This window comes from Cardiocondyla obscurior, linkage group LG10 (assembly GCF_019399895.1).
Source record: "Cardiocondyla obscurior isolate alpha-2009 linkage group LG10, Cobs3.1, whole genome shotgun sequence".
Taxonomy (NCBI): domain Eukaryota; kingdom Metazoa; phylum Arthropoda; class Insecta; order Hymenoptera; family Formicidae; genus Cardiocondyla; species Cardiocondyla obscurior.
Window position 1 is genome coordinate 346,106 of NC_091873.1, and position 68,973 is coordinate 415,078.

The 68,973-nt window shown below is 39.4% G+C and overlaps 3 protein-coding genes across 3 annotated transcripts; all 3 read right to left on the bottom strand.

The window, feature by feature from the left end:
- Nucleotides 1–27,780: 27,780 nt before the first annotated feature.
- On the bottom strand, nucleotides 27,781–29,218 carry LOC139106168 (uncharacterized). The gene is made up of 2 exons (XM_070662729.1): nucleotides 29,196–29,218; nucleotides 27,781–28,300 (listed from the first exon to the last, which is right to left on the bottom strand). The coding sequence occupies exons 1-2, from the start codon at nucleotides 29,216–29,218 to the stop codon at nucleotides 27,781–27,783; spliced, it is 543 nt and encodes a 180-aa protein (XP_070518830.1).
- Nucleotides 29,219–29,598: 380 nt separating this feature from the next.
- Nucleotides 29,599–30,813, bottom strand: LOC139106169 (uncharacterized). Its single transcript, XM_070662730.1, has one exon. The coding sequence runs from the start codon at nucleotides 30,811–30,813 to the stop codon at nucleotides 29,599–29,601; it is 1,215 nt and encodes a 404-aa protein (XP_070518831.1).
- A 19,125-nt stretch (nucleotides 30,814–49,938) lies between these two features.
- LOC139106171 (ATP-dependent DNA helicase PIF1-like) lies at nucleotides 49,939–55,085 on the bottom strand. The gene is made up of 4 exons (XM_070662731.1): nucleotides 54,689–55,085; nucleotides 51,730–52,011; nucleotides 50,300–51,087; nucleotides 49,939–50,226 (listed from the first exon to the last, which is right to left on the bottom strand). The coding sequence occupies exons 1-4, from the start codon at nucleotides 55,083–55,085 to the stop codon at nucleotides 49,939–49,941; spliced, it is 1,755 nt and encodes a 584-aa protein (XP_070518832.1).
- Nucleotides 55,086–68,973: the final 13,888 nt, after the last annotated feature.

The following is a 68,973-nucleotide window of genomic DNA, read 5'->3' on the forward strand; positions in this document are numbered from 1 at the left end:
AGACCATATCTCAGTAAATCTTGCTCTTCTCAGTATAGGCCAAATTAAGTTTAATTAAACGGCGCATATACATACGTCGTTCAAACGCAGTTTTCGAGTTCTTATGTAACTTCGGCATAGCAAAGTCAAGAAGGGAATAGACCGTAATAGATAATTACGTCAGCGTATGAAATCATACACTAAATTCGGAACCTAACCTAACCTAACCTAACCTAACCTAACCTAACCTAACCTTTTTTTTTTTTTTTTTTTTGTGTGGGGAGAAAATGCAAGTTACGCACACCTGGGGGCCGGATCCTCCAGGTAGTGTTGGACTCGCCGCTAACCGGCCATACCAACTAAAAACTCCGCCACGTGCTTGACATCCACAGGACATAACGATAACGAGTAAAACAGAAAAACGTGCTATTTAATACACATTAGGCTTCGTTCACCCATATCTAGCCCCTACATATACATGTACTTCATAAAATCCGGGATAAAGACAGTAATTAATAAAATTTACCACTTAAGAGCGTCTCACATGCATATAGAATCCCCTATTAGGTTTATAAGAGTTTAGCGCTAAAAGGTTCTCGTTTTATATGGAACCTGTAACCAGTGAGCCGACCTTTAAGAATTTAGATCTAATTATTCCCCCCCCCCTTTGTACATAGTAATTATATAGCAAGAGAGAGAAAATTGTAAATATATTTATTGCAAGAGTTACCCGGGACTCCACCCCTTCTCTTGTATGACCTGCCTACAAAAATTGCCAAAGACTTTCCAACATTTATTGCTTTGGCACATCCATTCTATTATCTGGCTCATTCTTAAATCTTGGCAAAAAGCTTCATAGAGCGGGAACCTAAATTCTTCCCATCGGCAGCACTCCCGCAGAGTATGTTCAACCGTATCTATTGATTTTTCATCGCAATATTCACATTCAAGCGTCTCAACCTTATTTATTCTATATAAGAAAGGTGAAAATTCGCCGTGCGATGTAAGAAACTGTGTAATGTAATAGTCTAAACTACCGTGCGCGCGCTTCAGCCATTCTTCAAAATTATCTAATACACATGCTTTCGTCCATTTCGCAACGCTTCCAGAATTCTCAATATAACTTCTCCAGTTTTCAACCAGCCTTTCGTTCTCTTGCAACTTAATTCTCTTAAGCCTATTCTTTAAGTCTACACCGCCTATAGATCTTTCTTTTGCCTTTTTAGTTCGTAAGAAAATTCTCCTTCTGGTCGCCGCTAATAATTCAAAGGGAGGAGTCGCCGCCAACATTGTGCATGCCATGTAAGATACCGTCCGATAGCAACAAATAACCCTACCGCTAAAGGGCTTCTGAATATTCCGCAGAGTTTTAATAATCGCATTTTGCATTTTTGTTCTCCTATACCATACAGCAGCGCCATATACTACAATAGAACTTATAATATTATAATATAAAAGTCGTTTTTTAGATGATGGCCCTGACATATTTGGTATAATCCGATACAAATTCCTGTCTACCTTTGTTACTTTCTCACTTATAAATCTAATATGATCCATAAAATTTAATTTCTCGTCCAACAGTACACCCAAATATTTTAAAAACTTTTTAAACTCTACTAGATGACCATCAATATAAATCACTCTATCGACAACAGGTTTCGATCTTCCGGGCTTAAATATAACTATCTCAGTCTTTTCTGGCGCAACTTCCAAATCTAAACCAAAAATTCTATTAAAATATCTCTGTAGCGCAACGGCTAACAGCGGGCCTGCTAATTTGACGACCGTGCAAGCGCCGGTTCGAGTCCCGTTACGTACTTATAATTTTTTTTTTTTTAATTTTTTTTTTATAATACCATGTGCAAAAAAAAATCATATTTTTTATAAATAAATTGTTTATTACGCTGTAACAATTTATTTATAAAAAATATAATTCCTCTTTGCACATGGTCATCAAGATGGACAGGACAGAATTGACAAACAGGCAAAGCTAGCAAACAGGCAAAGGTCTGTCATTCTTATATGCACGCGTATTACAAGGCTCCAAATGTCGCCACGTTCCGGTACGGAATTTGCGCTTGGCCTGTCATATCGACGCCGTGCAAGTTCGGCGACGGCTTTAGCTTCCCCTTAACTTGTTTCTGTGCTAAATCCACCGCATTATTTACCGTACTTCCGTTCGTCATAACAAAAGTATCATCCGCATAGCCAATAATCTCGCACTTTGCTGTAGTCTGAATTCTCATAACCGCGTCATATGTAATATTCCATAATAACGGTCCCAAAATCGAGCCTTGCGGAACCCCGGCTTTAACATTACGCGATATCTTACCTAGTAATCTACTTGTATATACAATAGTTCTTTTACATAAATAATCGTCTATTATTCTTCTTAAATACGCGGGCACATTCTTATCACGAAGCGCCATTCTTATCCTATGCCAAGGAATACTATTGGACGCATTTCGTATATCTAAACTTATTCCTACCACGTATTTCCTTTCCTCGAAAGCCGATTCCACCGACGAGACTACTCTTTCCAACGCGCTACATGTCGATCTTCCACTCCGAAATCCATACTGATTTTCAGCTAGTCCGTTGTCAGGAAAATTCTCAAAGAACTCCACAATCCTCAGCATAATAATCCTTTCCAATATCTTTCCTACTTCATTTAACAAGCATATCGGCCTCGCCTTCGGATCCTCCAGATCAATTTCCACAGCCTTCGGTATCAGGATCAATCTCGCCTTCTTCCATCCTTCTGGAAAAACTCCCCTCCTCATGCATTTGTTAAAAAGCGTTACTAATACTTCTATTATTTTTTCAGGTACTCTCTTCCAGAGGGACGCGGACATTCCATCTGGACCCGGAGCAGCGTAGCCACGACCTTTTCGAATCGCTATTCTAACCTCTTCAATCGTGACATTCTGGTAAGTATTCTCCTCCCATTCAATATTTTGCCATACTTTGATAGGATCATGTGTTTCCCCGTCAGAAAAAAGCGAGTCTATCAACCTTTTTGCAGCATCGTCTTCCAACAGTTCCGTTATCGCAGGTGCCGTTCTTCTCAGCTTATTTAACACAATCTTGAAAGGAAGTCCCCAGGGATCTTCTTCCAGCGTGTCCATAAGCTCCTTCCAAGACTTAATTTTTGCTTTCTTAATTGCCTTCCTTAAAACTAGCTTACTATTCTTATATCTATTCAACGCGTTTTCTTTCTGTTCCCTATTAATATCATTTTTCTTTTTAATTCTAGAATAAACCCGCCGTAGTCTGACACACTTTTGCCGCTCATGTTCAATTATATCGTTCCACCAATAAACTTGCTTATCTTTTAATCCTGGCATATACAATCTGCCCATAGACACCGAACAAGCATCATACATCACCGTTTCGAGCCTTTTCGACATTCTATCCGGATCCAGATTTTCATCTACTGGAAGCCATTCAAGAATATTCTCAAATAGATCAACATTAAGCTTAGAGCTCTTCCATCGTATGTAATCGTATTTATTTTTTTTAACTTTATAATTTCTTTTGAATTTAAATTTTTAACTTATCCAATCATGGTCAGAAAGATTCTCCTTTTCTTTTAATACTTTTCATTCGAATACACATTCTGTCACGTCATCGGTGCACATAGTAAGATCCACAACCGAAGAGCCCTGATGCCGATTACATGTGAAATCTAAATTATTCAATATATTCATATTCTTGTCGAGACACCAATTGTACAATAGCTTCCCTCTCCAATTAGTTTTAATATCCCACTCAATTGAGCGCGCATTAAAATCTCCAGTCAACAATAGATTCCTACCTTCACTTAAGTTATATACATTATCTAAATCCAGTATTAAATTATCGAAATCTCTTCTTTCACAATTAGGCGAAATATAAACTGACGCAACATATAGCTTACCAATTTTAACCGCGATAACAAAATTACTCTTACATACAACTTGTGGAGCCGGTCTTAGCTTATTTGAATCAACATAAATAAAAGATGTTTTTAAATCGTTTGAATACCATCCTGAGAGTTTAGGTTTCCTTGGCATTTCCGTCGCAAATACAATGTCGTAATCAAATTTCTTAATATATCGTAACAGAATCCCATACGCTTCAAAAGACCTATTAAGATTAACCTGCATCATGTCTACGTACTTAATTTTATCCAACATTATAATAGTCGTCGCGATCTCCAGTATTTACACCTCCGTTATTAAAATTATAATTACCTCCTCTCCTATTTACATTCTGAGCAGAGTAACAAAAATATGATCCTATCCTGTGCATGCTTCCGTACCCCGCCTCTTGACATAATACACAATTTATTTTTTGTTTACAGTCTCTCATTGCATGGCCCGCCTGTCCACATCGGAAACAATTCTTCGATCTGTCTTCGCTATTTCTGCATGTATTAGCCACGTGTCCAAACCTCCAGCACCTATAGCATTGTACCTTGCACGCCCGCGATTGATCCACTTTTGCAATGGACCAGCCCAGCCTCAGTTTTTGTAAGTTTGTTAATCTATCTATATAAGTTAAGGGGCCTTTAACCCAGCACATATTCATGCGATTTCTCATTTCTCTGATAGGACTCACCACGAAATCAGTTATACGCGCTCCCACCGCAGTGGCGATGACCCCCGCAATCTCCTCACACGTGATTGAATGATCAAAATTCGAAATGCGCGCTTCTCCCATTGCTACAGGTCTCGTTACTTTTGCCTTTCCTCGTAAAACTCCATTTAATCTTTCAAATAGTTTGTCAGCCCTTTCATGATTATCTTTCCCAGGTAACTCGAGCATCAAAGCGCCCCCCGTTGACATCCTTACTCTCACATTATCGCCGTACTCTGTAAGCGCAACTTCTTTCTTGGCCGCTTTTATAATATCCGCGTACGATTTTTTAATATCATCACCATCAGTTTTTATCGCAACAACCGCATTCCTCGGCGCTCGCCTTATTTTATTCACGTTATTCCTCTTCTTCCTATTTCTAACTAGTTCAAAGTTTAAATCATCCGCTGTTTCTATGTCTGTAGCGTTGTTTCTTCTTCCTTCGAATCGGTTATTATTACTCATATTATCTATAGAGTCATAAATCCCTTTATTTGCATTTCTACTAATCCTATAGGTCTTCGACGACTCCGTCATCTTCGAGTTGCTATCACCCATGATCGGATTATCCACCGGGGTACTTAAAAATTCTGCCTGTTTTTTTGCGCGTAATTTGAACAATTTCTCCATTTCCTCATCAATTAGCCTTGTATCCGCGATTATCTCATCCACATTTCTGCGATTCAATCTCTCCGGCAAAATAAATTTCCCTTTTAATACTTGAGTTATTTTTGGCTTAGATTTAACCCTGAGCGGCAGGTCCACCGGGCGTTTTATATTACCGCTACTCCCTACAGTCGACAAACCAGTCGGGGTATTTTTAACTTCAATATTTTTATTCTTCAGCTCTTTTTTAATCTTAATGTTTTCCTCCGTTACGTATTTCATTTGTTTTGTCAACGTCAACATTTGTTCTTATATCTTCTCCATATTTTTAGTTAAGTCTTTTATTTTAACCTTTAATTCTTTATTTTCTTTTTTCTGATCACCATTTAACTGCCGCAGATAAGCCGGGTCACCCAAATCGGACGCCCTTTCCATCAGTTTTTCCACAATAATTTTGATGCCGCTCAGTCGATTCTTCATGTTTCCAGAAGTTCGTCCCTGCAAATTTTTTGACTTTGCGCGACTCGTGTCCACCTCCTCTATCCATTCTATCGCTTTCTCACCCATTTCTCGTATACCAGCACTTTTTTCTTTCCCTATTACACTTTCAATATTAGACGGCTCCTTAGATATCCTCGACCACTTTCTTTCTTTTTTAACACTGTGCATGCTTATTAGATTTTCTGACGATTCATCACTTAGCGATTGTATGTCAAACGGGTTCTCTTCTCTCCCACTTGTTTCGTCCATGCTACTAATAATCGATTTTTTCCTTCTCGCTGTAATAACTTTCCTCGCGTTAGAAATTCCAATTGAATCTGAGGAGTCCTCCGACGACTCCATCACTGCTTTTCTTTTCATCCGTTTAGGCGTCTCACCTTCGACCACCATCTGTTTGGAAGCAGGCGACTCCATTTGCCGGTGTATAACAACCTCGCACGATGGAAGTACATAAGTATCAATTTTATTAACTTCAGTAGTTTCATTCTCTTCTAGATTATGTATAACAGTTTTTATAGAATCATCCTTATCTATATCCTCCTGAGTTTCGTCTTCAATCTCCTCTTCTTTCTTCTTTTCTCTGCACTTCAGCGAAGAAGCTCCAGAGATTGCGCCTTCACAACTAGCTTGGCTGACAGATGCATCTGCGGGCGGAGAGGCTGTCGGCACACCCTCCACCTGCCCCTCACATGCTGACGAACGCGCCACGTCGGGAACGTGGTCACGGCGGAGTGGTGACCCATCCAAGAGGTCACCAGTTTTATTTATATTAATAGACATTAGGAACATTGTACATAAAGTAGTTTTTTAATCCGAAGTATCTCTCTCCGTGGTAAAGTTTGCGGTGAGACCACACCGGCCGGGCACAAGATGACATACAGAGCCTGTAGTCCCCAGGCTGACTGTTATTATTAAAATAAAACAGACTCTGTATCATGTAATTAGTATACTAAATCAATTTATATTTAGCAATTATCTTAACAATAAATCCCTTGTAAATATTTAAATTAATAAATCTATATTAGCGAATAACTCTATGTTTTAATAGTATAATTAATTAAAAAAGCGCAATTTATAATCAAATTGACTATAGATACCATAATTTTCAACAATCAATCTTCAACATAATGCTTCTTGATATTTTAGTTTAAATTCAACTATTATCTTAACAATAAGCCTTTTTAATCATTTATATATTAATTCTTCATAACAAGCATCTTTGTATCTTAATAATATGACCAAAGATCATAATTTAACAATCAATTTCAATAGATAACATAACTTCAACAATCAAGCCGCAAACATGATGCCTTATCAATGCCCAAATTTATATTATATTTTTCAATACAATCATAATCAATCCTAAACGCAGTATGAGATTCCGATACTTATAACATAATTAAATACACGCATACTTAACTAATTAAATATTTCCAACCCGCCCCATGATAGGTCTCCAATCAACCAATTTATATAAAAAATCATTCATGAACATAAACGATTAAAAGATTCAAAATTAAATAATATATACAACTAGTTAATAACAATATCAACAACAACGTAAATCAACCAACATATCAATAAATTAAATAAATAAATTCACTAAAAAATGCTGTATAAAGGCAATAAATAAATAATAATTAATTAGGAAAATAAATTAAGTTAAATAAAATAATAATTAATATATTGCAATCAACCCATCATGAGACATATCAAATACTACCTCCCTTCGAATTATAAACCTCCCTTCGAATTATAGACCATCAATTACACATTCTTTAGCATCACAACAGTCTCTCACGTCACCCGTTCAAATCATATTATTATTAGCGATATAATTGTTCATAATCACAAAATATCTCAAAATCAATGTACTTACGTCTTAGACTAGATTATTACTCCGCGAGAATACTCGGCCGCAAGAGGCCCAAGAATCCTCACATAACACAATTCAATTAATAAAAGCATATTTATTTAAAGAAGTAACATACGGCAGCTAAAAGAGGCGCCAATAATCGTAAATCCCACTTCAATTTCTGATTTAATAAATTTAAGAATACATTCATTATAGATTCTATCAAATTTCATCAAAATTAAATTAACTAAGTATGTACATATAATCTTGCCATTTATTATTTTAAAAACTGCAATAATTTATGAACCGTGCCATATGCAACCTTCAAGTTTAGTATTTATACATAGTTTAAGCTCCAGATTAAGAATTTCAAATCAAAATTACTCTAACTTCAATTGTTTATAATTTTACTTTTGTACATATGTTACATTTTAAAAATCGATTTTAACCCATAATTTACAAACCACTGCCTCGATTCAACTACAATTTACATATCATATACAACTTTTCATTCCGAACAGAGATATCACTTTGGCTTTTCTCTCATATCAACAGTTTCGATTTTCATTTTTATACTTCTCTTACTTTTCGTTAATATGTACAATTTAATTTTTCCATAATTTATCTATTATTTAACGGATCATTATCAAATTTAGTATTTACATAGTATTCGCGGTTTTCAATAAACCTACAACCTCTTTTTAAACCCCAGAGTCACGATTTAATAATTTACCCCCCAACTAAGTATGTACATATAATCTTGTCATTTATTATTTTAAAAACTGCAATAATTTATGAACCATGCCTTCTGCTACTTTCAAAATCAGTATTTACATATAGTTTCGGCTCCAGATTAAGAATTTCAAATCAAAATTGCTCTAACTTCAATTGTTTATAATTTCACTTTTGTACATATGTTACATTTTTAAAAATCGATTTTAACCCGTAATTTACAAACCATTGCCTCGATTCAACTGCAATTTACATATCATATACATCTTTTCATTTAAAATGAGAATATCCCTTCAGTTTTTCACTACAATTAGCAGCTTCAATTTCAACAATAATACAATTTCTTTTTCAACTCAATTCATCATAAATATATTGTAACATAATAATCAATCGTATATATAGTCATTAATCATTTTTAACACAGAAAACACAAACGAATGTCATTCTCTATTGCCTCATTACTCAATCTTTCGCATTTTATTATCAAATTAATATTAATTTTAACAATTCTACATTATTTATCATTTGAACAACTTCTCTTAAGCTTCATCACTTAATATCTTGCACAACGTTTTGCTGCTAGAGTCGGTTAGCAAACTAATACAGAATTATCTATCAATACTTCTCATTCTCTCTATTGTGAACTTTAAAACTTAATAACATTCGCCTGTACATTTTAATTAGCTTTTATACAACGGACCATCATTTATTCTTCACTCATACTTACAAGAACACTTTTTAATCATAATTCAGTATATAGTCACAATCAATATTCATTAAATAGGCAATTATAAGGGGAACAATAGATAAATAAATAATACACAGTATTCAGCTCAGACAACATTTTAATTTACAAAATTCCTTAGAATCTAATCGACAGACTCAGGACGGGAGCTATTGCCATTATTTAACGTCCCGGCAATGCCTCAATAGAGGCGATAATTCAATGATGAAGCGATGAGCGACAGCTGGGTCTCCACCAACCACAAACCTCATCCACAAACATCAAAAAATAATTAGCTCAAAACCTTCTCTAGGTGACGCCATAAACTAGAGAGCCACAAGAATATTCTGGTGACCTTCTACCGCACATGTAAACATACTGTCGGAAGGCGAGATTCAACAACAGAGAAGGCGTTTTATATAGCGGGGATCTGCACAAACATCCAATGTAATTTTGAATAGGAAACACATAAGAAGTATCAATTTTCCAATTAGTATTAGTAGAAAAGTCGCCAAAGAACTTAGACCGCCTAGCAATCAAATAAGCAGAACCACGTGGAGGTATGATTTTAACATCTCCAGGAATAGGGTTCGCAATACGATCAGCGATAACACCTGAAACACTAGTATCTGCATAATGATAGCAATCTCTCGGGATAACAGCACTTAATCCAGTCATGCAGGCTTTTAAATTTTCCTTAAGAATAAGATTCTCAGGATAAGCCAACCTCAAACGAATCTTGTCGGCACAAGACAAATAATTAGATAAATGTCTAGTAATAACCACATTCATGAAAGGGCTGTTAGACTGCTCCAGGGGTGCGATGGATTTGCTCCCTTGTGGATCAAACAAACAATCAGAATCAGTAGAACACGATGCATAAGCTGAAGTCTCATCAAAGATATATTCGGGAGCTGGTGGAGAAAAATGGCTAGTATCACCAATAGGTGAAGCATTAACCAAAATAGCTCCAGATTCAAGCTTAATGTATGGTGGATTATCATCACCAATAACATGTTCTTCCTTAATCTCAGGATAAATGCCAATCTCATTAGCATCATAATTACAATCGTTCTGTGAACACAGGACCCCACCATCTGTTGAATAATATAATAAAGAAAAAAATGGGACGGTAACAGGTGTAGAATCCAAATCGTGATCACGCATCAGATCCAAAAGGGCTTCCGAGTCTTCGATATAACAAGATGCAGCCTGAGTCGCCATCTTAAAAGCTCTAACGACATCATAATGTCTAGTGGTAATAACGTCAAGCTGATAAAGTTGACCAACAAATTTGTGAGACAAGTCTTTTAAGACCATATCTCAGTAAATCTTGCTCTTCTCAGTATAGGCCAAATTAAGTTTAATTAAACGGCGCATATACATACGTCGTTCAAACGCAGTTTTCGAGTTCTTATGTAACTTCGGCATAGCAAAGTCAAGAAGGGAATAGACCGTAATAGATAATTACGTCAGCGTATGAAATCATACACTAAATTCGGAACCTAACCTAACCTAACCTAACCTAACCTAACCTAACCTAACCTTTTTTTTTTTTTTTTTTTGTGTGGGGAGAAAATGCAAGTTACGCACACCTGGGGGCCGGATCCTCCAGGTAGTGTTGGACTCGCCGCTAACCGGCCATACCAACTAAAAACTCCGCCACGTGCTTGACATCCACAGGACATAACGATAACGAGTAAAACAGAAAAACGTGCTATTTAATACACATTAGGCTTCGTTCACCCATATCTAGCCCCTACATATACATGTACTTCATAAAATCCGGGATAAAGACAGTAATTAATAAAATTTACCACTTAAGAGCGTCTCACATGCATATAGAATCCCCTATTAGGTTTATAAGAGTTTAGCGCTAAAAGGTTCTCGTTTTATATGGAACCTGTAACCAGTGAGCCGACCTTTAAGAATTTAGATCTAATTATTCCCCCCCCCCTTTGTACATAGTAATTATATAGCAAGAGAGAGAAAATTGTAAATATATTTATTGCAAGAGTTACCCGGGACTCCACCCCTTCTCTTGTATGACCTGCCTACAAAAATTGCCAAAGACTTTCCAACATTTATTGCTTTGGCACATCCATTCTATTATCTGGCTCATTCTTAAATCTTGGCAAAAAGCTTCATAGAGCGGGAACCTAAATTCTTCCCATCGGCAGCACTCCCGCAGAGTATGTTCAACCGTATCTATTGATTTTTCATCGCAATATTCACATTCAAGCGTCTCAACCTTATTTATTCTATATAAGAAAGGTGAAAATTCGCCGTGCGATGTAAGAAACTGTGTAATGTAATAGTCTAAACTACCGTGCGCGCGCTTCAGCCATTCTTCAAAATTATCTAATACACATGCTTTCGTCCATTTCGCAACGCTTCCAGAATTCTCAATATAACTTCTCCAGTTTTCAACCAGCCTTTCGTTCTCTTGCAACTTAATTCTCTTAAGCCTATTCTTTAAGTCTACACCGCCTATAGATCTTTCTTTTGCCTTTTTAGTTCGTAAGAAAATTCTCCTTCTGGTCGCCGCTAATAATTCAAAGGGAGGAGTCGCCGCCAACATTGTGCATGCCATGTAAGATACCGTCCGATAGCAACAAATAACCCTACCGCTAAAGGGCTTCTGAATATTCCGCAGAGTTTTAATAATCGCATTTTGCATTTTTGTTCTCCTATACCATACAGCAGCGCCATATACTACAATAGAACTTATAATATTATAATATAAAAGTCGTTTTTTAGATGATGGCCCTGACATATTTGGTATAATCCGATACAAATTCCTGTCTACCTTTGTTACTTTCTCACTTATAAATCTAATATGATCCATAAAATTTAATTTCTCGTCCAACAGTACACCCAAATATTTTAAAAACTTTTTAAACTCTACTAGATGACCATCAATATAAATCACTCTATCGACAACAGGTTTCGATCTTCCGGGCTTAAATATAACTATCTCAGTCTTTTCTGGCGCAACTTCCAAATCTAAACCAAAAATTCTATTAAAATATCTCTGTAGCGCAACGGCTAACAGCGGGCCTGCTAATTTGACGACCGTGCGAGCGCCGGTTCGAGTCCCGTTACGTACTTATAATTTTTTTTTAATTTTTTTTATAATACCATGTGCAAAATCATATTTTTTATAAATAAATTGTTTATTACGCTGTAACAATTTATTTATAAAAAATATAATTCCTCTTTGCACATGATCATCAAGATGGACAAAACAGAATAGACAAGCAGGCAAAGCTAGCAAACAGGCAAAGGTCTGTCATTCTTATATGCACGCGTATTACAAGGCTCCAGATGTCACCACGTTCCAGTACGGAATTTTCGCTTGGCCTGTCATATCGACGCCGTGCAAGTTCGGCGACGGCTTTAGCTTCCCCTTAAGGGGAAGCTAAACCTTCCTGTTTTACCACGCAATCGTAAATTCGACTATTTTTCTAAACGGCTGAACGGAATAAAAAATTCTTCTCCAGGTTTAAAGTACGCACGCTTATGAATATCGGACTGGTCAGTTTGATATAAAATATGCGAAAAAATTATTTTTTATGTGTTCACCTACGAAACATTTATTTACTGCATAAATTATATCGCTTAGACGCACAAACAGAGACCAGTCCGAAATTCCTGAAACATCAAAGAAAAGAATGGCGCACTTGAAATTACGATTCGAAGGCTAACAAAAAAGAATAGTCGAATTTACGATTTAGCAAAATGTGCACGGGTCAGCATGTGCCATTTTGGTAAAAATGTCACGAAAAACGAGCAAGATTAGTTCCGGCGTCACAGGATAGATGGCAGTGTTGTACATACATGTGTTCATATAGAAATAACAGACCTTTGCCTGTTTGCTAGCTTTGCCTGCTTGTCTATCCTGTCCTGTCCATTTTGATGACTATGTGCAAAGAGGAATCATATTTTTTATAAATAAATTGCTACAGCGCAATAACAATTTATTTATAAAAAATATGATTTTTCTGTGCACATGGTGTTATAAAAAAAAAAATTTTTTTTTAATTAAAAAAAAAAATTATAAGTACGTACATAACCGGACTCGAACCGGCGCTTGCACGGTCGTCAAGTTAGCAGGCCCGCTGTTAGCCGTTACGCTACAAAGATATTTTAATAGTTTAGGCGAAATTACTGGTACTTGTATGACAATAGTACCATTTAAACCTTTACAAAAAATGTGTGTAATAATCAGCTAGATTATTGAAAGATTGAATATTCTAGCTGTCTAATTCACATATTTAGTGTAAATGTTGAAATGCTACTGTGTCAAGTATCAACCATGGTACTTTCCACTTATAAAAGTCATAACTTATTCATTCATGTATGTAGCTGATACCAGAAGCAAAATATGTATAATATATACATTCTTATAAACGGATTGAAATATATGTTTAATCCGTTTATAAGAATGTATATATTATACATATTTTGCTTCTGGTATCAGCTACATACATGAATAAATAAGTTATGACTTTTATAAGTGGAAAGTACCATGGTTGATACTTGACACAGTAGCATTTCAACATTTACACTAAATATGTGAATTAGACAGCTAAAATATTCAATTTTTCAATAATCTAGCTGATTATTACACACATTTTTTGTAAATGTTCAAATGGTACTATTGCCATACATGTACCAGTAACTTCGTCTAAACTATTAAAATATCTCTGTAGCGCAACGGCTAACAACGGTCTTGCTAATTTGACGTGCGAGCGCCGGTTCGAGTCCCGTTATGTACTTATAATTTTTTTTTTTAATTTTTATTTATAATACCATGTGCAGAGAGAAATCATATTTTTTATAAATAAATTGTTTATTACGCTGTATCAATTTATTTATAAAAAATATAATTCCTCTTTGCACATGGTCATCAAGATGGACAGGACAGAATAGACAAGCAGGCAAAGCTAGCAAACAGGCAAAGGTTTGTCATTCTTATATGCACGCGTATTACAAGGCTCCAGATGTCACCACGTTCCAGTACGGAATTTTCGCTTGGCCTGTCATATCGACGCCGTGCAAGTTCGGCGACGGCTTTAGCTTCCCCTTAAACAATTAAAATTACTTCTTTTCGGTTAAATATTACAACTACAAAATGAATGAACTCCCCCCAAAATTACTTTTTTTAAAAAAAGGTATAAAAAAGCGCCAAGTATAAGCGCGCGAAATTAAAGTAACTACAAAATGAATAAAATTACCCTCAAAATTAGATCCCCCCAAAAAAATATAAAATGTTAACTGTAATATTGAATACTCTCTATTAAAGTTATGAGATCAACTAATTGCGCCAAGAACCTAAAGAATCTAGAAAATTTTAAACAATACACAACCATGTAAAACCGTACAAAAATAGACCTAGGATTGTCCCGATGATATAACGTGGTAATGTAAAGAAAGAAAAAACAAAAAATCTTGGCGCTGCAAAATAAAATCTGATGCGTAGCATAACGCAAAAAACAAAATTATAATTTGAGATTTTAAAGATTTGGTTTCTGTCGCGAAATGCACCTCGTTTTAATTTCGCCTTGTACAGCGATCACGCTTACTTAGTTTGGCATCTTTGTGTTGGCGCGTGATCACTCGTTGGCCTTCTCCTTGTGTTATTTTCTTCGTGTCAGCGTCGTGTATGTTTTCACCTGTTCGCTGTGTTTATTCCTGCGTTTTAACGTCCAACATGAAATTTCTTCGTTCTCGCGGGTTCTCGTCTTTTCTATCGTGACGTACTTCCGGAGCCAGAATTCGCCAGATCCTTCCAGAGGATGGGTTTAATATATAAGCGTCCACCGCTCGATCGTATGGCAGTCGCTATTTCGTCGTCTTACTGCCCGGCCTTAGTCTCATTGTAATTGCGTGCGAAGTATTAAGCAGAAAAGATACTGCGGCTCCGGTAAGGCGACCGACGCTTTGGTTCGCGTGTGTTATTGTTTTTTGTGGCGGTTCTTCTTGCTGTACTTTCTCGTGGATTATTTCCGAAAATAAAGGTGACGATTTCAAGAATCAGGTGTTCCTTTCTGTGAATACTCCGCGCCTTTCCGAGAAATCCAGGCGATTCATCCGTTTCAAAACAGTTTCGCAGCGCCAAAATTTTTTGTTTTTTCTTTCTTTATATTACTACGTTATATCATCGGGACAAACATTGGTTTCTTTTTGTACGGTTTTACATGGTTTGTATTGTTTAAAATTTTCTAGATTCTTTAGGTTCTTGGCGCAATTATTTGATCTCATAACTTTAATAGAGAGTATTCAATATTACAGTAAACATTTTATGTTTTTTTTGGGGGATCTAATTTTGAGGGAAATTTTATTCATTTTGTAGTTATTTTAATTTCGCGCGTTAATTATACACGCGTGTAGCATGCACTGAGCACGTCAGTACGGTCAGAAGTGGCCGTTCGCCAGGTAGACGGCTTCCGCACGCACACACACAAAAAAAACAATAATGTTCGATCTTACATCTTTATTAATACTACGGGTGAGAGCACAGTTTCTTGACAAAAAAAAATGCGGGCCGCGGCTCTGCACGACACGGAGCGAGATAACAAATCGAGAACGGACCGGAAATTTTACGGGAACCTTTGACCTGCTGCATAGACGCCCGACGGAGATCTTGAGGAGCGCCGGTATTTGGATCGCCCCGCCGGAGCGGAAATCTTGATCGCGGTATGGAAAATCGCGTGCAACAGCAGTTCCCCGCGATCGCGGAAGCACGTGCGCGGGCCGTGCAGAATCGCTATACCGCGCGCACAAATAATTACAGAGAGTCACTGAGATTAATGAAAGAACAATTACAAAAATACCACAAAATTAGAGTGTCGCGCACACTTTTCGAGCCACTCGGGGTCGGTGGTCGGCGTTTAAATCACGCACCGGCCTTGTCGCGGTACAAAATCGAAAAGGTACAAAACTGAAATAGAGCGTCCGTTCTAGCGAAGCGAGTACAGAGAACTAACTCATTGTCGTCAAGCGAGCAGCAGGTCCGGGATCGCCCGCTTCACGCGCAAAGCGCGTGCAGTATGCTTCGGCGTAATCGCGCACCTGACTTGCACGCCCGCAACTCGTGTAATCGCGAACATCGCCGCCAACCTTGAAACGTCGTTTTAATTACACGAGGCTGAACATGAAAATAATGACGCGAAAGAATAAAATAAATCGATTGGAATCGCAATTACGAGATTAAACTTAAGCTAACGCAGTACTTAGCGGGGTAGAAACGACGCGGCGCATGTATGCATACCACTCAAACGCAAATCAAAATAAACGAATTAATTAAAATAAAAGAAAAAAAAAATAATAACGCTGTAAACGCACGGGCACGGTAAATTAATACAAACTAAGACCAAACTTATTACATGTATCTCGCAATAATTTCATAGAAAAGCGAAGAACGTACGCCCGCAAGGCGAAAATGAAAAATCACATAGGTAATTTATTAACGCAACGCGGTTAAAATATGTACAAGTATAATTATGAGTAAGACTCAGAAATTTACGGGGAGGAGTCGTTGCATGAAACCGGCAGTACAGATATCTTGGCTATGGGGCGTCGAAACGTGGACGAGACCGTCTTGACCGTGACAACCCGGGTCAAGCCGACGGAGCCGAGATGAACTTGCGTTATCCGGCCGAGCTCCCATTTGCAAAGAGGAAGAGAGGGGTTACGTAGTAGTACCATACGACCTATTTCGATAGCGGCGGTAACTTTGCGCCACTTTGAGCGCTGTTGCAAAGTATTAACGTAATCGGTGGCCCAAAGCCGCCAGAATCTTTCCGACATTTGTCTAACAAGCTGCCATCGCAACAGACGGTTCTCATCTAAATGAAGTACGGAGGGTTCGGGGGGAGTTGTAAGAGCTGACCCTTCAAGAAAATGACCGAGAGTCGAAATCGAGGCCGCACCACGTAAACGGGCGCAGAGGAGGAGTCACACGCTCCGCGGGGAGATTTGCATAAGTTGTGAAAGAATAGAAGCTCGCTCACGCACGCACGTGACGCACGAGTAGATCACGGCCTTGACCAGAGACCGTGCTCGCAAAATCCAGTAATCTAGATGAAGAGTACTGAGTGTAAGTTGCAATCTTCCGTGTAAAACTCGTAAGTGAGTTTGCCGAATTAAAAGTCGAACAAGCGGATGCGAGGACAGCAAGATCGGATGTCGTAGTACATCATAAGACAGAGGCGCGTGTCTTACAATTAGACGGCCGCCCACACGCAAAAATCGTCGCGATCCAGGAATGGAGCAAGCGCAGCGAGGAGACTCCGGGATGAGACCGCACCCGTGGACTTCAAAGCTTGAATATCTGATTCAAATAACTCCCGTTGAAGGCGACGAAGCCAGAATATTTTAGCGAATGTAAGCTCCGTTCTGGTAAGGGCTAAACTTGAAGGCCGAACGTCAGGTTCGACGAAAAATCCTCGGCGGCACCGAGCGACGAAGCGTATAATATATGCTGTGACGCGTAACAATTTATTCCAGGAACTGTAGTGTTCCTTAAGATCCCATGGAGGAACACGGGAAACGACATAGAGAACTGTCAGTCTCTTGGCTTCAGTAGGCTCTGCGCCAAGAGAATCCGGGTCAGCCGGCCAATGGTTAGACGGAGAGAGAAGCCACGGAGAGCCCTGCCACCACAGAGGGTGTCTGCACAGCTACGATCCAGTAATCTTCCGCGCGATGCACAATCCGCGGGATTGTCCTGAGAGGGCACGTAATGCCAGATAGCGTCCGGAATAGACTCTTGTATTTTTGTGACACGGTTGGCCACGAAGACGTTCCAACACGATGGGTGAGAGCGAATCCACTGCAAGGCGACAGTCGAATCCGTCCAGCAGTGACAGGGAGTCGCACCAAGTTCGAGCGTCGATCGGACGAATACTATAAGACGCGATAGTAATAACGAAGCGGAAAGCTCCAGTCGCGGAATCGTGAGAGGCTTAATGGGCGCGACCTTGGATCTACCCGCAAGCAACGTAACAATCGACGTACCGTCAGGACGAGGTACCCTGAGGTACACGGAGGCGGCGTACGCGCTGCTCAACGCATCCGCGAATCCGTGTATTTCAGGATTGCAACCCGGAAAAGAGCCCGTCCAGCGAGGAAACTGAAGCTGCTCTAAACAGCCAAATTGAGAATGGAGGTCACTCCACTGCGAATGAATAGGCTCGGGAAGCGGAGCATCCCATTCTGTGTTAAGGCGCCAAAGGGCCTGCATAAGAATTTTGACGGCGACTGTAACCGGCGTTGCCAGACCGAGCGGGTCATACAGCCGAGTGATGAAAGAAAGCACGGAACGTTTAGAATTCGGAGCCGTAGATTCGAGGGCAACCCGAAATTGAAATGCGTCCGAAGAAGGAGACCATACCATGCCGAGAACCTTGACCGCCTCATCGGTTGAGAGAGATTTATCGCACGCGAGCCCGTGATCGCGCCGATCAATGTCGTCAAGCAAATGCGAGGAATTGCTCGCCCACTTGCGCAGCGTAAACTGACCGCTTCGAAGTAGTAGAATGAGCTGTTCGCGTTTGTGTTTCAACTGCGCGATGTCGTGGTCGCCGAATAACACGCCATCGACATAAATTTGGCGGCGGAGAATGGGAACCGCGAGAGGATACTTGGGTCCATCGTCGTCCGCCAAGCGACGCAGTACGCGCAACGCTAAATAAGGCGCACACGTTATACCGTACGTTACTGTGAGGAGTTGATACTCCTGCGGGCAGACCGTGGCTTCCGGTTGCCACAAAATACATTGTGAATCGACGTCACGATCATCTATGCGAATTTGGCGGAACATTTTTGCTATATCGGCCGTATAGACAAAGCGAAATTGACGCCACTGCAACAGAATGGCCGGAAGTTCTGTTTGCAATTTCGGCTCGGAATGTAAAATATCATTGAGCGATACATCCGTGGAAGTTGCACACGAAGCGTTGAACACAACGCGAAGTTTAGTAGTAGCGCTGTCTGTTTAAGATTAAGGCATTATTTTTCAGAATAGATAAGGGCCCTTAGTCACAGTAACTTTGCCTTATCCAGCCCGGGTGTATTGTTATAATGCATCCGGCACAGCTCATACAGTTATCAAACGTATAATAACCCGTACGTGCCTAATCGCGCATGGCAACGGAAATATCCCTTCGGGAAGAACCGTCTTAACAAAGATTATCCTTTGTCTAATGACAAAGAATCGCCTGTGACAAACCGATTGCGCGGTCGAGCTAACCAGTCTACCGCTAGTACTTATTACGGACGCATCGCAGTATCGTTCAGATTTATTAACTTTGCTACGTTTTGCTAACGTTATTCTTGCCTGAATAACTTATTCGCATAAGTCCGCGCATGACTTGTGCTCTGTACAAAGCATAATAAAAAACTAGATTAAGTCCACTGCTAGAATAATTTGAACCTTCCTAACGTGCAATCGTTAACACTGTCGGATTTTAGAACCAGATGATGAGGAATGTAAACCCGGCGCATGGAGGCAGAAGCGGTGAGGGGGGTCGCATGTGTCGCATTTCCTCATATTCCCGGAGAAACTACCCGTACTCCGATTGCAATTCTGGACGAACTTTCATCCGACGCAGCAAATGATTAAGCTGCGTTTCGGCAATGCGGCGCGAATTACCGAGCGCGAGAGGAGCTGGAGAAACAAAAGGCATACGTACAATATAGCGGCCGTCGCTATCGCGTGAATGCGTGGTAAGGAAGTGGTCCTCGCATTGAGCATCCCGAGGTATGAGAATCGGGATCGCAGGAATTTCTTCGATCTCCCAGAACTGCCGGAGAGCGGTATCAAGGTCGCGAAGTGGCGTAAAATGGTAAGCGAACAACTGAGTGGAGGATAACGGGTCGTTAAGCGTACGTAGCGAGCCTGATATCACCCAACCGAACACGGTGTTCTGCGCAATAGGTTGCCCGGGTTGTCCCTTCCGAAGGCCCTCTCGCAACAGGTCACCGTACAAATCTGCCCCGATAATTAATTGAATAGAGTTTGCCTGAGTAGGAGTCGGATATGCCCAAGAGAGATCCGCTAGATAAGTTAGGTTGCTTAGAGATATCGAACGTTCAGGAGCATAAGCTGTAAGAGAATCAAGTATGAGCGCCGTCGCTCCATATTCCAAATTGGAACGACTCGGAGGAGAAATCTTAAAGAATATGACCTGTCGCACGTGGCCAACTTGTACGCCGCCGATTGCCGAGATGGCAACGGGGCAACGACTGCGTTTGGCTCTAAGAAGTTGAGCCACGGATTCCGATATGAACGTGGCTTGGAAGCCCTGATCAAGCAAAGCTCGAATAGTGACAGATCGGGCGGATTCCGATGTCACGGTAACACGCGCCGTAGCGAGCAATATATGATCACGCGCCTGACACGTGGATGCCGCCAGAGCACTAGTGTGCACGGAAGCCACGGGAAGCAAGGACTCCGTGGAGATGGAAGAGGCGGGACTCGAAGTAAGCGCGGGGTCGGTCGTCGGTGCCGCGTCCACGTGTAAAAGATTTACCACTAGCAGCGCTGTGGCGGGTCGCTTTAGCGCCGTCTGGTAGAAAGCGCCAAAGCTTTTAGAGCTAATGTATATAGATGAACGCACGTGGGCAGCACGATCGCTCAACGGGCAGCCGGCTTCGAACGGCCGTCGGCTCGGGGAGTCGTTCAGTAGCGCGTAGAGGAAACGGATCGGAGATAGGACCAATAAAGTGAGACCTGACACACTTATAAACGTTCCTTTATTCATCCTGAGCGGCTTCCAGGGGAATCTCACTAGAAAAGAGAACTTCCTCTTACAGAAAATAATTCAGAAGTGGGATTAGGGTATCCAAATCCCACGGATAATCGGAGTAAGTCCAAATAAAGTCGGAGCAAGACCACATACCTTCACGGTTAAAGTGAAGAAAGCAATTCAGCCATATTGGGCTGTAACGGAGCAGGCCACGCAGTCGGCAGACTCCTCACAAAAACAGATCCCACGATGACGGACTTTGATGAGGCGGCAGAGCGGGCACGGTTATCTGCGATGACCGTAGAAAGCCTGAAAAAGGAAGCAAAAAAGCGTCAGCTAATAGCCGTGGGAAACAAAGAGGCAATAATTGATACGATTATGGCCTACCTCATGCAGCGGGCAGGCGAGGAGGAGCCGAGCGGAGCGGAGCAGTCCGAGGAGGACGACGACGGTGCGGCCCGATCCACCAAGTCAGCCCCAGCGGCAGGAGCGAAGGCCAAGACGCAGGGACCAGGGCAGGTTCAGACGCCGAATTTTGTTGCGCTCTTTGCGGAACAACTGCAGCAACAGCACCAAGCCATGTTGGAGCAGCAACAGCGGCAGAACCAGATCTTGATGGAGCAGCAGCAGCGGCAGAACCAGAACATGCTCGAGCAGTTCCGGCAGTTGCTGCAGCAGGCAAACCACTTGGCGGATCCAGGGAATAGCAGCCCGGTGGAACCGGAGGTCGAGCGGACCACACCACCTGCGGAAGATGTAAGAATTGAACATTTTTATACTAACGGAGATACGTATTAAATAATAATAATTCGGTCCGAGTGATAGCACCGCTAATACCTTTGTTCGGCGGAACGGACGACGAAAACGTGGTAGCCTGGGTCGAGCGGGTCGACCAGATCGCAGAGATCCACCACGTAGCCCCGGGAACAATTTTGTTGGCGGCTTCCAGTAGTTTCACCAAAGAAGCGAAGACCTGGTACGAATACCAGATCGGTTCGGTTTTGCGGTCGTGGCAAACTCTGAAAGAGGTAATAGTGCGAGTGTTTGAAAATCGAACTCCTTTCTATTTGCAAATACAAAAGATAGAAGCACGTAGATGGAACTTTTCAAAAGAAACATTTCAAACGTACGCGATTAACAAGCTCGCGTTAATAAAAAGACTGAACTTACCAGTGCGCGACACAATCAATCTCCTGGTCGGCGGGATTAGTAAATCGTCCCTACGGGTGACGGCGGCCACAGTCAAGGCCGAGACGGTGGAAGATTTCCTCGAAGAAATGAGGAAAATCACCGCAGCTTCTCGTGAGTATCCTAGAAGAAGCACACCTTCTAATAATCGTTTTGTAAAATCTAAGGAAACTGGTACGAGAACGGAGCGGACGCGGTCCGACGGCAAAAACTTAACGGCAGCAGTACCTGCAAAGGAGCCGGAGCTGCGATGTTTCCACTGCAAGGCTCTTGGTCATCGAAGGCCGGATTGTCCAGCCCTGCAGCGGAAAGATGGTCCTCGAGAACAGCGGTATGCAGCCAGCGTTACGGCGGTTGCAGAGGAGCAGCCGGAGGAATCTCAGGATCCCGACGAAGAGGATACCGTAGCGGCGGTCTCTGCGTGCGAGCGTAATATTAAAATGAGCGAGCGTCCAATTTATGTAATTAAGATTAATAAAATTAATTGTAGCTTACGGGTTTTAATCGATACCGGGAGTCCCGTTTCATTCGTGCGGGAAAGTATTTGGCTGAAATACTTTGGTTCCGAAAAACCGTTGGAGTCCAAGGGTAAATTCCACGCCATCAATAACAAGCCGATAGAGACCTGTGGAAAAATAGAAACATGTATTTGCTTTCAGTAATGACCCAAAAATAGCTTTTCAATAAACTTACATATTTTGAAAAACAACGAATTCCGAAACGATTTTCTTATAGGACGCGACTTCTTAAACGAAAATAAGATAACAATTACTTACATTCCAAGCTCTTGGGAGAACCAAGGAAAAACTCTGTTGTGGCCACACTTTGATGTATGCGAGGTCACCTCGGTTGTGGAGACATCTCTCGAACAGTGTAGTACAGACTTCGGTCCTGAAATAGATAACAAAGTTAGAAAGCTAATTTTGAATATTGAAAAGCAGATAATTCCCGAGATAGTAGACAATTATAAAGTACGAATCAATTTAAAGAATAATTCAATATACGCGTATTCGCCTAGAAAATTTGCTCACGTTCAACGACTTGAAATTCGTAAAATAATTGATAATTTAATAGAACGAGAGATAATTAAAACTAGTAATTCACCTTACTGTGCGAGAGTAGTCTCGGTGCAGAAACGGAATGGGACGGTACGTCTTTGCGTTGACTTGAGACCACTCAATAGTCGGGTAGCCAAGCAAAAGTTTCCTTTTCCACTCGTTGAGGATTGTCTCTCTACACTGGGAAATAAAAAGATATATACAGTATTAGATTTGCGAGATGGGTTCCATCAAATCAAGGTCCATCCGGATGACACGAAATACTTTTCGTTTGCGACACCCGATGGACAATATGAATATACCCGGTTACCTTTCGGTTTCTGCGAAAGTCCAGCGGAATTCCAGAAGCGTCTGGTACAAGTTCTGCAGCCTCTGATCTGGCGGGACAAGGCCATTGTGTATATTGACGACATCATGATAGCGTCCGAGTCAGTGGATGAGAATTTAGAGACCCTAAAAGAAGTATTAATAATATTAAAACAGTATCGGTTTGAATTAAATTACGCTAAATGTCAATTTCTTAAAAATGAAGTACAGTACTTTGGTTACGTTGTAAATGAACAGGAGATAACTCTCAGCTCTCGTCACACTGAAGCTATCGACAGGTTTCCGAGGCCGAAGAATGTGCATGAGGTCCAGCGATTCCTTGGGTTGGCGAGTTACTTCAGAAAGTTCATAGAGAACTTCGCGGTAAAGGCCAGACCATTGTATAATTTACTGAAAAAGAATCAGGAGTTTAATTTTAATAATGATTGCGAAATAGCTTTTCAATTACTTAAAAATAAATTAAAAGCGTACCCTGTATTAAGAATCTATAACCCGGAACTGGAGACACAGCTGCACACTGATGCCAGTGCGCAGGGGTTAGCAGCTGTCTTAATGCAGAGGCAACCGAGTCAGGGTTGGGCACCGGTAGCGTACTTCAGTCAGGCCACTAACCAGGCTAAAAGTAGATATCACAGTTTCGAATTAGAAATGTTAGCGATAGTGCGAGCAGTAGAAAGATTCCACATTTATCTCTACGGAATAGAGTTCATGGTAATAACAGATTGTAATGCATTGGTCTACGCGGTGAACAAAGCTAGTCTCAACCCTAGGATAGCTAGATGGACTCTCGCTTTGCAAAATTATAAATTTAAACTGTCACACAAACCTGGTAAGCGTATGGCGCATGTCGATGCCCTCAGCAGACATGTAACGTTGGTTGATGCGCTGCCATTAGAAGCCAAACTGATTTTTAGGCAGCTTCAGGACCCAACTGTTCAGCAGCTGGCTAAGAATCTGGAACACAAAGAAAGTGACAAGTTTAAATTGATAGAAAGTCTCGTATATAGACAGGGAGAGGATAGAGCGAGGTTTTATGTACCAGAGGCCATGGTAAATCAGATATGCAGAGTTTATCACGATGATTTGGCACATTGCGGAATTGAAAAAACTGTGGAGGGTATAAAACAAACCTACTGGTTCCCCTCAATAAGAAAACAGGTTAAAAGGTATGTGGACAACTGCATAACCTGCCTTACCGCTAATGCCTCACCTCATGCAAGGGAAGGAGAACTGCACTTGATAAATGGGCCAAACTTACCCTTTCAAATTCTGCATCTCAATCACTTTGGTCCTCTGCCGGAATCAGGCGGATTCCGACACATTCTCGTCGCGGTGGAAGCGTTCACACGGTACACTTGGTTGATACCCGCGCGATCAACCACGGCGAAAGAAACGATCGAACATTTGCGTTTATTATTTAACATATTCGGCACTCCGAGCGAAATCGTGACCGATCGCGGTATGGCGTTTACGGCGAAAGACTTTATTAACTTCGCGTCAGCCCTTCGTATCAAATTACGGCACGTAACGGTGGCGTCCCCATGGGCGAACGGCATGGCGGAGCGCGCGAATCGATTTCTGAAATCGTCACTCACGAAGGCCGCGGAGAGCGAGAACAACTGACACGACGCGTTATCTTTGGTTCAATACGTGATGAACAATACGAAGCACGCATCGCTGAACAGCACTCCGAGCAAACTGTTGCTAGGTTACGACCAGCGAAATCACGCGGATCGCGAAATCACGGCATTGGTCGATAGGTTGGCGGGAGTAGATCGACAAATTGAAAGCGAGAGAGAGAAAGTGCACGCAATGTTGCTATCGAAGCGACGGAAAAAATCCGAAACTACAATAAATTGTATTATGACGCCGCGCACAAAAAGCCTTCATTGTATAAGGAACAACAATTGGTTTTGATTCGAGATACGCAGACCCGACCGGGTCAATCAAGAAAACTTAAATCACAATATAAGGGCCCGTACATGATATCAAAGGTTCTCAATCACGGACGGTACGTAGTCACGGATGTGCCCGGGTTCAATCTCTCCGGAAAAGCATTAAACACGATTTTGTCAGCGGACAAGCTTAAACCGTTTGCGACGGAATAGGGCATTTTATTATACATTGTATTTGTTAGCGTAGCGAGACATCGCCGCATAGATGCGTTAATCTGCGAATAACAGCGTTTAATTTACGAGTTTATATTATCTATATTTGATCACGAAAAGTATTTTCATTTTTGTTAATGTTCTTACAATTTCGATTTTGATTGCGGCTATTTAGTTATAAAGCAAATTATATGAATGTGATGCGAAGCCTGAGCTTCCAGTAGTTTAAGATGGTTCTTTACGGTACTTGATTTTTGTTTAAACCAACTACTCAAATTATGTTAATTTCGGCTATTCAAAGGCCTCTCATTTCTTTCTTTTTATTTTATTACAGTCTATTTTTTCTTTAATTGGTTGGTTGGTAAAGAGCGATTTTATGTTTTCTAAGTCAGTGATTATGACACTTAATAAGGTAAACAGCGTGTCCAATAGGGCGAGATATAAAAAAGGTTTATAAAATTATTGTAATCTAACGTAAAATGTTAGCCCGCTGAGCAGGCAAAGCTTACTTTGTACCACGAGCAAATAAGGCACTTGCGAGCCGCAAGTAGAGTTAGACCTGGCCGAGCTGTAAAAGATTTACCACTAGCAACGCTGTGGCGGGTCGCTTTAGCGCCGTCTGGTAGAAAGCGCCAAAGCTCTTAGAGCTAATGTATATAGATGAACGCACGTGGGCAGCCCGATCGCTCAACGGGCAGCCGGCTTTGAACGGCCGTCGGCTCGGGGAGTCGTTCAGTAGCGCGTAGAGGAAACGGATCGGAGATAGGACCAATAAAGTGAGACCTGACACACTTATAAACGTTTTTTTATTCATCCTGAGCGGCTTCCAGAGGAATCTCACTAGAAAAGAGAACTTCCTCTTACACACGTGTAACGTGGTGTGGTGCCGTTTATGACACGTACGGCAGGTATGCAGACTGCGACAGTTCGCTAATACATGCGATGGCGCGAGGCAGTTGAGGCAACGCTTCAAACGCTTGACTGTATCCATACGGGCCTTGGATTGTATCGCAATGAAACGTGTACACGCGCTCAGGAAATGTTTCGCCTTGCAGAGCGGACAGGCACTAGTAGCCGCGGCGGCGTTTGCTACATGCAAACGGGCGGACCGAGTAGATTTTTCGGATTTAGAGACGTTAGCGGGCTTGGTTTCTTCCAACGCATGACAGCGGTTATGCAAAAACTCAATTAAATCCTTATAATTAGGGAGGTTATCGGCGTCGCAATTTCTGAGATTCCAAGCCTTTCGCGAATTCGTGTCTAAATTGTGCGTCAATAATTGCACTAAAAAAGCATTCCACAAAGACTTAAATGAATTATCCAGCAAACGCTAGGCGAAAACAGTCATTTCGACTTTATCGCATAAGGCCTGAAGATCAGGCGCGGATTCCCGCTGCAACGCCGACAACCCGAACAACGTATCGAAATGGTGCTTCACGAGACGCTTCCGGCTCTCGAACCGCTTGGTGAGCGCAGCCCAAGCGACTTGAAAATTATCAGTCGTAATAGAAAGATCTGAGATACACGTAAGCGCCGAGCCCGTAACCGAGGAAGCCAAATAATGCATGCATGCAAAGTCCGTAAGAGCATTATTCTTAATAACAAGCGCAGTGTTAGAGTTTTCAATAACACTTCACAATATTTTGCAGAAATTAGTAAATTGTTTATTAAAAAAGAATGTACAAAAAAATAATAGAGATAAAATAATAAAAAATTAAATGATAAATGCTTGCTAGCTTTGCGGCACGCAAACAAGCTTGGCAAGTGTATAAAGCACGCAAGATACTAAATATGCTATGTCATAGCTGACAATTACTTTTTGCAAAATGACACGATTTTTCTGCATTGAGATACAGAGAGCAACTAACTAATCGGCACGAAGGCTCGCAATGCCTGGTTGCCATACCTTTGTTTGTAAGGACGGGCGCATAATATTACGGGATGGCCCGGGTTCTCTGAAAAATGACACTTATCAGGCGGTCTACGTGACCGGATATTTAGTTATAAATTTCTCGGTGCCAGCAAGCAATAAAACTAAGACACGGCGCCAGCAAGTAATAAAAGAAAGGAGCAAAAAAAGAGAAAGTTTCCAAACGCACTAAGTTTTGCAAGGCACAAATATCATATTACATTTTAGCATTTTCTTTTTTTCTAACATTCCGCCCGCCTCGTTCCCGCTGTGAACGAACATTTTCTTATGCTAGCATGTTCATGTCTCGGTTGCACGAGAAGCATGATTTTCTTCATCTTCAGCAAATAATGAGATGATTTTAACTACTGGACGCGTATAAGTGGATGTCGCAGTTTTTATAGTCACCACGCGAACTTAACCGTCGGCGCCGGGGTGAATAGCAATAATACGCCCAAGGGGCCACTTTGAAGGTGCAGTGCTCTCTTCACGGATTAAACATAGAGTATTAATTTTTAAATTTTTCGTTGCAATAGGCCATTTGTTTCTTACATTAAGCGTCGGAATATACTCATTGGACCACCGTTGCCAAAAGTGGTCCCGCATTTTTTGTGTGAGTTGCCATCGTTTTAGTCGATTTTCAGGAATTTGTAGCAAAGGCTCGGGTACAGCATTTAAGGCTTGCCCTATTAAGAAATGACCCGGCGTAAGTGCTTCGAAATTACCGGGGTCATCGGAGACCGGGAGCAAAGGTCTCGAGTTGAGGCATGCTTCTACCTGCGTTAGGAAAGTCGCTAATTCTTCATACGTTAGTGTCGCTTCGCCGATTACCCGATGAATATGAAATTTCGCAGATTTCACAGCGGCTTCCCATAGTCCTCCAAACTGCGGCGCACTGAGAGGATTGAAATGCCAATGAACCTCTTTATTAGTTAAGCTATTTTTGATCAAAGAATTATGCGTTATTTGTCTTATAAAATTTCTGAGCTGTGCATCTGCTCCCACAAAATTCGTACTCCGATCACTATAAAGGTGTGCACATAATCCGCGTCTGGAAGTAAATCGCCTAAAAGCTGCTAGAAATGCTTCAGTTGTGTAAACTGAAACAGCTTCTATATGAACGGTTCTAGTAGAGAAGCAAACAAAAATAGCAATAAAACCCTAGGCCCTTTAGCCTCTGCCTTTTGAGATTCGCATCATAATAGGTCCTGCATAATCTAGGCCCGTATTAAAGAATGGCGGTAACGGAGAAGTTCTTGCATGAGGCAAACTTCCCATAAGCGGGAAACATGCTGTTCCCTTCCAACAAATACACCTTGCGCATTTGTGTATAAACGACTTAATAATCTGGCGTCCACCTAAGATCCAGTATCTTTGCCTTATCGTAGCTAAAGTTAATTGCACTCCGCTGTGCATACATACGATGGCATTTATCAATAATTAATTTCGCAAAATGTGACTCCTTGCTAAGAATTATCGGATGTTTTTGATTGTAATTAATTGGAAAGTGTTGCAGTCAGCCCCCCACTCGAAGTATCCCATCTTTGTCAAAAAACGGATTTAATTTAAATAAAGCGCTTTGTCATGATAACGTTTGCTTATTCTTAATGGCTTTAATTTCTTTGAAAAAAAAAAATATCTTGCGAATGCTTAATCCAATGATTTTTTGCATCCTCAAGTTTGCTTAGCTTGAGATTTTGATCTAAATTTTTCTGTTTTCGCAAACTTATGAGCCAGCAGCGGCACCAAGCAGTGACATGCAACAACCGTGTTAATGAAGAAAATCGCAATAGCATTTCGTTTTCTTGATTTTTGCTTTCAACTATATGTACCCTAGCAGGTCGTTCTTCCTCATTAGTTCGAGGTATTTCCTGATGAAATAATCTCAAATATAATTCATCATATGGTGACAACCAAGCCGGCCCGGTCCATCACAGCGGGTGGGCCTCTAGCTCAGACGGAGAAATTCCTCGCGACGCACAATCGGCTGGGTTTTCGTCACCGGACACGTGCTTCCATTGAGCATCGGGCAATGTTTCTTGGATTTCAGTCACTCTGTTAGCTACGTATGTCAACCAGCGCGACGAATGCCCTCGTATCCAGGCTAATGTAACCGTAGAATCGAACCATAAATAAACTATCAATTTTGAAACTCGCGGCAAGTTTTATTTTGTTTACTAGTCGTACTAATAGAGCGGAGGCATTTAATTCTAATCGCGGTAAAGAAACAGTTTTTCAAGGAGCAACTTTAGTCTTTGATTGCAAAAGCGAAATTTTGGAAAAATGAAAATCATCATATTCGTCCAGACTAGTCCAAGTTACTCGTAAATAGACAACTGCAGCAATGGTTCTTTCGGATGCATCTGAAAATCCGTGGATTTCTATACTACAATTTGAGGCAAGAATATTTATCCAGCGAAGCAAGGCAATTTTATGTAATTCAGGGAGTTCCGCTTGAAACTTTAACCAAAATTCTTGCTCTTTTTTCGGCAGGGGCTCATTCCAATCTAAATTTTTCAACCATAACGTTTGAATAAAAATTTTTGCGCGAATGATAACTGGTGCTAACCACCCAAGCGGATCAAACAGTTGTGGAACTTCTGATAGGACCTTTTTTTTTGTATATATTTTTTCTGCAATTAAATGAGTGTAAAACGCAAACATATCCGTTTTCGGATTCCATCGCATTCCTAAAATCGGATGTCCCTCAACGGATTGCCAAACGACAGGCTGATTTTGATGCTCTATTTTGGGAATTATGTCCTCTATTAATTTTGAGCTCACAGCCCACTTTTTTAATAGGAAACCACTCGCCATGCAAATCGCAACTAACTCTTTTATTAAAGTACGTATCTCAGGTACGGAGCTTGCTCCGGTAAGGATATCGTTTATGTAGGTTTCCGACCGCAACACGGAAGCACCTATAGGAAATTTTTCCTTTTCATCCTCCGCGAGTTGTTGCAAAACTCGCAGAGCTATAAATGGTGCACAAGCAAGCTCATAAGTTAAAGTGTTTAACTGAAAATCGTTTATATTCTCAGCAGGGTTATTTCGCCAGACGATACGTTGCATATTTTTATCAACGTCGGCAACTAATATTTGTCTGTACATTTTCTCTATATCTGTTACTAATGCGAATCGATGTCGGCGCCAATTCGTTATTATAGCAAGCCATTCTGGCAGCAAATTTTTACCCGTTAGCAAAATTTGATTCAAACTTATATTTTGAGCCACTTTAGCTGATCCGTTAAATACTACACGTATTTTAATTTTTTCCTCTGCTGACTTGATTACGCAATAATGTGGCAAATAGCAGCACATTCCGTCCGACGGCGCGGGTGAAATTACTTTAGTCATATGCTTGAGCTGTTGATATTCTGTCATGAATTTATTATATAATTTACGAATCTGCGGTTGTTTGCTTAATCGTTTTTCCAAAGCTTGAAGCATCTTAATAGCTATTGAACGAGAGTTTTTAAAATTAGGAACTGCGTTCTCGTTCAAAAAAGGTAACTGAATTATATAGCGTCCTGTCTCATCGCGACGATGAGTTTCTACAAAGTGTTTTTCACATTTAATTTCTTCCGCAGTTAAGGCCGGAAGAGAAGTTTTTACTTCCTCATACTGCCAAAATTTCTTAACTAATTCGAACAAGTCTATTCCTGTTGTTACACCGTGGTACGGTACAGTTGTGGGTCCGTTCGCCGGTATGTGTGCCACACCAGAGAGGAGCCAAGTGTGGATGAATAAAATCTTCTTTTACAAATGTGTAGCACTTTTTATTTTCTTGTTGATACACCTGATACGCGTCGCGTTACTTCTGATAAGAATGCCCGCGGCAGCTTCCGAGCCGTCGCTCATATACTCCACCGAGTTGCAACCTCAGCGAGTTTCGGCCGCGGTGATTGACCGGAGAGGTTCGTCAACCGCACGGGCTTATTTTGATTATTACATACAGATTCATCGCCCTATTTCGACATCGGGCGATAATCCAGAGGTCCTTGCCCGATTGCGAAAGTGCAGGGCGATTTCCGAAATGGTTTGCAACCAGAGCGCATTCTTCAGAATGCTGCTCAGGTTACAACAATGTTTTGCTGCACAAATTTGTCGCACTTAAACAGTTAAAATATTTACCCCATTATCATTAACATCAATATTATTTTTCAGTAAAAGCATATATTTCGCGAGTGAATATAAATCAAAGACTAATACTATTACGCAACGTTTTAATTTGTCGCGAGCCGATCATCCTTTCCGCGTGCATACTACAACGAAGCACTGCTCGTATTGCAACATACCGGAACATACGCGTGAAGAATGTCGACGCTTGAAACGTGACACGGGATCTCGCGAAAATACAAGGCGCGAATCCCGGCCGAACCCCCTGCCGAAAAGGGCCTCCGCGGTAAACGCCGCGTATTATGACAGGGTAGAGCGAGCGCAGAACGAAAGTACGAAAGGAAGCGGTAATAATCCGCCGCGTCTACAGGAAACCCGACTCGCGAGAGATTATCAAGTATCTCACCTGGCGGACGACACGAAAAATCGACAGCTTGATCTCGCCACACTGCCGATCCTACAAGCGAAAAGCGGAAAAGCGACTTTCCTAGTCGATTCGGGCGCCGCGGTAACCCTTATTAAGGTGGGCAAACTAAAGGGTACCACCCCCGTATTTTTTCCGGCTCAACCGCGCTAACCAGAGTAACGGGGCATAAGGCAAAAACACTCGGAAAATGTAATGCCACCATTCGTCTCAGAAATAATCTCGGGCACCATAATATGCACGTCGTGCCGGGCAATTTCCCCATCGACTACGAGGGAATTTTCGGCATGGATTTTCTGAAGACTCAGCGGACTGTATACGACGTAGAAAACAGCCGCCTGAGTATAAACCGCGTGACGTTCCCGCTTCATCCATATGCTTGCATCGTGTTACCGCCGCGAAGTGAAACCATCGTGCGCGCAATCACGGATGAAAACCGTGTAGGAATAATTTACGCGCACGAGCCAGACCCCGGAATTTTTATCGCGAATTGTCTAGTCGACCCGATAGACAACGCGTGCCCTATCAGCGTACTCAATACGTCCGAAAAACCGATAACATTTTCAACGCCGCAACTGGTCGTTCACCGAGCGGAATTCGCTGACTCGGCACCCGTACTCGCGTTACGCGAGGCGCATAGCGACGGAAACGTCGCGATACAGGCACGATTAAAAGCATTGCACGAACATTTGCAAAAGTCACATTTAAATAAAGAAGAGGAGGCCAAGCTGCGTGAAATTTGCGCGAACTTTTGCGACACATTTTACCTTGCCGATGATATTCTCTCTCACACTTCAGAGGTCGCGCATGAAATAAACAACGACGTAAACATAAAACCTATAAACTGTCGACCCTACCGTTTGCCAGAACGTCACAAGGTAGAAGTAAACCGACAAATAGATAAGATGTTAAACGAAGGAATTATTCGCGAGAGCACGAGTCAATGGAACGCGCCCATTCTCGTAGTACCAAAGCGAGCCGACGCATCGGGAAAGCCGAAACTCCGGATAGTCGTCGATTTCCGGAAGCTAAACGATGCTACTGTAGGAGACTCATTTCCTATACCTAACATTACAAATATTCTAGACCAACTGGGAAATGCGAAATACTTCACAACATTAGATCTCGCCTCAGGGTATCATCAGATCCCCATGCACGAAGAGAATAAGAAGAAAACCGCGTTCTCAACGACACTGGGGCATTACGAGTTCAATCGAATGCCTTTCGGTCTGAAAAATGCACCCGCTACTTTCCAACGGCTTATGAATTCGGTATTATCGGGTCTGCAGGGAATAAAATGTTTTGTTTATCTCGACGACATCGTGATATACGGAGCCTCTTTAGACGAACATAATAAGCGACTCGTAGAAGTACTAAAAAGATTACGTCAGCATAATTTAAAACTCCAACCTGAAAAGTGTGAATTTCTTAGGAAAGAAGTGTTATATTTAAGACACATAATAACGAAAAGTGGAATACGACCTGATCCATCTAAAATAACCGCGATACAACAATTTCCGACGCCAAAACGAGTACGAGACGTACAATCTTTTATAGGTTTAGCGAGATATTATAGGAAATTTGTCGAGAATTTTTCAAAGACAGCGAAGCCACTAACCGCACTTACTCGAAAAAATAGTATTTTCAAATGGGAAATGGAACATCAGCAAGCCTTTGAAATGTTAAAAGAAAAACTAACAACCGCCCCTGTACTAAGCTACCCAAATTTCAAAAAAAATTTTCTAATCACTGTTACGTCAGGGATAGGAGTATTTTAAGAGTTTGTTAACCGCTTCTCGGATGCTTAGGAAAAGGCTCGAAAGCAGGTAAGGGGAGGAAAAGATTTGAAGAGTGACGTAACAACCGATCCTTGCGTGGCACGTGTTTAGTGGTGCCACGCGTAAGCGCGCTAGGAATGGGTTCGAATCGGTTACGGGGTGAAGCTAGCGCGTTATCCTGGTTCTTTTTAAGGAAAGAAATTTAATTCTTTTTCCCTGGGTCAGAACCGGAGGTGATTTTTCGCAACAAAGGATATTTAGGTTAAATTAAAATAACTAATTCTGGATTCTCAATAATGCAAGTCAATGAATTTAATATTAATTAAGGTGGTAGGTTGTGTATAAAATTAGTAGAGTTACTCTAGGTCAATTTCTATTATTTCCAAGATCCGGGCTGTCGACTTCGGAAATACTCGGTCGATGAGCCTGATCGGAGCTAAAAAAGGGTGTTCCACCCTGGGATAATAAATGAGGATATTTTAATCAGGAGTCGCACTCCTGGCCTCTCTACTGATCTCTTCGGGATCAAAATAATCGGGGCCTATGGTGAAGGCCCTTTCCGGGACAGGATTCGTCCACGGAGTGCAGGTCCTCCGGAGGAGCTCAAAGAGAGGGTCTACGACCGCTCTCGGTTCCTCTTGCTCCTCGAGGAACTCTACATTTGGGGCGGGGAAAGGGAAATGATCCGGGCTGTCAAGCTCTTGTCAAGAGACGGTCTCGTCCTTAGCAAAAGAGCCGACCTCCTCGGTTCCCCAGGATAAATAATTGGCGATAAGATAGGAGAGGAGCATGCTCTAGGAGCAGCTTCAGGAGAAGGTTCGATGGAATTTAGAGATATGTCAGGAGTGTAGAAAGAAGAAATAGGGCGGAACTGCTCCGACTCAGGCTCGGATGACGTCGGAGTTCTCGATCGCGGTGGTGAAGGTGTTCGAGGCGGAGAGCTTTCTTCAGTTTCCGAGTCCTCGCCGTTAAACGGCGAGTTGGGAGGAGCGGAAGGAAGAGGCGACCATGGCCGTTCTGATCTTCGTTTCGGAGGTTCGGGTGTGACCTCCTTTGGCGCCTCCGCGAACAAATATTGTAAAAAAAAACTGTACCAGCTGCCGTAGTTCCCGAATCTTTCGGTTTCTCCGGGCACGACTTTTTTTTTATTGTTTGGAAGTTGCTTGATTCCACTAAAAGGCATCAATTTGATTTTGATTTAACAAAATAATTGTAGAGAGAAAAATGTCAAAGCATCACGCCAGATTCCTCCTTCCGGATCTCTCTATACATCACCTCAGAGATTCTTCCAGCCTCTCTGACCGGATGGACCCTCACTCAAGTTAAGATTTTGATAGTCACCATTTACTGGCGGCATATCACAACCTCTGACAGAAGGAAGCCCATTAACCGAGTCGAATTAGCGGAGTCCTCGAAGGACTCAAGAGAGATGCCGAATTTGTGGAATGCTAACGGCACCCCGTCAATTCACTCGTAATTTATTTCGTATATACAGGGTGTCTCACCCCATGTGTCGAATCCGTTAGGAATAGATAGAACTCGGGTAGACAAATAAGAAAGTCCCACACCATTTTGCAAAATTCTCAATGGTTATTGAGAAAAAAATTAATTTGTCTAGCGCAAGAGCAACAAGGAAGCTGCGGGCGAGTGAGCGTGACAGGCGAATGGCTAGGAATGGCGCCGTCGCCTGTCGCGCTCACTCACGCGTGGCTTCCTTATCGCTCTTGCGCTAGACAAATTAATTTTTTTCTCAATAACCATTGAGAATTTTGCAAAATGGTGTGAGACTTTCTTATTTGTCTACCCGAGTTCTGTCTATTCCTAACGGATTCGACACATGGGGTGAGACGCCCCTGTATATATATATATATATATATATATATATATACATATATATTTAGAATTTTAGAATTTTAGTGGAACCGTTTTGAAGGAGAGGAGAAAATAAGGGTAAAATAAATGATGAGACTTACTTCTTGCTAGATTCGATTATCTCAGAGGAATCCTTGATAAACTTTTTTAAATTTAAGAAATTCACAAAGTCACTTTTGCTATTTAAAATTCAAAGAAAAATTACTGGTGCTGATATGATCCACAAAACTGACTGAGAGCGAGTCCCGCCGAAACGCGCGGTTTTATAACCTTGGAAAAGGGGGTGACTAGCGCCGGATTTTCATTTTGAAAAAGTCAGTGTTCTTATTTGCCAGCCGTGTCTACTTTTTCTTTTTTTTAATTATTGGTCACTCAAATCTCATTTCTTCTCTGATTTCCTTGAGTTCTAGTTTTCGCCCTTAGATTTTTAATTCGTGGTGAGGAGTTTCCGATATCTATTGGCCCGAGAGAAAAAATTTGTTCGTACCAAACTCCGCCCGCATGGCTTCCCCTTCCAACCTTCCAGAATATTGTCATTAACAGTTGGGAGAAAATTCTTAAGGGCTCCCGTTCGTTATCGCCGGGTCGCGTTTGTTTATGGGATCCGACCGCGTGTCATATTCTTACGATCGCAGGACTTCCGCGCCTTTGTTTTGCTTAAGTCTTGGAGCCACGGTATTACTGCGATCTCAAGTGCTTCACTTATCGCCAGATATTCGATATTGATTCTAAATCGTTTTGGGACCCTATTAGTTTAATGTCCCTTGAAAAGTTTTATGTTTAGATTTCCGTCGGCATCTATAGCGTGATTGTTCTAAGTTTAATTTAGGCATCCGACGATAAAGATTTCAGAGTATAAATTATTTCTTCTGGAAGTTTTCTCTCGTTACCAAATTGTCACGGTTTACCCTTTTTATCTGATTTATCGAACGCGTGTCGGAAAAAAGGAGATGTGGAGTCTGAGGACGTAACATCACCACCGACGCATCAGACTACGCGATCGGTGCCATAATATCGCAAGGAGAAACAGGAGAAAATCGTCCCATCGCGTACGCTAGCAGAATATTAAACAAGGCAGAAAAGAATTATAGTACAACGGAGAAAGAGCTATTAGCCATAGTTTGGGCGGTAAAACATTTTCGCCCATATAAAATATTAATACTTACTCTTCGTGCCTTTTAAGATGTTTTTTATAAATATCCGAACGTTTAAATGATTTCTGGCATATTTCACATGTTAATTGGAAATTTGAGTGAGCAATTTGAATATGCCTTTTTAAATTTTGTGGCAATGTATAACATTTTTCACATTCTTTGCATTGATACTAAAATAGTTTAAAATATAAAAAAATTAGTGTTAATTTTTACTACTAAACGTAACATATGGCTACGAGTAGTAAAGTAATGAATTACCTATAATTAGTACTTACTACTCTTTCCGTTGATTTTTTGAGGTTTTTAAAGCGCGATTGGAGTTCGTCGGCTTCATCATTGTGACTGCATATAAATGTTTTTGGGCAGTTAGGACATTTTATCTGAAACAGTGTAAAATGTCCCAATTTTTGAAAAGCAAAGAGACAAGTGAGTATTCAGCAGTTGAAAAGTGTGTCAAACACTTTGTAATTAAAACCTTTAAGTAATACCTTTCTGTTCGCGAAAAATCGACGAGACAAAGAGCGTGAATAAAAGGAATAAAGTCTAATAAACATGTATAATAAATAAAGACAGCTGCGTGACTCGTAGGGACAAAAACAATAACACGAGATCAACGAACTTAGAAGTTCTTGGAAATATCGCGAAATTTCGAGAAAGCGAGGCAACTATAAATACCGCGATATGAAACGACGCGAGAGAGTCTCGATAAAAAAGTCACAACATTAAGTTTAAAATACCGTCCTACGTACGCGCGCCCTTAGCATCTTTGTCGTACCGCTGATTCGTACCATTGTTCTGCCTTCTGCAGAACGCGTAATAAACGGTCACGGATCTTTACTTGAACATCGAATCCAGTTTATTTAAACCTTTCTCCATCAATATCTCGGAGACGAGAACGGACATCCTAACCGACGGAAAACCACGATAACGAATTAATTCGGCAACGTTACGAACACTTATTTCACATGATTGCTTTGACGGTACTGCTTCCATAACATCTCGAGATGGTCCTGCCTTCATAACATCTCGAGATGGTCCAGGTATTTGGACATCTTCCAAATCTCTGTTTTTCTGGACTTCGTCAATTCTAAAATAATTATTACAACATTAATATCGGCTAAGTTCATCGATTGTTTATATACAGGGTGTCTAGATTTTTTTTTTTACTCATAAAATTTTTGAGTAGACAATGATAATTCAAGACCAAAAGCCCTGTACAATTTTGTAAAATTCAGAACCGTTGATTTTATAAAAATTATAATGTTTCGGCGAATGATCGTTAAGAAATCTATGGGCTGGGCGCAACGACGGCAATGTTTAGCTTTCTGCAGGAAGTAGCCGAATCTAACAATGATGATTGGCAAGCAGATTGTAATGTGTCTCAACGAATGAATGCTAAGAATGTTAGGGATCGGCCGCGGCGGCGACGGTGTTTATAATTGCTACAAAGATTTTCGATACGTGATTGCGTCTTTCCGAGGTGACTTAGATTACAATAACTTAGATTACAAAAATTGATTAAATCTTAATTCAAAAATTGACTGACTACTTAGAGCAGAATCAGCTGCGTATATTATACATGAAGAACGTTATAAACGTTTGACGTGTATTTATCTGTTTCAATTAATTATCAAAAAGTCTGCAGGCGAGCTCGACGTCCGGAAATTAAATATGTGGCGAGACCTCTCTGTCCCGCCACTACAGGCATACGCGTGCTATCATAGGACCGCGCCGAAGGCGAACGACGACGGCCCACCGACACCGAAGGCCGAGGAGGTAGGGATACCCCTACCTCCTCCGACCAACGGGTATAAAAGCTGCGACAACGGACGGACCAGCACCTTGTTTCGATCCGACTCTCGCCGCGACCACTCGGCCGCGACAGAGAAGACTCCTAGTCCGATTCCGTCTCGGGGGATTATCCCGGACGATCCGCAGTGCAGCGACTCAAGAGGTTTCCCGGCCGCGATCTCGGGGGTAACTCAAAGCACTGGCCGTTGACTCGGGGATACCCGATCGACTTTAGCAACGACTTCTTATAAACAACGTTTCGACAAAGACTCTCTTTTCTCGAGAATGCCTTTATTTACATCGGCCCTCAAACAAAGGCGATGTACCGATCTTACAGGTTATCGATTCGTAGGAATAATAATATAAACGGCACATATTTCGCGTTCAAATAAATTTGTTTCCCTACATAACCGTGTTATTGGAACGCTACAACGTTGAGTTATTGCTATTGATAATAATCGTAATTTTCCCTTTTTATTTTTAACATTATCCGATATGCGTTAATTTTTTTTTTTTTTTATTTAATTATATTTTGTCAATTCGTGAAAATACATACTATAAAAATAAAAAAATGTTTGTGGCAATTACCGTAACAATGTAAAAAAACAAATGTATTTATTTTATTGTAGAAGTAAAATATATAGGGTAAAAAACTGGAAAATTATCGATATCCGCGATTAAAACCCGATAATATCTGTATTGCAGGACTGCCACACTCAAGGAGGAATCAAACCGACAACTTATCGGCAAGTCAAAATTTAGAGATCGAAGCTTTATCGAATTCTTTCGACGACAAAAGTGATGACATGCTTTACAGTTCGACAGATATCAAAATTCGTACGTGGCTACACTCGTTTCTCGATAATCCGACCGCCGAAGATTCTATAGCCGAAGAAAACGAAATACCGATCAAAGACGAAGCTAGACCGACGAACCCAATATCCGACGAGAGCGACGAAGTACAGCAGGACAGCATCAGCGCAAGTCGCAGGCCGAAGCAAGATAGAAAACGGAGCACGGATTGTCCAAAGCGAATTGGCGAGGACGGCGTGAGGTCCCAGGTGGGCAAAGAGACGAGTCAGATTGGCGAGATAATAAAGATCGATTCCGGGTTCAAATACAAGACGATCGACGCCAGAATACGTATAATGAACCAACGCGAGAAGATTGTGAGGTCGATCCGGCGACGGCACCTAGTCAAGATAATTTATCATCGATTGCAGCGGTGCATGATCAGATCGCGGCATCCACGTCTTTGAATGCGCCGGTCGCATCTACGAGCACTGAGCAATCCACGTCGAACTGGTCTCACGCGAAAAATAAAAAGTTACCCAAAATAATCAAGGATATCCTGCTTACGCCGAATAGTAAATATAACTCAGCTGCTATTAGAATGCTTGATAATAAAAGAAAGTGCAATATATCTACTCACTTGGAGTTCACTGATAAGAAACAAGATGCGATTGATAAGAACCTAAACTTGTCAGACATAAACTCGCCGCCATTAAGCGACATTCTACTGTCGTGCAGACTGATTAACAAAACAGATATCAATAGTACGAGCAATTTGCCAATACATATAACCAGTGAGAAGTTTAAAAAATTAAAACTTGTAAAGAGTGTTAAATCTCGAGAGAGGAGTAATGTTCAAAGGATACCGGATGAGGCTACTTTTTCTCTAAACACGAGTAGATTATTCTTGAGAAAAAAATCAGAACTCGATAACAACAGTAATTGTGAAGTGTGATCTGGTAGATTTCGTATTTTTTACAAATTTTAATCTTTTAAACTTCTCACTGGCTATATGTATTGGCAAATTGCTCGTACTGTTGATATCTGTTTTGTTAATCAGTCTGCACGACAGTGGAATGTCGCTTAATGACGGCGAGTTTATGTCTGACAAGTTTAGGTTCTTATCAATCGCATCTTGTTTCTTATCAGTGAACTCCAAGTGAGTAGATATATTGCACTTTCTTTTATTATCAAGCATTCTAATAGCAGCTGAGTTATATTTACTATTCGGCGTAAGCAGGATATCCTTGATTATTTTGGGTAACTTTTTATTTTTCGCGTGAGACCAGTTCGACGTGGATTGCTCAGTGCTCGTAGATGCGACCGGCGCATTCAAAGACGTGGATGCCGCGATCTGATCATGCACCGCTGCAATCGATGATAAATTATCTTGACTAGGTGCCGTCGCCGGATCGACCTCACAATCTTCTCGCGTTGGTTCATTATACGTATTCTGGCGTCGATCGTCTTGTATTTGAACCCGGAATCGATCTTTATTATCTCGCCAATCTGACTCGTCTCTTTGCCCACCTGGGACCTCACGCCGTCCTCGCCAATTCGCTTTGGACAATCCGTGCTCCGTTTTCTATCTTGCTTCGGCCTGCGACTTGCGCTGATGCTGTCCTGCTGTACTTCGTCGCTCTCGTCGGATATTGGGTTCGTCGGTCTAGCTTCGTCTTTGATCGGTATTTCGTTTTCTTCGGCTATAGAATCTTCGGCGGTCGGATTATCGGGAAACGAGTGTAGCCACGTACGAATTTTGATATCTGTCGAACTGTAAAGCATGTCATCACTTTTGTCGTCGAAAGAATTCGATAAAGCTTCGATCTCTAAATTTTGACTTGCCGATAAGTTGTCGGTTTGATTCCTCCTTGAGTGTGGCAGTCCTGCAATACAGATATTATCGGGTTTTAATCGCGGATATCGATAATTTTCCAGTTTTTTACCCTATATATTTTACTTCTACAATAAAATAAATACATTTGTTTTTTTACATTGTTACGGTAATTGCCACAAACATTTTTTTATTTTTATAGTATGTATTTTCACGAATTGACAAAATATAATTAAATAAAAAAAAAAAAAAATTAACGCATATCGGATAATGTTAAAAATAAAAAGGGAAAATTACGATTATTATCAATAGCAATAACTCAACGTTGTAGCGTTCCAATAACACGGTTATGTAGGGAAACAAATTTATTTGAACGCGAAATATGTGCCGTTTATATTATTATTCCTACGAATCGATAACCTGTAAGATCGGTACATCGCCTTTGTTTGAGGGCCGATGTAAATAAAGGCATTCTCGAGAAAAGAGAGTCTTTGTCGAAACGTTGTTTATAAGAAGTCGTTGCTAAAAAGTCGATCGGGTATCCCCCGAGTCAACGGCCAGTGCTTTGAGTTACCCCCGAGATCGCGGCCGGGAAACCTCTTGAGTCGCTGCACTGCGGATCGTCCGGGATAATCCCCCGAGACGGAATCGGACTAGGAGTCTTCTCTGTCGCGGCCGAGTGGTCGCGGCGAGAGTCGGATCGAAACAAGGTGCTGGTCCGTCCGTTGTCGCAGCTTTTATACCCGTTGGTCGGAGGAGGTAGGGGTATCCCTACCTCCTCGGCCTTCGGTGTCGGTGGGCCGTCGTCGTTCGCCTTCGGCGCGGTCCTATGATAGCACGCGTATGCCTGTAGTGGCGGGACAGAGAGGTCTCGCCACATATTTAATTTCCGGACGTCGAGCTCGCCTGCAGACTTTTTGATAATTAATTGAAACAGATAAATACACGTCAAACGTTTATAACGTTCTTCATGTATAATATACGCAGCTGATTCTGCTCTAAGTAGTCAGTCAATTTTTGAATTAAGATTTAATCAATTTTTGTAATCTAAGTTATTGTAATCTAAGTCACCTCGGAAAGACGCAATCACGTATCGAAAATCTTTGTAGCAATTATAAACACCGTCGCCGCCGCGGCCGATCCCTAACATTCTTAGCATTCATTCGTTGAGACACATTACAATCTGCTTGCCAATCATCATTGTTAGATTCGGCTACTTCCTGCAGAAAGCTAAACATTGCCGTCGTTGCGCCCAGCCCATAGATTTCTTAACGATCATTCGCCGAAACATTATAATTTTTATAAAATCAACGGTTCTGAATTTTACAAAATTGTACAGGGCTTTTGGTCTTGAATTATCATTGTCTACTCAAAAATTTTATGAGTAAAAAAAAAAATCTAGACACCCTGTATATAAACAATCGATGAACTTAGCCGATATTAATGTTGTAATAATTATTTTAGAATTGACGAAGTCCAGAAAAACAGAGATTTGGAAGATGTCCAAATACCTGGACCATCTCGAGATGTTATGAAGGCAGGACCATCTCGAGATGTTATGGAAGCAGTACCGTCAAAGCAATCATGTGAAATAAGTGTTCGTAACGTTGCCGAATTAATTCGTTATCGTGGTTTTCCGTCGGTTAGGATGTCCGTTCTCGTCTCCGAGATATTGATGGAGAAAGGTTTAAATAAACTGGATTCGATGTTCAAGTAAAGATCCGTGACCGTTTATTACGCGTTCTGCAGAAGGCAGAACAATGGTACGAATCAGCGGTACGACAAAGATGCTAAGGGCGCGCGTACGTAGGACGGTATTTTAAACTTAATGTTGTGACTTTTTTATCGAGACTCTCTCGCGTCGTTTCATATCGCGGTATTTATAGTTGCCTCGCTTTCTCGAAATTTCGCGATATTTCCAAGAACTTCTAAGTTCGTTGATCTCGTGTTATTGTTTTTGTCCCTACGAGTCACGCAGCTGTCTTTATTTATTATACATGTTTATTAGACTTTATTCCTTTTATTCACGCTCTTTGTCTCGTCGATTTTTCGCGAACAGAAAGGTATTACTTAAAGGTTTTAATTACAAAGTGTTTGACACACTTTTCAACTGCTGAATACTCACTTGTCTCTTTGCTTTTCAAAAATTGGGACATTTTACACTGTTTCAGATAAAATGTCCTAACTGCCCAAAAACATTTATATGCAGTCACAATGATGAAGCCGACGAACTCCAATCGCGCTTTAAAAAACCTCCAAAAAAATCAACGGAAAGAGTAGTAAGTACTAATTATAGGTAATTCATTACTTTACTACTCGTAGCCATATGTTACGTTTAGTAGTAAAAATTAACACTAATTTTTTTATATTTTAAACTATTTTAGTATCAATGCAAAGAATGTGAAAAATGTTATACATTGCCACAAAATTTAAAAAGGCATATTCAAATTGCTCACTCAAATTTCCAATTAACATGTGAAATATGCCAGAAATCATTTAAACGTTCGGATATTTATAAAAAACATCTTAAAAGGCACGAAGAGTAAGTATTAATATTTTATATGGGCGAAAATGTTTTACCGCCCAAACTATGGCTAATAGCTCTTTCTCCGTTGTACTATAATTCTTTTCTGCCTTGTTTAATATTCTGCTAGCGTACGCGATGGGACGATTTTCTCCTGTTTCTCCTTGCGATATTATGGCACCGATCGCGTAGTCTGATGCGTCGGTGGTGATGTTACGTCCTCAGACTCCACATCTCCTTTTTTCCGACACGCGTTCGATAAATCAGATAAAAAGGGTAAACCGTGACAATTTGGTAACGAGAGAAAACTTCCAGAAGAAATAATTTATACTCTGAAATCTTTATCGTCGGATGCCTAAATTAAACTTAGAACAATCACGCTATAGATGCCGACGGAAATCTAAACATAAAACTTTTCAAGGGACATTAAACTAATAGGGTCCCAAAACGATTTAGAATCAATATCGAATATCTGGCGATAAGTGAAGCACTTGAGATCGCAGTAATACCGTGGCTCCAAGACTTAAGCAAAACAAAGGCGCGGAAGTCCTGCGATCGTAAGAATATGACACGCGGTCGGATCCCATAAACAAACGCGACCCGGCGATAACGAACGGGAGCCCTTAAGAATTTTCTCCCAACTGTTAATGACAATATTCTGGAAGGTTGGAAGGGGAAGCCATGCGGGCGGAGTTTGGTACGAACAAATTTTTTCTCTCGGGCCAATAGATATCGGAAACTCCTCACCACGAATTAAAAATCTAAGGGCGAAAACTAGAACTCAAGGAAATCAGAGAAGAAATGAGATTTGAGTGACCAATAATTAAAAAAAAGAAAAAGTAGACACGGCTGGCAAATAAGAACACTGACTTTTTCAAAATGAAAATCCGGCGCTAGTCACCCCCTTTTCCAAGGTTATAAAACCGCGCGTTTCGGCGGGACTCGCTCTCAGTCAGTTTTGTGGATCATATCAGCACCAGTAATTTTTCTTTGAATTTTAAATAGCAAAAGTGACTTTGTGAATTTCTTAAATTTAAAAAAGTTTATCAAGGATTCCTCTGAGATAATCGAATCTAGCAAGAAGTAAGTCTCATCATTTATTTTACCCTTATTTTCTCCTCTCCTTCAAAACGGTTCCACTAAAATTCTAAAATTCTAAATATATATGTATATATATATATATATATATATATATATATATATATATATATATATATATATATTTATATATATACAGGGTGTCCCAGACATAACGAAGGATACTGGGAGGATAGATAGAATTGATTGAGACAAGTAGAAAAGTCCCGTACCATTTTGCAAAATTCTCAACCGTTATTGAGAAAAAAATTAAAATGTATAAATTGTATAGGCGTAAGAGCGACAAGGATGCTGCGCGTGAGTGAGCGCGACAGGCGAATCGCTAGAAATGGCGCCGTCGCCTGTCGCGCTCACTCACGCGCAGCATCCTTGTCGCTCTTACGCCTATACAATTTATACATTTTAATTTCTTTCTCAATAACGGTTGAGAATTTTGCAAAATGGTACAGGACTTTTCTACTTGTCTCAATCAATTCTATCTATCCTCCCAGTATCCTTCGTTATGTCTGGGGCACCCTGTATATAAAAGGAAAAAAAAAAAATATATACAGGGTGTCCCAAACAATGTGTCACTCCCAAAAACTATGGGTAGAAAATTGAAATCTAAGACGAAAAGTCAAATGTAATTTTTAAAAATTCTCAATAGTTTTCGAGAAAAAAATATATAAAATGTATAGACGTAAGAGTGACAAGGAAGCTGCGCGTGAGTGAGCGCGACAGGCGAATGACTAGAAATGGCACCGTCCATTGTCGCGCTCATTCACGAGCAGCTTCCTTGTCACTCTTACGTCTATACATTTTACATATTTTAATTTTTTTCTCGAAAACTATTGAGAATTTTTAAAAATTGCATTTGACTTTTCGTCTTAGATTTCAATTTTCTACCTATAGTTTTTGGGAGTGACACATTGTTTGGGATACCCTGTATATATAGAACAAATTAGGAGAGAAAATCCTTTTACACATTAATGCATGCAAATCTCAACAATAGAAGAAATAGCTGTTCAACTTGAAGATACCCCTGAAGATATCAACTATCAGCCATTCTTACTAAAATTTTACCATAATGTTTAGTGAGAATCCGGTCCATAAACACTCGGCTGCTAACCAGGTACCCTATTTCTATCCGAATAATTAAGGTGGAAAGCCCTTCAATCTTTTGGGTACATCCTTCTCGTTGCCGAGGAGAATTCGAGCTACTACAAGAAGAATTCAGCCAAAGGATGGTTAGGAAGGGTAGATTTCTCCACATGCCTACCGAAGAAATGATTCCTGAAGAAACAGTTGCCGTCAGAATACATGGAGAATGGTTTAGAGCAGAAATCGTCTTTATACACGACACAACGATTACTGTCAATTTACGAGATTGGGCATTAACCACACAAGTCCTTATGTCCGAAGTTTATTATCTAGAGGATAAATTTTGCGTTCTACCCTGGCAAGCTATTCCTTATGGATTAGCGAATTTTCAGCTCATTGGTGGAGGATGCCGATGGACCCGTCGTACAAAGGAGGTGACCAAATGCTTCGCCAAAGGACTAACAGGAAGAATGAGGATAAGATTAACACCCTTTGATTTTGGCGCAATTGTTTCATTCGAAATTGATCAAGAAAGCGAATTTGCTGAACGCGATCTAACAGAACTACTCATTAAAATGGGTTGTAGAGAATATACCGATAGAATTCAAGAGAGTGGTACTCCTAGTCTATAAGGAGAATTCCCAGAAAAAAAAAAAAAAAAGTTTTATAAAAAAGAAAAAAAACACCAAAATTAAAAAAAAAAAAATATATAATAAAAAGGAGGGTGAAAATTAAAAATTAAATAAAAGGAAGATGGGGGAGAAAAACACGAAAGGTAACAAGGGAAGAATTAATTAATAAAAAAAAAAAAAAAAAAAAAAGAAGAAAAAAGAGGAAAAAAAAACACACAACAACAAAATAAAAATATATACAAAAAGATATATACACTCAAGAAGAACTACATACCTATTTCAATTACTGGCACGCGCCACACAGAAGGCTCGGGTAATGTGCGCCCACATAAATAGAAAAGGGAACCCCGCTGAATTAAGACTATTTAACTCTAACGGAAACAAAAGGAGAAAGAAACAAAACAAATTATAATTTCAACCCATATTTATTACAAAGAATACACGAATTACACTTATGATTAATCCAAAAGGGCTAAGACTACTTAACTCTAACGGAAACAAAAGGAAAAAGAAACGAAACAAATTATAATTTCAACCCATATTTATTACAAAGAGTACACAAATTGCACTTATGATTAATCCAAAAGCCCTGTTAATAAGGCAAATTGGATAACCGCATTCGATAAAATTTTTTCGAAATTTAACGAAGCTACAAAGGGATGACGTTCCCCAGCCTCAAAAATTATCAATCGAGTCGTCAGAGGAAGGTGTTTAGCCGCCAACGCCAAGTTATGGAAACCGTACGGCCTCGGACCTAGGATGAATGCATCCTCCGGCACCTCGCCCATCCATGGTGGAAATTTCGCCCTAAGATAATGAGCCCATATACTCTTCGGTACTGGACTCATGGACAGAAGGCTGTCCTCGTTGGCACCCGTATCCGAGAGGGTGAGGGAACTAGCACCCGTCGAAAGACCGGGCACCGATTCTCCCACCGGCGAAGGAGAATAAGACGGAGACATCGGCTGGTACTTCCGTCCGACCGAAATGTTACTCCCCGCAGAGAGGCTCTTCGATGACCCCGCAAATCCTTGCGGCTCCGAAAAAATAGCCAAGGGAGCCGAAAACTCCATTCTGGGATTCTCACCACCTTCCATTCCTCTTGGTACAGGTGTCTCCTCACTTATTAGCCGCTCCACTAGCGAGAGTTCCAACGATCCCATGCGGCACCGGTACCTGTCACTTGGGCTGACGTAGTCAAACTCGACTAAGAAAAACCAAAATAAAGAAATATAAATTTTGAATTTCGCCACAAATAACACAGAGAACTTACTTTTGAATCGTGTCACAAGAAAAAAACTAATGAAGCAACAAACTAAGAATTCATCTTTATATACTTACAGTTAACTACTCCCACGAACCCTTATTTTGGGCGCCCCATTGCCCCACCTTTGATCAGGAAAGCCACTAAAAATTCACTAGCACTTAAGCCCCACTAGTACTCCTTGTCCAACGGAATCAATTCCACTCAAAAAAAAAAGGGGGGAAATGTGAAGAAAATATATATTTTTCTTATATATATTAATTATTTATTTAAACAAATTAAAATTGAAGAAAAATGCTACAAGCCAAAAAAAAAAAAAAAACGACACCAAAGAAAAAAAAAGACTTAAAATAGAAACAAAAAGGAGGAAAGGAAAATTATATGAAAAAGTTTCTATTTTACCATTGAAAAAAAAAGAGAAAGAGAAAAGAAAAAAAGAAAAGAAAACGTCACCAAAGGAAAAACCAAAATAACGCAAAAGGGGAAGAAAGGAAAGAAATATCTATTCATGAAAAAAAAAGGGGGAAGAAAAATATATATAATAATAATATAAATAAATAATAATAAAAAACACAATTTCAAATTTAATTCAGTTTTATTCTTCCCTATTTTCATAAGCTGTATTTACATTAATAAACAACGGTCTCTCGTTGCGAAGATATTATTCATACTCTGGATAAAAATATAAAAAATTACCGACACATTACTTACAATTCCTAGCTCGAAGAACATAGAAATCCAAAAATTCCGAACAAAGTGCACATTTCGCCTCATCCGGCCATCCAGTAAAACGGTTGACCAAAGCATGCTAATTCACGATCGTTGTGAACCTCAGTGTGCCACCAGAGATGCAAACCTCGCAAGATTGATGAAGCTCACCTCGCCGCGGGTGGTAAATAGTTGGCATCCGTATACACTTTGCCGTAAACCAAAAATATTCAGCAACGGAAGGATTGTAAGCTGCAAGACGTTCCACGGTCTCCTCAGTCGTCAAGGCTATGTATTCCTCCCAGGACAATGGATCCATTTTTCTCTAAAAAAAGGAGAGGGGTAAATAATGATTTTTTAAAAAAAGGTATAAAAAAGCGCCAAGTATAAGCGCGCGAAAAGCATTCTCGACAAACTTTTTAAGTAAAATCGAGACTTCCATAAATAGATTCCTCCAAAACCAAGACTCCCTCAAACAAAGATTTCCCCAAAAAAAAACCCCTACCAAAAAAGAACCCCCAAAACCAAAACTCCTCCCAAAAAAAGACTTCTCTACAAAAATAATTCCTAAAAAAGACTCCTACAATAAGACTACAAAAAAAAAGACTCCTCCAATCCAAAATAGAACATAAAATGTGTACATTAATATCAAATACTCTCTATAAAACTAATGGGATCAAATAATTGCGCCAAGAACCTGGAGAAAATAGAAAATTATATTTAAGCAAAACCAAGACTTCTAAAAAAAAAAGACCCTCAAAACCAAGACTCCACCGAAAAAAAACTCCCCAAAAATAGAACATAAAATGTGTACTTAATATAAAATACTCTTTATAAAACTAATGAGATCAAATAATTGCGCCAAGAACCTGAAGAAAATAGAAAATTATATTTAAGCAAAACCAAGACTTCTCAAAAAAAAATATCCTCAAAACCAAGACTCCACCGTAAAAAGACTCCCCAAAAATAGAACATAAAATGTGTACTTTAATATAAAATACTCTTTATAAAACTAATGAGATCAAATAATAGCGCCAAGAACCTAAAATAGCTAGAAAATTTTAAACGTTATAAACCCATGTAGAACCGTACACACGTAGACCTAGGTTCGCCCCGATAATAAAACGTTAATTTTACAAACCCATGTGGAACAGTACAAACGTAGATCTAGGTTCGCCCCATTATGATATAACATGGTAATGTAAAGAAAGAAAAAAAAAAACTTGGCGTTGCGAAACCAAATCTTTAAAATCGAAAGAAAGTTTTATATTCATCGTAAACGATTCTCCTAAATCTTGTCGAACATCATATGTATTTAAATTACTCATTCCATATTCATACCGATGCATTAACATACGTAGAATATTTGATTTATCACAATTAAGCAGTTGTTTTCTAATAGGACTTAAATGAAATAGACATTGTATAACCGTATTAGCATAACATGCGACATTTTCTGTATTTTGAAAACTACGTAAAACCCAAGTAGTATTTATTTGTAACGTTTAATTTTGCTGACCATTTTCTTGAACAGCTTCGACTAGTTTATTAGATTGTATCCATAGAATATCTTTCACTTTGGTACGATGTTCCTTTTGCATAGTAATTATTTCTGCCTCTGGTTTGTACTTATACCTTAGTCGATTGTATTCGTCAATAGCTTTTTCGTGAGCTGTCACTTTGGAAGGATCAAAGTTAATCAAATGCAATCTTTCCACAGTTGTTACTCGAGACAATGCAACGTAAGATTGACCAAAATTAAATATAGAATTGCCTACATCAATAACAGCAGTCTGTAAACTCATATACTTGACTTTTATGAATAGTTATTCCATAACTCAGACACAGTGGAAATTGTTTTCTTACAACAAATGCTTTATCCACCACTTCAAATTTAACGTTTACTCTTTCTATCAAATATTCTAATCCTGAAGGTAAAAGCAATTTAATTTTTTCCACACAATCAGTAGATATATCTCGTACAACTGAAACTACTGTAGCTATTGTACCGTTCACCAGACCCAATGTAGCATCGATATTACGCCTTATCATAACTTTTGCTCCAATTTTAATTACAATTTCTTTTGAAAGTCCAGCAGTTTTAGAATTATCATCGTCATTATTCGATAATACTTTTAATACTTTTTTTTTTAAATATAAAGTACAGTCAATTGTATCTTCAGCAATTAGTAATATCTCTTTTGAATCAATGCGACTTAACATAGCTGTATTGAGAGCGTCACACATATGAAGTGCAGGTAGTAGACAAACAGCGTCCGATGAACAATTATTAATAAAATCGCATACCTCCTTTAATCTGGATTCCAAAGAATCACCTTTAAAAATTATTTTTCTATTTTCAAGTACGACACGATCAGTCGTTGTCAATGTACCAATACGAATTCTCGACAACAATTGCCTATATGTATCGTCTTCTCGCTGACGCATATTAATCGTCAATTCATCGTAATGAAATAACGTAAACCACAAATTAATAGCAGTTAAAAAACCAATGCATTTGTTAAATTTATCATTTGATAATTGCGCAAAAATACAATCTTCACGTACAGGAGGCAATTGAAGTAAATCGCCAAATAAAAGAATGTGTTTTTTACCGAACCAACCATCTTCAACGTCATTTGTATCAAATATTTCTGTCAATCGAAAATGTATATACATTAAAACCAAATTTGATATCATTGACACTTCATCAATTACAAAGAGAACAACTTCTTTAAGTTCACTTCGTAAAACTTTTAATACATGATTTGACAATTGTTGCGGCCCTGAACGGGCGATTAAGTTGCGGCCCTATTTAACGCGACTTTACTTACACGTGTACCGTCGGAATTTACATTGTCTCCTCCCCCTACCGGCTTCGATTTATAATGGTACGTCGCGATCGCGGAAGCAAGAGCTCGAGCTTGCTTGCGGTGCGAGCTTCCGAAAGTAGTGGCAATCCGCTTCTCGCCGGGTTCGTATAGTACGCGAGAGTTTACTCCGCCGTTTTTCTTTTTCCTTTTGTTCTCGCCTTCATCGCCCCGCTGCGACGTCGACGACGGGGCGTGAGGAGGCCGCTCTTTCTATTGTGACGAGTGCTCGCGTGATTCTTTTCTTTTGTTTCACATTTGTACTGAAGTTTGACAAATATATGTAATAAGTGATGACGTCAGCGGAATTCGAATTAATTGCTCTCCCGTCTTTCCCTTCGTTTCGCGCGGGTCCCGACCGCTCTTTCTTTCCGGAGTTCACGAGTCGTAAAACGAACAACAATGGTTTATACTTTGAAGTCTTACCATGTTCAACAGGTAATTGAAGTAATCTGTAAACAGTCAAACCATCAATGTTAAACGCTGCTATACCAGTAGGTGCTGCTAAAGCGGTATCTTTGTTGAGATTATGTTTAATCCAACATTTAATCGTTTTAATTAAAAAACTTTTTCCAGTTCCACCTTCTTCACTAACATATAAACGTAATATCGAATCTTCCGATTTTACCGTATCAATGACTCTATTAAATACTCTTAGTTGATCCGCATTTAATTTTGCTATTGTTACGTCCTGTAACTTCACATCTCCTTTTTCCGACACACGGTAGATAAAGTAGATAATAAAAAGTATACCGAATGTATTGGGATCAAAGGAGACGGTTCTAAGTTTCCAGAAAAAATAATTCTAACTGACGGAATATCCTGAATCGCCAGATGTATAAAATAAAAGAAAGAACCTAAAACAATTGTACAACAGATGTGGAATATAAAAAAAAAAAATCGAAACGAAAGGATTTGTCAAAATATTCATAAAATATTAATAGCTCGGAAAGACTTGGAATATCTTAAACTAACAATAAATGTCTGGCGGTACACAAGGGAAATTCTGGAAGAAAAAACAATTCAGTAAAATCAAACTTCGCCGCGGATCCTAGGGATTAGAAAAAAAAAGAGACAAAAAGCCTGTAATAATAAAATCGGGATACGCGGCTGGAAACTGTAAAACTCAGGCAGCAATTGCACGCTGCCGATAAAAAAAGAGTTACCTAAGCTTTTTCGAATCTGTTATCTGGAAGCTTGGAAGGGCTAAAACCATGTAGAGGGGAGCTCATAAACATTTTCTCCTGGACCAATAGATATCGGGAACTCCTCACCAAAAATTAGAAACTAAGGGCGAAAACTTAGAAAATTAAGAAGGGCGACCAATAATTGTGAAGACGGAAAAGTGGAGGAATAAGCCTAACGAATAGAATTCAAAATTTGGATAAGACTTAGAATCTGGCGCTGGTCCTCCCCTTTTCCGAGCTTATAAAACCGAGCGCTCCGACGACGCTCGCTCTCATTCATTCTGTTCTTAAAATTTAAATTGCTCAGTTGCTCAGTTGTTTCAAAAATCTTTAAGTGTTTGTGATCATCTTGTGTGGGCGAAATAAAGGAAACATCTCGAGATCTCATCCGAGTGAATTTGAAGACAACAAGTAGTAAGTGCTATCATTTATTTATTCCCCTTTTTCCTGTAACGGTTCCACTAAATAGTTTTATTTGATTTGTATTCATATATTTATATATGTAAAAAATGAAAATTGAGGGAATAGTCAGGGTGCCGTTCACGCTTAATTATTTCGTTATCTCTCCCTCGAATCCTCTCGTTTTTTCGGGTGCTTCAGCCTATCTAGCGGGCTTCCTTTTGTCGGGGGTTGCGATATGCCGCCAGTAAATGGTGACTATCAAAACCTTGACTTGAGTAAGGCTCCATTCGGCTAGAGGAACCAGAGAAGCTTGGGGTGACAGCGGAGAGATCCGAAAGGAGCTGTGAGACGTGATGCCCAGCCATATTCTCCTCCAAGATTCATTTATTAATTTAATTCATTAAAATGAAATCCTTTTAGTGGAATCATCGAACTTAAGAACCTTAAAGAAAAGCCGGGCTCGCCGAAATCGGCAAATTCGGAATCTGAGGGGCCTTATCCGGTCCTTCTTTATACAATATTTATTCGCGGCGGCGCCAGGGGAGATAAGAACCGACCCTCCTCGAAGAAGAGGAGAGAGGTCATGGTCCCCTCAACCCCCAGCTCCCCCGACTTCGCCGGCTCCTGAAGAAGTTCCTCTGAACGTCGAAGAACCTAGGGAACTTCCCCCTTCTCCGGATACGCCGAAAAATAGCGTCAATGCGACCGAGTCAGAGCCTGATTTGGAGCAGTTCCGCCCTACGACTCCTTCCTATTCTCCGGACATCTCGATTCATTCTCCAGGAGCTGCACCTAGAGCATGCTCCTCTCCAATTCCGTCTCCGATACCTATTCCTGGGGAGCCTGAGGAGGTCGACTCCATTGCTGATGACGATACCGTCTTTTGGCAAGAGTCTGACGGCCCAGAGCCTTCCCCTTCCCCCGCCCCGAGCGTGGAGTTCCTCGGCGGGCAAGAGGAACCCAGAGCGATCATAGATCCTCTCCTCGAGCTCCTCCGAGGATCTGCTCTCCGTGGACGGATCCCGTCCCCGAAAGGGCCTTCACGATAGGCCCTGATTCCTTTGATCCTGAGGAGATCAGGAGAGAAGCCAGCAGGGCATCTCCTGATCAGAACGTCCTCATATTTTATCCCGGGGTGGAACACCCCTTTTTAGCTCCGATCAGGCTGATTGATCGTGTGTTTCCGAGATCATCGGCCAGGATCTCGGAAATAATCGAGATCGACCTCGATTAAATATTTCTATTTTCTTTTGAACTTTTCTTATGTTATTTTTCCCGCGCACTTTTGTAAAATATAAAAAATGTGTTGTTTATTTAATTTAGTTAAAGTCTCTGGGTTTATCATTATCATAAATTTTAAATGTATCATCTCTATTTAACATCAATTTAAAAAAAAAAATAATAATAATAATAATAATAAAGAATGTTAAATTAAATCTCGTTAAAACAGATTTTTTGAAATTTTCTTTTAATGAACCATTAGCTCCATTTACTGCGAAAAACACCTCCGGTTCTTTCCCTGGGAACAAGAAGTAAAATTCTTTCCCTCAAAAGAACAAAAATCGCGCTAATTCAAATCTTTTCTCGTTCTAATACATTCCTAGCGCTTAATACGCGTGACGTTGTCTCGCACGCGTCACGCAAGAATTGGTAGTTGCGTCTCTCTCTCTCTTCCCTTTACCTGCTCTCGATCCATTTCCTAGTCATTGAGAACCGGTAATCCTTCCATTAAAATTATTCCTAAACCTGACGTAACACTATCATTTCTGAAACATCGATATTATCTATTTTCTCACCAAGATCTCTAAAATCTTGCATCGCTTCACCAGCTTCTATATTTTGAATACCAATCGGATTATCAGGATCATCCTGAGACACATTCTTTTGTTGTAATTCTTCATCAACTTGCTGAACCAACTGTTTTGCTTTTTCAAATGCTTCTGCATAAGTGTCACAATTATTTTTAAGATCGTCTAAATTTCGCCATGGTTTAAACATAAGCAGTAAAGAAAAAAAGTAATCTTCGGACTGTGTTTCAACATTGTATTTATAGTGATTAATAAGACATGCACATCGTCGTCGTTTAAGAAAATGTTTACTATCTATTTTATAATATTTAGGTATATTATTCATTGGCTCGATTGTCGTGATATCATACCATTGGGCGAACTCGTAAAGAGACATAGATTCCATTTTTTCCAATCTTTGTGGATAATAATCATCTACTAAAACTGGACAAAATAAATCTGTGAATTCATTATCAAGAGCTTCAATCTCTTTACGACTTTTTAACTTTTTTTGTCGTATACGATTAACGGTTAACCATTTAATAGTTGTATTACGATCGGTTCCATATAAAGGAATGCTTAATAATGTATCTGCAGCTTCAAGAGCTCCACATTCCCTATTAGTTAAGGATTGTAAACCATAATTCCAAAGAACACTGCCTAATGATTTATTTTTATTATTTTTAAAATTCTCAAGATCGAAGTCAGATAACTGTCTTTTACCCGCTTTATTTACATACTTAATAACATACCATGTAAGCAAGGTCGACTTTTCACCAATAAATTGTATATCCATATTTCCTTCCCATGCAGTAAGAAGCACGGGATTAAAATCATTAATATTAACTTCATCTTCTGTTCTAGGAAGATCATACAATCTACTTTTATGTTTCAATTGTTTTCTACCTGCTATTGCAGTTGCTACATCTCTCATATACAATGTTTCAGTAACAGGTCGTGGAAATCCAAAACGACACCTACGAATAACTTTTCGTCCTACTTTTTTCGATCGTAGACAATAATCATTATGTCTGTGTCGTTGATGTTTATCAACACAACCGTACAATAATGGTGCAATAATTTTATCTGGCTTTTTGCAGCTAATGTATTGCAAAATAAATTTTAAAACTCTTCTACAGAAGATTCTCCAAAAATTAGTGGATTTTTTATCCAAATTAATAAATGAAAATGTTGTATGCCTCTACTTTGATATTCTCGTCGCCAAAAATAGTACGTTACTTCTCCGATCGGAAAATCTTTCGAACAAATTAAATCTATCATCGCTCGAAATTTATTATCAAGAAATCTCGACGTTGATACAGAATCTTTAGCAACAAGTACACTAGTACTCAACGAAGAATCTTGCCATCCATTAACTTCACGAATATATTCACCTAAATCGTCCCATAACCATTCACTAGGACTTAACGTTAAGAACCATGTTGCAGGTCCGTAATGTCGAGCCATACAATCTAAATTTTTTCTTGGTCGACGCCAATATTGCTCTGTATTTCGAAGTACGGAAAATATAGTATTTAAATTGAACTCCAACAGTTCTTTCCACACAGCTTCTAAATATTCTGCAGCCGTATAACGGCTTCGTGGATCAATTATATTCATTTTATGATCAATTTCACGACTTAACTGACGAATATTTGCTCTATTTAACAAATAAAATAAGTATTGTTGATTCAGTCTAAATTGTGGATGCTTAGACGTCAAACGACATTTAATAAATTCATGTTCTTGAAGTTTGTTTGGTCTATTTTCATCATATTGTCCATTTTTACCGAATGGATATAAATCTGGAAAACACATCAAATCCAAATTCTTTTCACGATTATCCAAAGGTACATCTTGAATTTTTAACATTTGATACAAAGCAGTTGCAGTTTTATTTTTTTTTTTTTTCAAATAATGGATATATAGTATATTGCTCGTAGTAACTCTCATTGTCATCTTTTTGAGTCAACATAGCCTTGCGCTGATGTAATGGAACTTCATCATCTACTATCTTTTGCGTTTGCAAATTGGAATTATTTAAAACATTTTCTTCATTTAATGGAGCTTCTGCATCATTTTTTGTTTTTTGTGCATGAATTTCTACGTTATTAAGACTTCCTAAATTTAATTGAACATGTGTTATGGGCAGTACAATGCAAAAATATAAAAAGTTATGAACTCTCAACCATTTTAAAGCTTGATATATTTGTTTTAAATCCACTAAATCTTCCCAAATACTTTTTTATTTAGTTGGAATATTTCTAACTAAGATACGTAATTCGTAATTTAAATTTATTGGATCAATTTTTGAACATAATTTATTAAAAGTTTCTTCTAAAGGAATTGGTAAATGAAAAGTTGAACTTTTAACTTTTTGTTTTTTTTGTCTTTCTGGAATTACCTTATGAAAAACTGTTCCCATTTTAACCACAGTCTGAAAAGCTTTAGCTCTCTGTATAAGTATTTTCTCAAATTCGTTAAGAGAAGATATACACTCCGGTACATCATTTGCGAATAAATTATTTAGAATACAATAAGCAGGCAACAGTCCGCTACGAAATTTCTTATCACAATAATGACATATGTATTCAGGATTAATTTCTTGTTGATCTACATATGCCATTAAATCGTTCCAAATTGGATTACATCTACGTGTTTGAACTTTATTAATAATTTTAGAAATATTTTTCTTGTAACAAAGTCTTTCACACGATATACAAATATATCGTGGTGTATCAAGAGAACGTTTTTTCAAAGCTTTAAACGCATTTTGATATTTTGAAATAATATCATCATCGCTCATAATTGTATCACTTTGCTGATGCTTGTATATATCCGCTATTTCTTGTGCTGAACGTATAATTTCCTGTAGTTTATCAACTTCACCACAAGTTAAAGCTTCGTCCAACTGTAACGTTTTTTTATAAGAGCTATAAAGTTGGTAAAGCAAACGTTTAATATATCTCACTTTTGGGAAATGCGATGATAATAATTGAACTGGAATAAACATAGCTTTACAAAGATTTAAATTAATGTAACAGCTATGTGCGTGACCCTTTTTAGAATTTTCTAAATTTTTATCAAAAATTGTTACAGTTCAATCGTGAATTCTTTGCATTAGTTCTGGAATTTTCCTCAAAGTACACTTATTTATAGCTTCTAACAATTTTTGATATCGTTCGATTAGAAGCGGATCATTAACTTTACATAAAGTACCGCATAACCACGATTTTTTGCTCGAGCTTCTACCAAAGGTAACGTATTAACAATTTGTCCTCTCGTATTTAACATTAAAGGTTCCGTTACATTAACTTTGGATGAATTAATATCACAATACGTCGAATCAACGAAATAATTTTCAGACGAAGCTGTATGTCTAGATATACCACAAAATGCACTTATTTTGTCATCAACTGTAATACATTCTGCAGCAACAGACAAACATGTTTCAGATCTATTTTTGAGTTTAGCTAATATTTTATACATATTACGAACAAAAGTATCTCTAATATTGAAACACTACCGAACAATTTGTTCTGCTTTCAATTTTTTATCAATATAAGATTTATTACTATTAGTAATACCTTGTTTGTATAAAATATGTATCACATATGTCTCAAAAGAATTATGAGTTCTTAAATAATTTGTGGATTTAAATTTTGCATATTTTTTAAATATATTTTTGACATGATTACTCTTTTCCACTGCAACTGTGAGCTCCAATATTTGTTTCTGGTAGTATTGCTTATTATAAAGCCACTTACGTTCTGAGTGCAACCTGTAGAACGCTTTTTGTATTTTTTGCACATGCTCTGAATTGAAAAAATTAAATATTCGTTTTCGTAAAAGTTCTTTTTCTTTATTTTTTATGTATAGACATTGTTTTTTTATGCGATAAATTTCTTTTTTCCGTGCATAATTTTCTCTCCGTTTAGCAAGCTTATATTCGTTACTATTTTCACAGTCTTCTTTCTGTTTAGCACGTTTATTTTTTCTCTTATTATGTTCACATGGTTTTTTCTGTTTAACAATATTATTAACCGAATCTTCTTCATATTTACGCCGCTTTTCAGCACCTTTACTTTTTTCATCTTCATGATTTTGACAGCGTTTTATAGCACATCTCTTTAAACTTTGTGCATAATTCACTTGGTCATTATCATGTACATTGTCTTCTTGTTGACATTGTTTATTTTTATTAATATTATTTAATTTTTGTAATTGCTTCTTATCATATTGTCGTTTTATACGTTTCTTTGTTGCGTCTAACTCTTTTGCTCTTACTACGGCTAAGGTAACACTTTCTGTATTACGCCACATTGTAAATCTTGTGGAAAATGCTCTATCATATTAGATTCAAACATTTTTAATAAATGCGAACGTATTTTACTCCAATCATACTTTACTTTCTCGGGTATTATATTGAATAATAACGACACGACGAAAGCTATGGCAAAAACACCGCAATCGTCACTATTTGGTTGTTTCTGAACAGAAGGAAATATAATAGACCTCTTTTTTTAAAAATCATATGTTGGAAACAACCTTGATAACATTATTAAATGATCTTCATGTACATTGTTTGAATTTAATGAATCATAAATAAATATACGTTTTGTATTGTAATAACTACATACCCAATGTTGTTGACTATATAATATTTGTATATGTTTTTTGTTCGGAGAGACAGGATTTATTGTTTGTGGTAATTGTATCCGCCACGTTGAAACAGGTTTATAATCTGAATGGTTTTCTAACAGATTGTTAAAATGATCCATATGGACATCACTTAACCAATCTCCCCGAGTAATTTCATCTTTTTCTTTAAGTTGTAAAATGACTTTTTTTTGTTTTGAAAACATGTTTTTTTAGTTACTAATTTGTATTTATAAACAACAAAGCAATCGTTTTGTGCAGGCACACAACGATCTGTATTTTTTGGCACAAAAGCAGACTATGATCTTTGGTGCAGATACAACGTATAATCTTTGGTACGGAAATACCCTATGTTTTGGCACAGCAGTAGCCTATATTCTTTGGCGCAAATAAAGTATATATTCTTGGGTACAAATGCAGCCTATATTCTTTGGCGCAAATGCAGCCTATATTCTTAGGCGCAATTGCAGGCTATATTCTTTAGCGCAAATGCGGCCTATACTCTTTGACGCAAAGGCAGTCTATATTTTTTGGCGCACAGCAGCCTACGATTGTAAGCGCACAGCAGCCTACGATTGTAAACGCACAGCAGCCTACGTATGTAAGCGGACAGCCGCCTACAATTGTAAGCGCACAACCGCCTACGTTAGTAAGCGCGCAGCAGCCTACGTATGTAAGCGCACAGCAGCCTACGATTGTAAGCGCACAGCTGCCTACGATTATAAGCGCACAACCGCTTTTATTTAAAAAATCCTCCAAATCGACCTGATAAAAAAAAAATCCTCCAAATAGACCTGAAAAAAAGAAAAAAAAATTACATTCTAACGTGAAAAACGTGGCGTGTGGAGAGAACGGAACGTATGGAAAGAATAAATAACGAGGAAAGAACGAAACATGTGAAAAGAACAGAGCGTGCAAAGAGAACGGAGTGTACGGAAAAAAAGGAAAGCGCGGAAAAAAGAGAACAGATAGCGCGAAAAAAACAGAGCGTACGGATCATTAATTGCGTAAATTTACAACCAAAATGCTACAACCGCGTTTTCTGATTAATTCAGCCAATCAGAAACGATTCAGCCAATCAGAAGCGCGAAAAGTACAAGAAAGCGATAGAGAATAGATAACAGTCAACAAGAAAGCGAAAGAAAATACATAACAATCATTAATTGCGTAAATTTACAACCGAAATGCTACAAGCGCGTTTTTTGGTTAATTCAGCCAATTAGAAGCGATTTAGCCAATCAGAAACGCGAAAAAATACAAGAAAGTGATAGAAAATAGATAATAGTCATTAATTGCAAAAATTTACAATTGAAATGCTACAAGCGCGTTTTTTAGTTAATTCAGCCAATCAGAAGCGATTCAGCCAATCAGAAACGCGAAAAATACAAGAAAGTGATAGAAAATAGATAATAGTCATTAATTGCAATGCTACAAGCGCGTTTTTTAGTTAATTCAGCCAATCAAAAGCGATTCAACCAATCAGAAGCGCGAAAAGTACAAGAAAGCGATAGAGAATAATTAACAAGATAGAGAATAGATAAATCAACAAAAAACGAATTGTTACGTCCTCGGACTCCACATCTCCTTTTTTCCGACACGCGTTCAATAAATTAGATAAAAGGAGTAAACCGTGACTATTTGGTGACGAGAGAGAACTTCCAAGCTTTCAGAAGAAATAATTTACACTCTGAAACTCTTATCGCCGGATGCTTAAATGAAACTTAGAACAATCACAGCATAGATACCAACGGGAAATATAAACAGAAGACTCTTTAAAGAATATTAGAAGGAACCTAAAACAATTTGGAATCGATATCAAATATCTGGCGATAAGTGAAGCACTTGAGACCGCGACTACGAAACGTAAATAAAGAGGGTGAAAGCTCCACAGTCATAAGAATATGACACGCGACCGGATCCCATAAACAAACGCGACCCGGTGATAACGAAAAGGGGGTCCTTAAGAATTTTTCCCCGACTATTAATGACAATATTCTGGAAGGTTGGAAGGGGAAGCCATGCGGGCGGAGTTTCGTACAACCAAGTTTTTCTCTCAAGCCAATAGATATCGGGAACTCCACACCACTAATTAAAAAAGCTAAGGACGAAAACTAGAGCTTAAGAAAATCAGAGAAGGGATAAGATCGGAGTAACCAATAATTAAGAAAAAGGAAAAGTGGAGGGACATGGCCGCCAAATCAGAGCACTGACTTTTCCAAAAATGGAAATCCGGCGCTAGCCCACCCCTTTTCCGAGGTTATTAAACCGCGTGTTCCTGCGGGACTCGCTCTCATTCAGTCTCTGAATTTCACCTCGTTTATATCATTGATACTGTGTGTGACTTGTGCCGAGCCAATCTTAATAAAGAAGTTGCAAGGGACTCGTCCAAGAAGCAACCGAAGACATCGAAAAGTAAGTCTCATTATTTCATTTAACCACATCTCTCTCTCTCCCTTTTTTTATGATTCCACTAAAATTCTAAAGTTCTTAAATTCTTATTCTTGAAAAATGAATGACGTGGGTTATGCCAGGGTGCCGTTTGCGCTTTCCGAAGTAGGTATCTCTCTAGTATCCTTTGGATTCTCCCTTGATGCGGTTCGGTTAATGGGACTCCTCCTGTCAGAGGTTACGATATGCTGCCAGTAAATGGTGACTATCTAAACCTTAGCTCGAGTGATGGCCTATCCGGACAGAGCTACCGGGAGAATTTTCGAAGCGATCTATTGAGAGATCCGGAAGGAGGAATGCGGCGTGTTGCCCTGACATATTTCCCGCTTTAATCATTTCATTAAAATTAAACTCAAATTGATACCTTTTAGTGGAATCAAGAAATCTTCGATCCATCAAGAAAAGTCGCGCCCGAAGAAATCGAAAAATACGCGAGTTGCGAGAACTGGTTCAAAGCTTCTTTGTTCAGTTCTTATTCGCGGCAGCGCCAAGGGAGGTCACGCCGGAACCTCCGAAACTCAGAACTGAGCGTTCATGGTCTCCTCTGCCTTCCGTGCCTCCCAACTCGCCAATTAGCCACGAAGATTTAGAAACGGAAGAGAATACTCCGGGGCGAACACCATCGCCGTCACCTCCGAGATCGACCTCGCCCCCTCAACCTGAGCCGGAGCTGTTCCGTCCCACTACTCCCTCCTATACTCCGGACGTTTCTTTGAACTCGTCCGCACCTTCTCCTGGAGTTGCTCCTCAGGCATGCTCCTCTCCCATCCGGTCACCGACTCCTTATCCTGGGGAACCCGAGGAGGTCGACTCCTTTGCCGAGGACGAAACCATCTCCTGGCATGAGCCTGACAGCCCGGAACATTCCCCTTCCCCCGCCCCGAGCGTAGAGTTTCTGGAGGAGCAAGAGGAACCGAGAGAAGTCGTAGACCCTCTCCTCGAACTCCTCCGGAGCACCTGCACTCCGTGGACGGATCCCGTCCTGGAAAGGGCCTATACAATAGGCCCCGACTCATTTGATCCTGAGGAGATCAGGAGAGAAGCCAGAAAGGCGACTCCTGATCATAATATTCTCATTTATTATCCCGGGGTGGAACATCCCTTCTTGGCTCCGATCAGGTTGATCGACAGAGTGTTTCCAAGGTCGACGGCCCGGATCACAGAAATTGTAGAGATAGATTTAGAATATCGTTCACAATCTTAAATTATATTTGTTAGCTTTAAACTCTGTCTCACTTAAAATAATTAATACATTTCCTTTTTTTCTCTTTTCTTTTTTTTGTAATTTTTAAAAATGTTTAAATTATATCTTTTGTTAAGTTCTTTTTCTCTTTCTTTTTATATAATTATCTCACTAAATTCGTATAATTTGTTTTTTTATTCTAAATTTGTATTTAATTAATATTAAAAATTGTCAAACTATCTTACTGAAAACTCAGAAATAGTTATTTCAATTTAACCAAAGTATCCTTTGTTGCGAAAAGCCACCTCTAGTTCTATCCCAGGGAATAAGAATTAAATTTCTTTCCCTAAAAAGAACAAATATTACGCACTAGTTCCTCCACTCAACCGACTCGAACCCATTCCTAGTGCGTTTACGCGTGGCCCTTTAAATACGCGCCACGCAAGGATCGGCTGTTACGTCGCTCTCCAAGCCATTTCCTCCTCTTTACCTACTCTTGTGCCTTTTTCCTAAGCATCCGAGTAACGGTGAATGAACCCATTTAAAATTTCCTACCTCTGACGTAACAGAATCATTAATTGCGTAAATTTAAATCGACATGCTACAATCGCGTTTTTTGGCTGATTCAACTAAGCAGAACCGAGAAAAGTACAAGAAAGCGACCGAGAAGAGATAACAATCATAGCGAAAAAATAAGCAAAGATTGTAGGAAAAAGCGAAAACGTATCTTACCCTGGTTATCACTATATGCACGACGAACAGTCCTAAGCCCAATCTGCACAGTCAATTAAACAGGTAAATTTATATGTTTAAATTTTATTGCAAATTATTTATTGTCATATTAATTTTAAATATAATGGCATTTTACGATAATTTATGTAAATAATACATGTATATTTTATCGTTCAACACCCATTTTTGTGCCATTACTTTTATACATGTGTTAATTACATAAATTTTCGTAAAATGCCATTATATTCAAAATTAATATGACAATAAATAATTTGCAATAAAATTTAAACATATAAACCTGTTTAATTTACATAAAAGATGCTGTAATGCCAATGTTATAGTAATTTCATTGCTATGTTTTTTTACATCACTAATTTTTAAATTACGCACAAATAAATTTAATACGATTTGTGGCACTTCAATGAGTTTTGCGACATGTAGAAAACTACCCAGAGATATAACATCGCAAATAGCATTTAAATAATATTTATATACTGTAGTAAATTCTTCTATATTGGCAACGATTGTTACTTCATACGCTTCTCCAATGTGATTAAAATCAAAGATTCTTCTAATTTGCCAGAATTTTCCCAAAACAATTTTGTAGCTTCCGCCTCTTTTTGACGTTTATCTTGTTCATCGTGTACTTGTCCCATTTTACAAGAGCTTCTTGTAATCGCTTCTTGTAATTGTGTAGTACCAAGTGCGAGCAGATTTATCCAAATCGTTTCGCGATTTTTTACCTGTATTAAATTTTTTACCTGTATTAAATAAAATAAAATTATATATAAAATATTATACTAATTTAACAATTTTTATCATACCTTTGACCTCCTTATAGTCATGCTTAATTTCCGTTAGCGTCATCAATGCATTTATATTCCTGTTAGTAACTTCTTTTACTGTACAATCTTTATCATACTTTTGACCTGCTTAAAGTCATGCTTAATTTCCGTTAGCGTCATCAATGCATTTATATTCCTGTTAGTAACTTCTTTTACTGTACAATCTTTATCATACTTTTGACCTGCTTAAAGTCATGCTTAATTTCCGTTAGCGTCATCAATGCATTTATATTCTTGTTAGTAACTTCTTTTACTGTAAAATTATACGATAATCAATATTTTAATATAAAAAAAAACATTATGTAAATGCATTTTACATACACCCATATGTATTTATCTATTTCATTACCATACAAAATTAACAATCCCTCGATTCTTTTCAACGTGGTAATTGTTGCCGCCACCTTATGCTCATCGACCACACTTTCAGCTGTCACGTTTCTACTAATCCAAACTTTCACAGCTTCCCATTGTTGCGTTCTGACGCACCTTCGATACATATTAAAAAGCAAAGAAAATACAAATTAAAAAATTCGTAACCCTGTCATTAATTTTTTCCGACAATTTTAATTATTAAAAATGTTTTTTACAGGTCAAAATCTAAGCGTGTGTAAGATTTGAATAAGATCGGAGAGTAGGCCCGTTTTCTACACTACCGTTTTTTTAACAATAATGTATACCATTGTAACTATTAATTTTAATTTCTCATAAAAGTTTTCGTACTTACCACAACCACATAGAGGTGAAATATCATCTTTCCGCTTCAGGATCATGTAGACTAATTTTGGTCTCTTCTTCTCGAAGATAATATTCATCGCAGCTTTGAAATGAAAGAATTGTGAGACCAGTATCAAGCTGCACATCAGCGTACATCGCGTAGTACCAAGTGCGAGCAGATTTATCCAAATCGTTTCGCGACACGGATTCTGATGGTATAATTTTAAAATGTATATTAATTCTTATGTAATTAAAATATTAATTTGCTGAATTCGTTATATATAATATTTGATATACATAAAGATTAAACTTAAAGCTTACCTAACTCTCTTAGCAAAGTCACGACTTCCGAATGGCGACACGAGATCATAAGCAAATGCACTAATCTCGGTAGTATAATTAGCTTAACGAACATAGAGTTTATAATTTGCGTCATTCTCATAGTAATAAAACCAATTTTGATTGCTCTGTTAATCTCTCCTTTTAACCATCGCGAAAAAAATATTCCCTCATAAAGCTCGGCGATGGCTTTGAACTCTTGGAATTCAAGTGAATCACTTTTCTTTGCATAAATGCTGAGAGCCTATTTTTCCAAATAAGGAACAATTTACCTGTAAAAAATTAATTAAACAATGTAATAAATGTCCTCGTTAAAATAATACGACATTCGACAATATTACAAATAGTTAATCAATTTTATTTAATGTAAAAATGTTTTATTAAGTTCATTAAGCTTGAAAATTTTGCATAATTTTAATTAAATGATTGTAATTAGCATATTACTTGGTTTGGTAGACGTGTGCAGTGAGCATCATGTTCGTAAACGAAGTGCAGAGCACGAGAAAGTCATTTGATGCATCTAACGCATCATTTAAACCCCAGATGGCTGCCAATCGTGCGTGCTTCTTCGTTATCGTAATCCCTAAAATTTTAAAACATGAATATTAAAAAAATAGCAATTATAGTTTTAAAAATTATTTAAAAAATGAGATTTATAGAATTGTTGTAAATAATGATCTTTACTCTAAATACATTAAACAGCTGTGCTAAACAATTAGCCAGTTGTTCGATATAATTAGTAGCGAGTTCATCGACGGTGTCGATCTTCCAACGTTTGGGACAGATCAATCTCCATTTTAGCACTTCAAGTTAAATCGTCGATTTCAAGTCGATCATGAATTTATGTTGTGGAAAATTATAGCCTAGAGTGCTCATCGCTTTCTTTAATTTCTTGTTTGCTTCAGAAAATAAACCGCTTTCCAAATAACATCTACTTTGAAACATTTCAATTTTTGCGGTAAGATAAAGCGAGAGAATAGAGTTTTCTTCATTGGTCTCGAACATCTATCGTTAAAGATCTCACGATTAACTCAACTCTTTAAACTGCTTTACTATTTCTATATCAGCCTTACTCACTTGTAAAAGCAGACTTTTAGCGTCATCTAGTAGTCTGAGAGCTTGAGGTACATTGTTAGTCGCTAAACAAACTTCCACGTATTCTAAAATCACCGTTAATATTACATCTTGTTTTCTTAAAGTAATATAAAATTCTATTATTTATAAATTTAACAATTAAAAACTATGTATAATATATTCATTATGTCGATATTTTTATTAATAACAATTTACGTTCATTTACCGATTCCTAGACAATGTTCTAACATTTGAGCATAGACAGTAATTAAAATAAGATGACATTGGCAATTTGCAAAATCAACGTCAGAAAACATCTTGATCGGTTTCTTAATTTTTCGAAAAATATTGAAACAAGAGACACTTGGCGTTCTCTCAGTTTTTTGCAGCATTTCTTGCAACAATTATAAAATTATTATTTTTTATTTTAATTTACTTTAAAATTACCGCATAATTTAAAGCTCAAAAATTATACATAAGAATATTTATCTTTTAACACTTCGCGTGTCCGAGTTGATCGAGTATATCGGTCATGTTCGGAATAGGGAAGGAATCGCCTATCGTGATATCGTTTAATTTCCTGAAATCGACGACTATTCTCAGTTTCGGTTTTCCGGATGCGTCGGCTTTTTTGGGGACAACTAGTATTGGTGCGTTCCATTGGCTTGCGCTGGTTCTTATAATTCCTTCGTCGAGCATCTTCTTTACCTGCTCCCTTACTTCTGCCTTGTGTTTCTCGAGCAGTCGGTAAGGGCGGCAGCTAATTGGCCTACTTTCCTTTTCCGTAACAATTTCGTGCGCGATAGATTCAATAAAGGAAAGTGGATCGCTTTGCAACTGGAAAATGTCGCAGAAGCTTTCGCAGATTTTTATCAATTCGCTTTTTTCTTCTTTATTTAAGTGGTTGACTCTAAGTTGCTTCTTAACGTGTTCTTTTCGTTGCTGTACTGCGGCTATATTTGGCTTATCTTGTAACGTGAGCGCGCTGACTGTGCACAATTGTGGCTCCGCTTCTATGTGTACTGCGGGTGTAAGAAATGGCACGGCTGTGTCTCGCGTGTTTAATACGCTTATGGCACATGTAGTATTTTCAGGAGCAACCAGACAATTGCCTATAAACACGCCGGGTTTGAGTTCATCGGCATAGATTATTCCGATCTGGTTGCTATCGGTCACGGCCTGTATTATAGTTTTGCTTCTCGGTGGTAGCGTCGTGCGAACGTATGGCTGTAACGGGATCGCGGCGCGATTAATTATCAAGAGTCCATTTTGAACGTCATATACGGTACGTTGCGCTTTAAGAAAATCCATCCCGAGTATCCCGTCGTACGCAATGGGAAATTCGTCGGGCACTACGTGCATAGTGTGCGAGATCGTGCTGTCTCGCAAGTAAATTAATACACGCGTTGTCCCTATCATTTGCGCCTTATGTCAGGTCACGCCAGTTAGGGCCATCGATTCGGTATAGATCGATGTATCGCCCTTTAGCTTCCCCACCTTAACGAGGGTGATAGCTGCACCGGTGTCTAGCAAGAACGTCATCTTCTCGCCCGTGGCTTGTAGTACGAGCAGGGTGACTAGATCCAAATGACGATTCTTGTTGTCGTCCGAGATGTGTGACACCTGATAATCCCGCGCGGGCCGTGTCTCGTAACGGCGTGCTTCGTTATCTCCGCGCGTGTCGTCGTGTGTCGGTTGTCTCGTTGGCGCTCTCGCTCTCTCTTCCGGTAAGGTTGAATGTACCGTGGTCGTGCGTCGGGGTGTTCGCGGGGGAGCTCGGCTATCGCGTCGTGCTCCTTGCGGTGTCTCGCTGTCTCTTTTTAATCTACGACATTCTTCGCGCGTATGATACGGCTTATTGCAATAGTTGCAGAACTTGTCCGTGGTACTAACTCGCGGTATATTTTCGGCCCTGGGCAAGCCGTACCTGGGCGCGTATCTGCCGGTGCGGCACAGAAATCCCGGGTGTCCCTGTCTCCCGCATCTATTGCATGTTGGCACGGGGGGGGCGGTTTGCCGGGGTGCGCGGAAAGTTTCGCTCGTTGTATGTGCGTACGGGTGCGCTACGCTGCCTCTCTTCCGCTGCCGCTCCTGCTACCGTTTCTTGTAACGTCCTGTAGTTCCGCGACCGGACGATTGTTTGTAAATGCGGCAACAGACCCGTCTGATAATTGTTTAGTACTTGCTTCTGAAGCGAGTTCCATATTCCGCGTTTTTCGTCCGCCGAGTAGTTGGAGTCTTCGCTCAACGCGTCGTATAGCTCGGTTACTAACATGTCGGCTCGGGTTCCATACGTT

Coding starts and splice junctions, on each gene's coding strand:
- LOC139106169 (XM_070662730.1), bottom strand. CDS start 30,813: ATGCTTCAAGCTTTGGAAAAACGATTAAGCAAACAACCGCAGATTCGT.
- LOC139106171 (XM_070662731.1), bottom strand. CDS start 55,085: ATGGAATCTATGTCTCTTTACGAGTTCGCCCAATGGTATGATATCACG. Junction 51,088..51,729: donor TCAATTACCTGTTGAACATG/GTAAGACTTCAA, acceptor TTCGATTGACAG/AAATATTTGATACAAATGAC. Junction 50,227..50,299: donor TGGTGGATAAAGCATTTGTT/GTAAGAAAACAA, acceptor ATGAGTTTACAG/ACTGCTGTTATTGATGTAGG.
- LOC139106168 (XM_070662729.1), bottom strand. CDS start 29,218: ATGAGGAAGAACGACCTGCTAGG. Junction 28,301..29,195: donor AGGAAGAACGACCTGCTAGG/GTACATATAGTT, acceptor GATCAAAAATAG/CTTAACTAATAAAGAGGTTC.